This window comes from Rattus norvegicus, chromosome 4 (assembly GCF_036323735.1).
Source record: "Rattus norvegicus strain BN/NHsdMcwi chromosome 4, GRCr8, whole genome shotgun sequence".
NCBI lineage: Eukaryota > Metazoa > Chordata > Mammalia > Rodentia > Muridae > Rattus > Rattus norvegicus.
The window spans coordinates 74061267-74133355 of NC_086022.1; positions in this window are offsets into that span (position 1 = coordinate 74061267).

The following is a 72089-nucleotide window of genomic DNA, read 5'->3' on the forward strand; positions in this document are numbered from 1 at the left end:
TGAAGAGAAGTGAAAAGTTAACACATAAAAATGTGTAAGTTAAAGGTGGAACAGTCTGGAAAGACTTCAAATGGATATCATTAATTAATAAATAAAATAATCTTGAGAGCTGTAATTTAGGAATTGCCGTAAAGAAATAAGTCACCAACTCTTGGTGCTCTCATCATGCCCCAATTTTGCACAAAGAAGTTGTGTAAATAGAATCAATGTTTTAATCTATGGAATTCCATTACAGCAATGGTTAATATTGAAAACTTTTCCAAATGAAAGGGAACTTTCTTGAGATGAAAAAAAAGGGACAAGCTTTCATTAGGAGATAGGATGTATTAAGCTTTTACAGCTCATGGTTTCCAAACACAACTAGAATATTTTATATCAGATTCAAATCTAGTAAATTGGAGTTAAATGACATATATGAAAATATGAAAAAGCCATGAATCTCAAGTGCCTCAGCATACAAGCTTCAATTTCAAAAAGATAGATCTTTTATTGAATATTTTAAACATACATCTGGGTATAATAATTTTTTAAATGCAACAACAAAATGATCCTATTAAGGAAACAACTCTGTGGAATGAAGAGCTAAGTTAATTAAACCTTTTATTCTATGTTGGAGAATATATGTGACAATATTGCACACACATTTGAATTTGACTTCAAAATTTGTTATTAGTATTTTAGGATAATCATGTTCCTGTTTATATCATCTTACAAAGTTGCAATTATATAAATAGAGTGTCTTTTCAGACATCAATGTCTAATAATAATATTTTATTTGAATAAAACCATGGTTGTTTGTAAATGTGATTGTTTCTTATTGGCTAACTGATACAGTTCAAGTTGGGTAGTTATATCTTTTTCATCTCTAAGAAGGTGTTTTTTTTTTAACATAGCCTAAAATAGTCTAGTTTCAATCATTCAATATCAATCTGTAATGACAAAATACAACTTTCTGAACATTATTTTGAGTAAATAGCCATATTTATCACACTCAATGATTACTAGTGCTTAAGAACTATGCTATTAAGATGTGCCCAGTGGTTTAATAGTGTAAAAAGCACCATAGGAATACTCAGCTACTTGCTGATTAGATTTAAGTTATTCTACAAGGTGGAAACCATAACTGGCACCCATATTGCAACAAAAACCTATAGGTAAATAGTTCATAGGGCACTGTAATACCTATGTGCTAAATGGACATAGTATTGAACAGATTCCTAATAACTTTTCTCTATAACCACAGATTGATGCTTACTTAAAGTCTTATCAGAGAAGCTTCTTTTTTCAATAGATGATGATTAACACTGAAACTCATAACTGGTCAAAATGTAGACAATAAGAGACTGCAAAATATTCAACCGTGACTAGGACATCAATAGAAAAACCTCTTCCCATAAGGCTCATAAACCAATGAAAAAGGGGACAGTTGCAGAGGATCGACCTTGGCTTGGTTGAGGGTTCTGAGGAAAAGATGTTTGGAATTCACAGAAAAATGACTCGGAGTTAATGATAGATATAAGCTCTATGTTTTGCTTGAGATAGCTCTGTGCTTAAAATAATTCTTGCAGAAGAAAGCCCAGTCTTTTTTACTTTGCATAAGCTTCTTCCTTAGAAATTGCATATCAATTAAATCACTTACCCCAGATTCTTTTTTGATTATTGCATAAATCAGCATTTTATGAACTTAGTCTCTTGACACTAAAGACAGAACCCCATAGCTGAATCTATTATAATATCACTGGCTTACTGTTTTCCAAATCCTTCACTACTTAAGCTTGGCTGTTTGGAACTTCCTCTCTATTCAGACTGAATTCAGAGATCTGCATGGCTCTGTTTCCTGAGTGCTGGGATTAAAGGCACATAACACCTTACCTGGACATAATATTTTCACCTAGTACTTGCTTTTTCCCAGGGTAGCCTTGAACTCAGAAATCTGTCTGCTTTTGTCTCCTGGGATTAAAGGTATACACCAGAATGCCTGAACCTAAGCTTTTTATGGCCACAATTCTTCAAGATCCAGACCAAAAACATGTGTCCTCCAGCCTCAAGATCTGGATCAAAAGTGTGCCTTCCATTTCTGAATTTTAGTTCATTGCATGTTTAAAAAACAAAACTATTCCTTAACTGCAAACAAAAACAATAAGCTTAATTAGGTGGGATCTTGCTCTGAGATCACCACTACTTAAGTTTATTTCTTTCCCTAACACCCTAATATTTCTCAACATCAATGGACTCAATTCCCCAATAAAAGGACATAGACTAACAGATTGGATAAGTAAAGAGGACCCATCATTTTGCTGCACACAGGAAACACACTTCAATGACAAAGAGAGAAACTGCCAAAGAGTATAAGGCTGGAAAACAATATTCCAAGCAAATGGTCCCTAGAAACAAACTGGATTAGCCATTCTGATATTGAATAAAATTGACTTTCAACCAAAAGTTATCAGAAAAATAAGAACAGACACTTGATATTCATCAAAGGAAAAATCCACCAAGATGAACTCTCAATTCTGAATATCTATGCTTCAAATACAAGGGCACCTACATTCATCAAATAAACCTTACTAAAGCTCAAATCACACATTGTGGTTCACATAATGAAAGACCCCCCCATGAGTCTTAACTCAGAGCTGCAACAGGCTTGAACGAGCCCAGGCATGCCCAGATACCTAGGGCCTAGTCACCGTTAAGGTTAACAGACCATAAAGATAAGGAAAGGAATGTAGAACAGACCAGGAGTACCGGATCTGACTCACAGGCCACCTGGCAGGAAGAGATAAGCCCCCAGCCCCCAACATTCAGGACACCCCAGCCTGCACGTACTCTCTTACCACATTGCAACCTCATTTGAATACGATTCAAACCTGCCAGTGTGTGTAGCTATACCTTATTACCTCATCATGTGAAATAGTCAATCATATGTGAACATGTCTATGTGCCTCGTTTGAATCCACCAATCCCCGTAACTATGCATCTGCTTCTGTACGCCCGCTTCTGCTTCCCCAAACCCTATAAAAGCCCCATGCTGGAGCTGCTGGGCGCGCAAGTCCTCCGAAGAGACTGTGTGCCCGCAGGTACCTGTGTTTTCCAATAAACCCTCTTGCTGATTGCATCCGAGTGGACTCGGCTCGGTCATTGGGCGCTTGGGTCTCCTCCTGAGGAAAAGGTCCTCTCTGGAGGTCTTTGAATAATAATAGTGGGAGACTTCAACACCCTACTCTTAGCAATTGACAGATCATGGAAATAGAAACTAAACAGAGACATAGAGAAACTTACAAGTTATGAACCAAACAGATTTAATAGATATCTATAGAATATTTCATTCTAAAACAAAAAAAATATACCTTCTTCTTAGCACCTCATGGTACCTTCTCCAAAATTGAGCATAGAATTAGTCACAAAACTGACCTTAACAGATACAAGAACATTGAAATAATCCCATGCATTCTATCAGGTCACCATGGACTAAGAGTGATCCTCAATAACAATAAAAATGACAGAAAGCCCACATACACATGGAAGGTAAACAATGCTCTACTCAATAGACTTAATGAAAATGAAGGCACAACATTCCCAAACTTATGGGAAACAATGCATGCAGTGCTAGGAGGAAAACTCATTGAGTGCCTCCAAAGAAGAAACTGGACAAAGTATACACTTGCAGCTTGACAGCACACATGAAAGCTTTAGAACAAAAAGTAGCAAATACACCCAAGAGGAGTTGAAGGCAGGAATAATCAAGCTCAAGGCTAAAATCAACCAAATAGAAACAAAAGGAACTATACAAAGAATCAACAAAACCAGGAGCTGATTCTTTGAGAAAATCAACAAGATAGATAAACCCCTAGCCAGAGTAATCAGAGGGCACAGAGAGTATCCACATTACCAAAATCAGAAATGAAAAGGGAGACAAGAACAGAAACTGCGGAAAGTCAAAAGCCCATACTCAACAAAACAGAAATATCTGGATGATAAGGACAGTTTTCTAGATGGATACTAGGTACTAAAGTTAATTCAGGAACAGATAAACCATCTAAAGAGTCCCAGAACTCCTAAAAAAAAATAGAAGCAGTCATTAAAAGTCTCCCAACTTAAAAAAGCCCAGGACCAGATAGGTTTAGTGCAGAATTCTATCAGACCTACATAGAAGGCCTAATACCAATACTCTCCAAAATACTGCACAAAATAGAAACAAAAGGAACACTACACAATTCCTCCTATGAAGCCACAATTATGCTTATACCTAAACCACACATACACCCAATAAAGAAAGAAAACCTCATATCATTTTTCCCTTATGAATGTTGATGCAAAATTACTCTATAAATTCCACACAAACAGAATCCAAGCACACATCAAAACAATCATCCATCATGATCAAGTAGGCTTCATTCCAGGGATTTAGGGATGGTTTACTGTATGGAAATCCACCAACATAATCCACTATATAAATAAATTCAAGGAAAAAAAAGATGAACATTTCATTAGATGCTGAGAAAACATATGACAAAATTTAACACCTCTTCACATTAAAAGTCTTGGAAAGAATAGGAATTCAAGTCCCATACCTAAACATAGTAAAAGCAATATACAGCAAACCAGTAGACAACAATAAACTAAATGGAAACAAATGTGAAGCAATCAGGGACTAGACAAGGTTGCCCACTTTTTCTTTAGCTATTCAATATTGTATAGAAGTCCTAATCAGAGCAATTAGACAACAAAAAGAGGTCAAAGGGATACAAGTTGGAAAGTAAAAAGTAAAAATATCACTATTTGTAAGTGATATGATAGTATACTTACATGACACCAAAAGTTCCACCAGAGAACTACTAAACCTGATTAACAACTTCAGCAAAGTGGCTGAATATAAATTAACTGAAACAAATCATGACTCTTCCTCTCCTCAAAGGATAAACAGGCTGAGAAAGAAATTAGGGGAATGACACACATCACAAAAGTCGCAAAAATCATAATATACCTTGCTGTGATGTTAACCAAGCAAATGAAAGATCTGTATGAAAAGAACTTCAAGTCCCTGAAGAAAGAAATTGAAGAAGATCTCAGAAGATAGAAAGATCTCCCATGCTCATGGATTGGCAGGACTAATACTGTAAAAATGGCCATTTACCAAAACAATCTACAGGCTCAATGCTATGCCCATTAAATTCAAACTCAATTCTTCATTGAGTTAAAAAGAGCAATTTGGAAATTCATTTGGAATAAGAGAAAACTCAGGATAGGGAAAACTATTCTCAACAATAAAAGAACTTCTGGGACAGTCACCATCCTAGACCTCATGCTCTATTACAGAGAAATTGTGACAAAAACCTGCATGGTATGGGTACAGAGAAAGGCAGGTAGATCAGTGGTATAGAATTGAAGATCCAGAAATGAACTCACACACCTATGGTCACTTGATCTTTGACAAAGGAGCTAAAACCATCTAGTAGATAAAAGATAGACTTTTCAACAAATTGTTCTGGCTCAACTAGAGGTCAGCATGTGGAAGAACGAGAATTGATTGATTCTTATTGCCCTGTACAAAGCTCAAGTCCAGGTAGATCAAGGACTTCACAAAAAACAGATACACTTAAACTAATAGAGGAAAAATTGGGGAAAAGCCTCAAACACTTGGGCACTGGGGAAAATTTCCTAAACAGAACACCAATGGTTTATACTCTAAGATCAGGAAACAACAAATGGGTTTTCATAAAATTGCAAGCTTTTGTGAGGCAAAGGACACTGTCATTAGGACAAAACTGTAACCAACAGATTAGGAAAAGATCTTTACCAACTCTACATATGATAGAGAGCTAATATCCAATATAAACCAAGAACTCAAGAATTTAGACTCCAGAGAATGAAATAAACCTATTAAAATGGGGTATAGAGCTAAAGAAAGAATTCTCAGCTATGGAATATCAAATGGCCTAGAAGTACTTAAAAGAAATGTTCAACATCCTTAGTCATCAGGGAAATGCAAATCAAAACTACCCTGAGAGTCTACCTCACACCAGTCAGAATGGCTAAGGTCAAAAACTCTGGTGACAGCAGATGCTGGTGAGGATGTGGAGAAAGGAACACTCCTCCATTGTTGGTGAGATTGCCGACTGGTACAACCATTCTGGAAATAAGTCTGGAGGTTCCTCAGAAAATTGGACATTGAACTACCTGAGGACCCAGCTATACCTCTCTTGGGCATATACCCAAAAGATGCTCCAACATATAACAAGGACACCTGCTCCATTATGTTAATTGCATACTTATTTGTAATAGTCAGAAGCTGGGGAGAACCCAGATGACCTTCAGCAGAGGAATGGATACAGAAAATGTGGTACATCTAAACAATGGAATACTACTCAGCTATCAAAAACAATAACTTCATGAAATTAATTGGCAAATGGTTGAACTAGAAAATATCATTCTGAGTGAGGTAACCCAATCACAAAAAAACACACATGAAAGCAGATATTAGCCCCAAAGCTTGGAATACCCAAGGCACACTTCACAAACCACATGAGGCTCAAGAGAAAGGATGACCAAAGTTTAGATGCTTCAGTTCTTCTTAGAAGGAGCTAGAAAAATATTCATAGGAGGAAATACAGAGAACAAGTTTGGAGCAGAGACTGAAAGAAAGGCCATGCAGAGGTTGCCCCACCTGGTAATCCAGCCCATACAGCCACCAAACCCAGACAATATTGCTGATGCCAAGAAGTGCATGCTGACAGTAGCCTGATATAGCTTTCTCCTGAAAGGCTCTGCCAGAGCATGACAAATACAGAGGCAGACACTCACAGACAACCACTAAACTGAGAATGGAGTCCCCAATGTAGAAGTTAGAGGAAGGATTAAAGGAGCTGAAGGGTGTTACAACACCATAGAACAACAATACCAATGAACCAGATCTCCTAAGGTCTAAACCACCATCCAAGGAATGCACATGAACAGGCCCATGGCTCTAGCTACATGTGTAGGAGAGGATAGCATTGGTGCATGTCAATGGGAGGAGAAGCCTTTGTTCTTACCAAGGCTCGATGCCCCAGTATAGGGGAATGTCAGGGAAGAGAGGTAAGAAGGGGTGGGTGGGTTGAGGAAGGTTTATGGACAGGAAACAGGAAATAGGATAAACTTTGAAATGAAAATAAATATATCCAACAACAACAACAACAAAAATACCCTTTTTACAAAGTTGGCTCCTTAGTACATATTTTTCTGTACTTTCTGTTCTGTGAAGCTCCTCATACAATCCATTTTACATCCTTATATTTTGTATAGTTGTGAAATATTTCACACAGTAGTTTATGACATCTTGAACTCATGTTTTCAGAACTCTTTCCCATAGCTTTAAAGGCTGTCCTGAAGGTCATAGCTACCATTTTGCTAAGGAACCCCAGATATATTCTTGCCTCCAGGAGTGATTCTCTTTCTGTCATGGTGTCATTAACCTTGCCAGAGAGAATATTTTCTGAAGGAAGACTATATGATGATTTGTATTTGCTTGGCTCAGAGAGTGTCACTATTTGGAGTTGTGGCCTTGTTGAAGTAGGTGTGGCCCTGTTGGAGTAGGTGTGGCCCTGCTGGAGTAGGTGTAGCCCTTTTGGAGTAAGTGTGTCACTATGGACATGGGATTTAATATCCTAGTCCTAGCAGCTTGGAAACCAGTCTTACATTAGCATCTACATCAGATGAAGATGTAGAACTCTCAGTTCTGTGTGCACCATGCCTGGCTAGATGTTGCCATGATCCCACCTTGATGATAATGGACTGAACCCCTGAAACTGTAAGCCAGTCTCAGTTAAATGTCCTTTATAAGACTTGCCTTGGTCATAGTGTCTGTTCACAGCAGTAAAACCCTAAGTAAGACAGAATGTAAAGTCAAATATATACATGATTATACAAATAAGCCTTATTCCCATAGCAACTGTCAGCACTTAGGAAGACCCATGCCCTGCTAGCTCTATGCCAGAAGTGGAGGATAACACCAAAGATCCTGTTTCCTGGGCACAGTGAGGTAGTTGCATATAGGAACTCAAAATAGTTGTGACAACATATACAAGACATACATAAACTCAAGCCAGAGAAAATTCTAATGTGAATTCTTACCCCAGGTCACAAACTACTGGGCCTTGATGACTGCAGTTAGTTTTTTTATGAAAACAGCCTCTGGTACGTGAGCCATGCACCAATGGAAGGCCAAACATGCGAGAATATATGGACATCACAAATTGACTTGATGAGTTTCATAAAAAGAAAGAAAGTAGTAGGTATAGAAGTAGTGAATCATTAAGGTGGTGGGGGAGGAATAAATATGATCAAAGTGTATTGTGTGAAATTCTCAGAGGAGTAATAAAAATAAGAAAAAGGAGTATTAAAGTATGATGCTTTTAATTAAAGGTTATAAACCAAAGTAATTACAAAGAGAAGTAAAATTAGAATTTCATAATAGGAGGAATTATTGGATAAAAACAGAACCTTTTAAAAATACAATGGAATCAAATTTAGTAAAAATTGACAGTGAGAAATCATATTTTTCCTTTATTAAAACTCTTGGAATGCATTGACAGTCTACTATATAAGAAATATTAAGAAACAGTGGGAAGAACTGACCCTGTAAAACTTTAGCATTTAATAAATTAAACTCATTAGATGGGTGGATTCTATTTTTACCTCTCCATACATGTCTTGATCTGATGCATATCCTCATCATGTCATGAATTATTCCTATTGAGTACTCTCGGGGCTTAAAGGTTCTCCTTTAAACAACCTCTATGCCTCAGGTATTTGAGCATCGCGTCTCCAGTTGGTGATGCTGTTTGAGGAGGTTTAGATGCTGCCCCCTTGCTGGGAATGGGTCTTAAAATTTCTCCTATCACTTTAGTTTGCACTCTGTTTCTGGCTTGTGGTTCAAGATGTGAGCTCCTTGCTTCCTGCTCCTGTCACTGTCCCTGCTGTTTGTTGTCATAATTGGACTCCTTTCTCTTGGTAATTATAATCCAAAATGAAATCTTTTGTAAATTGACTTTGCAATGGTACTTATCACAGCAACAGAAAAGCAACTAATAAATGACCATTGCTTTCCCATCCTCTGAGCAATAACAGTGAACCTGTACCCTGCCAGTTTCTGTGAACAAGAAAGTTCCTATCTGAGTCTTCTTCCCTACTGTTTGTGTATTGTGTATTTCATTTTTTACCTCCTTTTGTAGCAAACTGCCATAGACTTCTTCCAAATCTGGCTCTATATTATTCCTAGACTAACACATTCAATTTCTTCTCACAAAGAAGTCCTGCTTCCTTTCCTTCTGAGTCTGCTATGTTCTTAGGATCCTCTTTGACAGGTTATAGGCATTAAGATTCTTAAATCTTAAGATTACATGCACCTCTTGTATCATCTCTCTTGGGATTCAGACCCCACATTTTTTTTAAAGACAATATTCTCACATTGCCAAGGATAAAAAGAAGTCTTCCCTTGGTAACTTCAATTAGACATTAGAATGATATTACTTCCTATGAACATAAGAAAACAGGTTTTCTCTTTTACCCAGCATTACCTGGGTTATATCCCCAACTCTGAACCAGTTGCTGTGGGCAAGACAGGAAGCCTGTTGTTATACTGTCTGCGTGTGGGTACTGGAGAACATGTTTTATTCTAGGAGAATATGAAATGACTGAAAGATACATTAGAATGGCCTAAATTATGGCCACATTCTCAAGATTTTGTTTTCAGTGGTTTAAATCATAACTTCTGGAATGTTTACCCATATTTATCACCTAGCAATTTGCTGTTTACTATTTATTCTGTCTCAGGTTTTTGACTCAGTGCCAATACAGTTTGTAAATCTGCTCACATATGGGTTTCTTGAAAATTTGAATACATGTTTTGAATTATTTACGGTGGTATATTTAGGAGACTTTGTGCCATACTGTACCAGTTTGAATGCTAGAGAAGGTAAATATGAGTTAAAAGTCAGTTACCAAGAGTCAACATCCCAAGAAAACAGACCACCAAATAAAATTCTGGGTTCAAGGTTCAAGCAAGGTTTTCACGGATATCACACACTGTCAGTGGAAGAGCTGCATACTGACTCTGCCACAACTGGAACAAGAAAACTGAAGATCCTGACTGATTCCTTCTTGATTTTTCCCTCCATCCTTTTACCCTGTGTCAGTTTTAATCTATTTAGCAATAGCTCTGATTGTAAATGCTTTCTTAGTCCCATAAATATTTGTAGTGACCCATCAAGCCTAAAGCTGGTCTTGAGGACCCTCTCTGACCTAGATTTTGTATGTTTTTATACAGTCACATGTTGCATAGTTAAGCTGTATTCTGTAGTTATCAAACGTTTTTTTCCAGAGACTGTTATCATAATGTGTTATATGAGATTATGTTTTTACTTAAGGGTGAACATAATGCCAATCAAATAGAAGGCATAAAACAGTATGATGGAGAAGCAATACTTGACCAGATACTTCTGAAAATATATTGTGTAATAATTGTAAGAAGAAAGATTAAAAAAAGAAACGAAAGAGACATAGGAGTTGACATTGATCATAAAATGGTAAGCAACTTTATACTTTGCACCACTTCTTTCTGAAAGTGCAGTTTATTGCTCACTACTTTTGCATAAATTGTATTTTTTATTAACTTACACTTTTGCTACCTTCTGTGTATGTCCCTTATTGCTTTGAGTTGAGTTGGCAAGATGTGAGTTACAGTGACAAAACGAAAGTGATAAATTTCTGCCTGCCTCTGAAATGTGTTTAGTGTGGATTTCTTTTGCTGTTTGAAATCTTAATGTTGTGCTCAAGCATCTCTTTCTGTCTATCTGATAGTAAACCATTATCTGTAGAAGTTCTAAGATTTATGTGTTACTATTTTAAGACTTAAAGTTTGGCAATGTCACAGTGTTCCTTTGGCCAAAAAATAATATGCTAATTAACCTGTATGACCTAAATTATATAATACTTGAAGATGTTCAGCCAACCCAATCGCTCAATTGGTTGAGGATTTCTGAGCACACAGTTTTTCCTAAGAGGAACTTTACTCCAGAACACAAGCCCTTACTGTAATACTGCATTTCATCATGTGCAAAGTAATTCATTCACTTTACTTTAGGAAAGGAAATTTACATTGCATTCAGATCTCTATAATCATAACAATATTTTATAATTAATGTACATTGACCAAGAAAAATATTTTCTTTGTTTCTGAGCATCATTTGTACCTTTTAATTGGCTGAAACATAATTAACATATATAGATGCAATCCAGTGTCTACATATATATTTCAGAGCACATGAATGCTCTCAACTTATAAATAAATAACTATACATATATTTTTCTGGAATTTTACTGGGAAAGAGTCTTCAAACTCAGAGCTGAAATCAACCAAGTAGAAAGAAAAAGGACTATACAAAAATCAACAGAACCGAATGCTGGTTCTCTGAGAAAATCAACAAGATAGATAAACCCTTAGCCAGACTAACCAGAAGACCTCATACCAATACTATCCAAATTATTCCACGAAATTGGAACAGATGGAGGGCTACCGAATTCCATCTATGAAGCCACAATTACTCTTATACCTAAACCACACAAAGACCCAACAAAGAATGAGAACTTCAGACCAATTTCCCTTATGAATATTGATGCAGAGATACTGAATACAATTCTTGCAAACCTAATCCAAGAGCACATCAAAACAATCATCCATCATGATCAAGTAGGCTTCATTCCAGGGATGCAGGGATGGTCTAATATATGGAAAACCATTAACGAAATCCACTATATAAAGAAACTGAAATATTAAAAACCACATGATCATTTCATTAGATGCTGAGAATGCATTTGACAAAATTCAACACCCCTTCATGATAAAAGTCCTAGAAATATCACGAATTCAAGGCCCATACCTAAGCATAGTAAAAGCCATATATAGCAAACCGATAGCTAATATTAATCTAAATGGAGAGAAACTTGAAGCAATTCCACTAAAGTCAGGAACTAGACAAGGCTGACCACTCTCTCCCTACTGATTCAAAATCGTTCTCGAAGTCCTAGCCAGAGCAATCAGACAACAAAAGGAGATCAAAGGGATACAGATTGGAAAGGAAGAAGTCAAAATATCACTATTTGCAGACAATATGATTGTTTACTTAAGTGATCCCAAAAGTTCCATCAGAGAACTACTAAAGCTGATAAACACCTTCAGCAAAGTGGCTGGGTATAAAATTAACTCAAATAAATCAATAGCCTTCCTCTACACAAAAGAGAAACAAGCCGAGAAAGAAATTAGGGAAACGACACTCCTCATATAGTCCCAAATAATATAAAATACCTCGGTGTGACTTTAACCAAGCAAGTGAAAGATCTGTATGATAAGAACTTCAAGCCTCTGAAGAAAGAAATTGAAGAAGACCTCAGAAGATGGAAAGATCTCCCATGCTCATGGATTGGCAGGATTAATATAGTAAAAATGGCCATTTTACCAAAAGCAATCTACAGATTCAATGCAATCCCCATCAAATTACCAATTCAATTCTTCAGAGAGTTAAACAGAAAAATTTCCAAATTCATCTGGAATAACAAAAAACCCAGGATAGCTAAAACTATCCTCAATGATAAAAGGACTTCCGGGGGAATCACTATCCCTGAACTCAAGCAGTATTACAGAGAAATAGTGATAAAAACTTTATGGTATTGGTACAGGAACAGACAGATAGTCCAGTGGGATAGAATCAAAGACACAGAAATGATCTGACACACCTATGGTCATTTGATTTTTTACAAAGGAGACAAAAACCATCCAAAGGAAAAAAGATAGTATTTTCAGCAAATGATGCTGGTTCAACTGGAGGCAGCTTGTAGAAGAATGCAGATCGATCCATGCTTATCATCCTGTACAAAGCTTAAGTCCAAGTGGATCAAGGACCTCCACATCAAACTAGATACACTCAAACTAATAGAAAGAAAAGTGGGGAAGCATCTCAATCACATGGGCACTGGAGAAAATTTCCTGAATAAAACACCAATGGCTTATGCTCTAAGATCAAGAATTGACAAATGGGATCTCATAAAACTGCAAAGCTTCTGTAAGGCAAAGGACACTGTTGTTAGAACAAAATGGGAACCAACAGATTGGGAAAAGATCTTTACCAATCCTACAACAGAGAGAGGGCTTATATCCAAAATATACAACGAAATTCACAGCTGAGGAATGCCAAATGGCTGAGAAACACCTAAAGAAATTTTCAACATCTTTAGTTATAAGGGAAATGCAAATCAAAACATCTCTGAGATTTCACCTCACACCAGTGAGAATGGCTAAGATCAAAAACTCCGGCGACAGCCAATGCTGGCAAGGATGTGGAGAAAGAGAAACACTCCTCCATTGTTGGTGGGATTGCAGACTGGTACAATCATTCTGGAAATCAATCTGGAGATTCCTCAGAAAATTGGACATTGAACTACCTGAGGACCCAGCTCTACCTCTCTTGGGCATATACCCAAAAGATGCCCCAACATATAACAAAGACACATGCTCCACTATGTTCATAGCAGCCTTATTTATAATAGCCAGAAGCTGGAAAGAACCCAGATGCCATTCAACAGAGGAATGAATACAGAAAGAGTGGTACATCTACACAATGGAATTATACTCAGCTATCAAACACAATGACTTTATGAAATTCATAGGCAAATGGATGGAACTGGAAAATATCATCCTGAGTGAGGTAACCCAATCACAGAAAAACACACATGGTATGCACTCACTGATAAGTGGATATTAGCCTAAATGCTCAAATTACCCTAGATGCACAGAACATGTCAAACTCAAGAAGGATGAGCAAAATGTGAATGCTTCACTCCTTCTTTAAAAGGGGAACAAGAATACCCTTGGCAGGGAATAGGGAGGCAAAATTTAGAACAGAGGCTGAAGGAACACCCATTCATAGCCTGCCTCACATGTGGCCCATACATATACAGCCACCAAATTAGATAACATGGATGAAGCAAAGAAGTGGAGGCTGACAGGAACCGGATGTAAATCTCTTCTGAGAGACATAGTCAGAATATGGCAAATACATAGGCGAATGCTAGCAGCAAACCACTGAACTGAGAACGGGAACCCCATTGAAGGAATCAGAGAAAGGACTTAAAGAGCTTGAAGGGGCTTGAGACCCCATATGAACAACAATGCCAACCAACTAGAGCTTCCAGGGACTAAGCCACTACCCAAAGACTATACAGAGACTGACCCTGGGCTCCAACCTCATAGGTAGCAGTGAATAGCCTAGTAAGAGCATCAGTGGAAGGAGAAGCCCAAGGTCCTTCCAAGACTGAAACCCCAGTGAATGTGATTGTTGGGGAGAGGGTGGTAAACGTGGGAGGCTGGGGAGGGGATCACCCATATAGAAGAGGAAGGGGTGGGTTTAGAGGGATGTTGGCTTGGAACCTGGGAAAGGGAATAACAATTGAAATGTAAATAAGAAATACCGAATTTAATAAAGATGGAGGAAAAAAGTGGGGGAGGAACCTCGATAAAGGAGCTGATGCAGAAGCCATAGATGGTTGCTGCTGACTGGATTTCTCCTCAGGGTTTCCTCATCCTTTCTTTATTAGAACTCTGGACCACAAAGTCAGGATGGAATGACTCAAAATGAGCTATGTTCTTTACTATCCGATACTAATTAATAAAGATATTAAGGCATCTCTCATTTCAGAGATCTCTATCTTATAAAATGTTGCCCTAAAAAAGCAGAGTTAGTTTGCTTTTTTCTAAGTTACTCATAATTTCCAGAAGATATACGAAATTTTCACAATTTTGTGGCATTGCTAGGATGACAGAGTCAAGAGATAGGATGCGGGGATATGTTAATTGAATGATCCATCTCTGAATATTGTATGTATGATCCTAGAGGTTTATGTTGCTAATAAATATATGTTTAGTAACTTTTAAAAATAAAAAAATGAAATTTATTGTCATTATCTCCCCTCTCTTAATGTGACAACTGACCATTTCAGCAGAACCAAGTAAGTTAAATCTTCCAAAACTCAGAAGTAACTGAGCCAGAGTCATTGTCTTTCCAGCAAAACCTGGAATAATACTAAAATTCCTCATCCCCCACCAATTAAGATCTCCTGGTGTTTGACAATATAGAAACAAGAAAAGATTATAGGTAAAGGAAAACACAAAGAGAAAAAAATAGCACAAGGGAGGTAGTAAAAGTAATCCATGAACAAAAGAGAATATACAGATAGGTAGGTGGTGGTCTGAATAGGTGGTGGTCTGAATAGATATCATCCCCACTGGTGCAGAAATGTAAAGACTCAGTCTAAATGGGTGGTGCTGTTTGTAATGTAGTTGTATGGGGGAAGAAGTACATCACTAGAAATGGCCTTTGAGTTGAAACTCTTCTCTTAGTTCCAATTCTCTTTCAGCTTCACGTTTTGTGGTTGAAAATGTGACCACTCAGCTTCCTGCTCTGGCCTCCTGCTGTCATGCCTCACTGTGTATTAAAGATTCTCTCTGTAGAACTATAATCCCAAATAAACTCTTCCTTCTGTAAGCTGCATTTGTCATGGTGTATTATCACCACAGTAGAATAATAACTAATCCAACATGACAAATTAAAGCAACCCTTAAATACTTTTGTAGAAGTACATTTTATTCCCCTGATTTATTTGTCATCTCAGAGACTTAATTTCTTTTTTTCTTTCTTTTTTTTTTTTTTTGTAATAAGCAAAGGTGAGGTTTAATACGGAGATCTATTACGGGGATCTCCGGGTCGACACGTTTCTTGCGCAGGAGACAGAGGTGTCGACCCCGAAACTTAAAAGTCAGGGGTTTATATAGGGAAAGCTAGGGGGTTTGGCGCGGTTACACAAAATTGACTAATTTTTGGTGCAGCTATAAGTGATTGGCTCACCAAACAGACAACACAGCAGAAGAGTACGTGCTGACTGTGGCGTACAGGATTTTAGAAGCTAGGAGCTTATCAGGGTTTGAAAGACATCTGGTTAAGGTGTGACTCTGAGTAAGGTGGGGGAGGTGCCCTCTGCCAGATGGTTTGGGTCAGTCCTGATAACTTGGGCTGGTTCCTGCATTCCTTTTCTTTATCTTTATGGTCTGTTAGTCCTAGCGGCAGGGTGGGGCTGCCTAGAATTGCTTTTCACAGTGTTTAGCCCTGAGTTTGTGAATTTTGAAACTTATTCTTTTAATTTTATATTTTTAAACCTTAAATCTGTATAATTTTCCTTTCATTCCCTTCTTCTACTAAGTAATTCTAATCTTAGAATTTTGATATCAAGTCTCGTGTTTGGTCTCACCAGTTGTCCTAACTGACTGGTACTGTTGAGAGACTTAATTTCTTTGTCTGCTAACCTAGGCTTAGTCCTAGAAGCTTCTGTACTCCAAACAGTCTTATCTAGCCTCTCTCTTAGTTTAGATGTTATTGCTGTGAACAGTCACCATGAAAAGGCAACTCTTATAAGGGAGAAATTTAATTGGGGCTAGCTTAAAAGTTCAGAACTCCATTATCATCATAGCAGTAAGCATGACAGCATCCAGCAGGCATGCTGCTGGAGAAGGACCTAAGAGTTCTACATCATCATCCAAAAAATGTCAAGAGCAGCCTGTCCTCAGGCAGCTAGGAGAAGAGCCTCCAGAGCACGTTCCACAGTGACACACTTCTTCCAACGATGCCACACCTCCTCCAAAAGGCCACACCTACTACTAGTTCTACTCCCTGAACCAAACATATTCAAACCACCACATTCTATTCTCTGGTCCTTGTTCAAACACAGATCTATGGAGGGCTGTACCTAGGCATAGAATAATTCAAAATACGTTCAGCCCATCTTCAAAAGCCCCATACTCTATAACAGTCTCAACAATGCTAAAAATCAAAATTTTAAGTCTCTTCTGAGATTCATTCAATCTTTTAACTGTAATCCATCATAAAATAAAAATAATAAAAGCAGATTACATACCTCCAATAACATAGTACACACACACACACACACACACACACACACACACACACACACACACACTACTACCAGCCCAAAATGACAAAGTGAGGAAATATTGGACAAATACAAAACCAAAAATCAGTTGAACAAACTCCAAATTCTGTATCTTCATGTCTGATGTCCATCTCCTTTCAGCTTTGCTGACTGCAACACAATCATTCTCTTGGGCTGGATGCATTCCCTGTTAGCAACTTTCATTGGCAGATATCCCATGGCTCTGGCATCTCTAACGTTTTGGGTCCTCTAAAGCAATCTGAACATTACAGCTTCTTGTTTCAATGTCTAAGATCCACACAGAATCTTACGGGCTTCTCAAACGGGCTTTGGTCACTTCTCCAGCTCTATCCTCTGTAGCACTCTAGGCTCTCATTGACTCAATTACAATCCTGCTGATGTTTTGAGTGGTCATCCCATTGTACTGCCATCCCTAATACTCTGTGGTCTTCCATTGCAAATAGGCTTCATCAATAGCCTCTCATAGGCACTCTCTATGGTGCCAAGCGTCAACTTTTTTTCATGACCTCTTTAGTGCTTGGCTGTCAACTGCAACTGAGGCTGCACCTTCATCAATGGCCTTTGCTGGCCTCTCACAGTTGTCAAGTCTCAGCTACTATCCAGACCCCTTCATACCTTTAAACCAGTACCAACTGGGTGATTTTTACACGTTACCAAGTTCAGCTATTAACATAAGGTACAATCTTGGTTATCTCTAAAACACAGTTTTGTGCTCTCAGAACATATTTTTTTTTCATAATATTTCACCTCAGTGATGCTGGTCTCCTCTTAGTCATTGTTAATTTCTTAGCTCCAACTAACCAGCAACTGTCTCAGAAATGTCTTCTATTCTTGACTCTAGAGGCAGAGCCCACATGGGCAAAGCTGCCAAGCTCTGCTGCTTGCTGGGTCTGGAACATGGTCCCCTTCTTATATTTATTACATTATCACCAGCTTTTAGTTTCCCAAGTCCTTCACTGCCTAAGCTTGTCTGTCTTAGAACTTTCTCTGTAGATTGACCCTGAGCTCAGAAATCTGCGTGCCTCTCTGTCCTAAATTCTCTCCTCAAAGGAGTAAACCACCAATCCTGTACCTAAGCTTTTTTCTACTTGGAACTTTCCGTGTCCTAGGCAGGCCTAAACTAAGAGATCAGCTTGCCTCTGTCTCCTGAGATTAAAGATGTGTACCACCACTCCTAGGACTGAAATTTTCATTGTCCTGATTCTATAAAATCTGGATCAAAAACCTGTGTCTTCCAGCATCAAGATCTGGATCATAGGTGTACCCTCCATTTTTGGACTATACTTCATTCCAGATTAAAAACTCTAAATGAAAACACTAGCCAGATCATACTAATGCTTAAATATAACTATCTCTTCTTCAACTGCAAAAGCATAAATTAAACTGCATGAGGTCTTGTCCTAAGGTCACTACTCTCTTACTTACATTTAATATCCTTAAACACAGGAGTAAGCTTCTTTCTACTTCCTGGTACCCACTATTATTATTTGAAGCACACATTTTGTGCTTTTCCTTTTTAAGCTTACTATGCTGATCACAATGCTATTTATGAGATTAATCCAGAAAACAAAGTATGTCCTGGGCATTTTTGGGGTTTTGTGAGACTTCCTTTGTAAATCCAATTAATATAAATTTCTTTAATTTAGCCTCAAGTAGACGGTTCAGACAAAGGCAAAAAGCAGCCATATTCTTCACCAAAATATCACAGAAAACAATCTCTAAAACACATACTGAAATTCTTCTCCACTGAAACCTCTTGGGCTAGATTTGCACAGTTCAAACCAACCTCAGCACCAATATCTTCCATATTTCTACTAGGATGGCCCAGTAAGTCCCATTTAAATACTATGTTGCTTTCCAGAAGTCCCCAAAACCAAATTTTTCCAAACATGAGAAGCATGATCAAGCCTATCACAGCAATACCTAGTCCCTGATACTAATTTCTGTCTTAGTTTGGGTTTTAATGCTGTGAAGAGAGACCCTGATCAAGGCAACTCTTAAAAGCTACAACATTTAGTAGGGATCAGCTAACAGATTCAGAGGTTCAGTTCATTATCATCATTAAAGGAAGTACGGCAGAATCCAGGCAGTCATAGTGCTGGAGAAGGATGTGAGAGTTCTACATTGTCATCCAAAGGAAGTCTGGAGCATATTGTCCTCAGGCATCTAGGTGGAGGGTCTCAAAGTACACTCCTAGAGTGACACACTTTCTTCAACAAGTCCATACTTCCTCCAACAAGACCATGCCTTCTAATTGTGCCACTGTCTGGACCAAGCATATTCAAACCACCACAGCCTCTGAGACAGGCTGCTGAATAAGCTCACCCCTTCCCAGTTCTTTCTGGGCTCTGGCTGGTTGGTCAACTCAGCTGTTCTGGCCCAAACTCTTCTCCAAAATGACCTATTTAACCTGGCTTGCCTTTTGGCATCTGACTGAATTGCTCTGGTTGGCTTCATCCAACTGTGGAAATCTGCTCTAGTCTTCTGGCTTCTTCTTATTCTTTGGCTTATTCTGACTTTACCTGTATCTATTTTCTTTTTAGCCTCTAAGTGTACAACTCCCTGCCCCTGTTTTTCTTTCTTTCTTTCTTTCTTTCTTTCTTTCTTTCTTTCTTTCTTTCTTTATTATTTACTTGCTTTGTTACTTTGAGCTTTTTTTTTAAATTTATTTTTAGTCTCCAGATTTTATTCCCCTCCTGTCTAATCCCCCTGACACTCCCATATCCCACACATCTTCCCCAATCCCCATGTCTCTACAAGGATGCCCCATCTTACCCAACTCACCAGACCTCTAAACTTCCTGGGGCCTCCAGTCTCTTGAGGGTTAGGTACATCTTCTCTGACTGAACCCAGACCTGGGAGTCTTCTACTGTAAATGTGTCAGACACTGGAAAACCAACCAAGTAGCATACGATAACTGAGATGAAGCCTGCCTCCCTTTTTCTTTCTCTGCATTGATCCCTCTTACAGCTTCCCTTTTCTTTCTCTTATCCAGAGAGTTGGATATATCTTAATTTATCAAATCTCTCTCTGACTCATCACTTTGCCTGCCACTCAATTACATATCAATTTTAAACAGGGTTGCTTCTTTCTACAAACTAACTTTACTGTCATTGTGTGAGATTAAAGGTGTGTACTAAGCTTATATTTGTATTCTAGCCAGTAGGATTAAGTGTGCTAAAATCAAACTATACCACAGCTGGAAACAGGTTTATTCAATAAACACAATCCTGTGGCTAACAATGTCATCAAATATTTTGCAACAACTGTGTACCCCATTTCTTAACATTCATAGTACAACCTCTAACACATTTTGAAACAGTTCTGATAATAGTAAAAATTGTATCTTTATAGATACATGTGTCTGTATCTATATACATATATAATTTTTCTTAAAATGTATAACTGTATATATAATTTTCTTACATATGTGTATATTATGCATATATAAAAACAGTAGCATGATTCAATTGTTTTGTGCATGTGAAAGCATTAAATAGGAAAACTATAAATAAGGCTATTGATCAAAACTCATATTCTGATGTAATTCTGATAGGTCTGACTTTATATGCTATTTGACCTTGTCCTACTTAATGCTTTTAATATTCTTTCTTTGTTTTGTGTATTTGATGTTTTGACTATTAAGTGATGGAAGGAATTTTTTTTCTGGTCCAATGTATTTGGAGTCCTGTAGGCTTCTTGTATGTTTATGGGCATATCTTACTTTATGTTAGAGAAGTTTTCTTCTATAATTTTGTTGAAGATATTTACTGGCCCTTAATGTTGGGAATCTTTATTCTCTTCTAAAGCCAGAAGATCCTGGGCAGATGTCATATAGATGCTAAGAGAACACAAATGCCAGCACAGGCTACTATATCCAGCAAAATTTTCAATTAACATAGATAGAAAAATCCAGATAGTCGATGACAAAACCAAATTTACTCAATATTTTCCTACAAATCCAGCCCTACAAATAGATAGAAATCTCAAGCACAAGGAGGGAAACTACACTCTAGAAAAAGCAACAAAGTAATCTCCTTGCAACTAAACCAAAAGAAGAGAGACACACAAACATAATTCTACCTCTAACAACAAAAATAATGAGAAACATTAATTACTATTCCTTAATATCTCTTAACATTAATGGACTCAATTACCCAATACAAAGACATAGACTAACAGACTGTATAAGTATAGAGGACCCAGCATTTTGCAGCATACAGGAATCACACCTCAGAGACAAAGACAGACACTACCTCAGAGTAAAAGGCTGGAAAACAAATTTCCAAGCAAATGGTCCAAAGAAACAAACTGGAGTAACCATTCTAATATCGAATAAAATTGACTTTCAACCAAAAGTCATCAAAAAAGATAAGGAAGGACACTTAATATTCATCAAAGGAGAAATCTGCTAAGATGAATTCTCAATCCTAAATGAATATGCTTCCAATTGCAAGGACAACTACATTCTTAAAAGAAAGCTTACTAAAACTCAAAGCACACATTGCACCTCACACTATAATAGTAAGAGATTTAAACACCCAACTCTCATTGAAGGAAAGATCATGGAACCAGAAATTAAACAGAGACATAGAGTAACTAACAAATTTATGAACCAAATTGACTGAACAGATATTTATAGAACATTTCATCCTAAAACAAAACAATATACCTGCTTCTCAACACCTCATAGTACCTTCTCCAAAACTTGGCCATATCATCACAAAACAGTCCTCAACAGATAAAAGAAGATTGAAATAATTCCATATATCCTACAAGATCATCAAGGACTAAGGCTGGTCTTCAATAACATCAAAAACGACAGAAAGCCCAAAAACATATGGAGAATGAACAGCACTATACTCAATGATAACTTGGTCAAGCAAGAAATAAAGAAAGAAATTAAAGACTTTTTAGAATTCAATGAAAACGAAAGCACAACATACCCAAACTTATGGCACACAATGAAAGCAGTGCTAAGAAAAAACTCATAGCACTGAGTACCTCCAAAAAGAAACAGGAGAGAGCATACACTAACAGCTTGACAGCACACCTAAAACCTATCGAACAAAAAGAAGCAAATACACCCAAGAGGAGTAGAAGTCAGGGAATAATCAAACTCAGGGCTGAAAACAACCAAATAGAAACAAAAAGAACTATACAAAGAATCAACAAAAGCAGGAGCTGGTTCTTTGAGAAAATCAACAAGACAGATAAACCCTTAGCTAGAATAACCAGAGGGTACAGAGAGTTTATCCAAGTTAACAAAATCAAAAATGAAAAGGGAGACATAACAACAGAATCTGAGGAAATTAAAAAAATCATCAGATCCTAGTACTAAAGCCTATATTCAGCAAAACTTAAACATCTGGGGGAAATGGACAATTTTCCAGACAAATGCCAGGTACCAAATTGAAATCATGATCAGATAAACCATCAAAACAAACCCATAACTCCTAAAGAAACAGAAGCAGTTATTAAAAGTCTCCCAACCAAAAAGAACCCATGACAAGATGGGTTTAGTGCAGAAATCTGTCAGATCTTCATAGAAGATCTTATACCATTACTGTCCAAACTATTCCACAAAATAGAAACAGACAGAGCACTACCCAATTCCTTCTATGAAGCCACAATTACACTTATACCTAAATCACACAAATACCCAACAAAGAAAGAGAGCTTCAGAGCAATTTTCCTTATGAATATTGAATAAAAATTAATCAATAAAAATTTGGCAAACCAAATGCAAGAACTCATCAAAATGATCATACATCATGATCAAAAAGGCTTCATTTCAGGGATGCAGGGATGGTTCAGTATACAGAAATATATGTAATCTAATGTATAAACAAACTCAAAGAAGAAAACCACATGATGATTTCGTGAGATGCTGAGAAATCATTTGACAAAATTCAACACCCCTTGTGATAAAAGTCCTTCAAAGATCACGAATTCAAGGCCCATACCTAAATATAGTAAAAGAAATGTACAGTAAATCAGTAGCTAACATCAAACTAAATAGCAAGAAACTTGCAGCAATCCCTCTAAAATCAGGCACTAGACAAGGCTGCCCACTCTCTCCCTACCTAGCCAATGCAATACTTCAAATCCTAGCCAGAGTAATCATACAACAAAACGAGGTCAAAGAGATACAAATTGGAAAGGAAGAAGTCAAAATATCACTATTTGAAGATGATATGATAATATACTTAAGTGACCCCAAAGGTTTCACCAGAGAACTACTAAGCCTGATAAATAACTTCAGCAAAGTTACTGGGTATAAAATTAACTCAAATAAATCAGTAGCCTTCCTCTTCTCAAAGGATAAACAGGCTAAGAAAGCAATTAGGGAAATGACACCCTTCATATTAGTTCCAAATAACATAAAATACATTGGTGTGACTCTAAACAAGCAAGTGAAAGATCTGTATGACAAGAACTTTAAGTCTCTGAACTAAAAAATAGAAGATCTCAGAAGATGGAAACCCCCCCCACCCAATGCTCATGGATTGGCAGGATTAATGTAGTAAAAAATGGTCATTTTGTCAAGAACAATCTACAGATTCAATGCAATCCCCATTAAAATACCAACCCAAGTCTTCCTAGAGTTTGAAAGAGCAATTTGCAAATTCATTTGGAATAACAAAAAACCCACGGTAGCAAAAACTATATTCAACAATAAAAGAACTTCTGGAAGAATCAAAGTCCCTGATCTCAAACAATATTACAGAGCAATAGTGATAAAAACTGTATGGTATTGGTACAGAGACAGGCAGGTAGATCAGTGGTATAGAATTGAAGACACAGAAATGAGCCCAAACACCTATGGTAACTTTATCTTTAACAAAGGAGCTAAAACCGTCCAATGGAAAAAAAGATAGCACTTTTAACAAATGGTACTGGTTCATCTGGAGGTCAGCATGTAGAAGAATGCAAATCTATCTATTCTTATCACTCTATACAAAGCTTAAGTCCAAGTAAATCAATGACCTCCACATCAAACCAGATACACTCAAACTATTAGAAGAAAAATTTGGGAAGTGTCTCAATCACATGGGCACTGGAGAAAACACCAGGGGCTTGTGCTCTAAGATCAAGAGTCAACAAATGGAACCTCATAAAACTGCAAAGTTTATGTAAGGCAAAAGCTACTGTCATTAGGATAAAATGGCAACCAGCAGACTGGGAAAAGATTTTTACTAACCCTACCTGTGACAGAGGGGTAATATCCAAAATATAGAAAGAACTCAAGAAGTTAAACTCCAGAGAGCTAACTAACCATAATAAAAATGGAGTACACAGCTAAACAAAGAATTCTCAGCTGAGGAATATTGAATGGCTAAGAAGTACTTACAGAAATGTTCAACATCCTTAGTCATCAGGGAAATGCAAATCAAAACAACCCTGAGATTACACCTCACACCAGTCTGAATGCTAAGGTAAAAAATTCAGGTGACAACAGATGCTGGTGAGGATGTGGAGAAAGAGGAACGCTCCTCCATTGTTGGTGGGATTGCAAAGTGGTACAATCACTCTGGAAATCAGTCTGGAGGTTTATCAAAAAATTGGACATTGGACTACGTGAGTACCAAGCTATACCTCTCCTGGGCATATACACAAAAGATGCTCCAACATACAACAAAGACACGTGCTCCACTATGTTCATAGCAGCCTTATTTATAATAGCCAGAAGCTGGAAAGAACCCAGATGTCATTCAACAGAAGAATAAATACAGAAATATTGGTATGTCTATACAATGGAGCACTACTCAGCTATCAAAAACAATGCCTTCATGAAATTAATTGGCAAATTGTTGAACTAGAAAATATTCTGAGTGAACTAACCCAATCACAGAAAAACACACATGGTATACACTCACTGATAAGTGGATATTAGCCCAAGAGCTTGAATTGTCCAAGACACAATACAGAGACCACAGGAAGAACAAGAAGGATGACCAAAGTGTGGATTCTTCATTCCTTCTGAAAAGGGGGAACAAAAATATTCATAGGAGTGGATATGTAGGCAAATTTGGAGAAGGGTCTGAGGGAACGGCCAATCAGAGCCTGCCCCCATGTATATATACAGCCACCAAAACTAGATAAGAGTGATGCAGCTAAGAAGTGCTTGCTGACAGATGTCTCCTGAGAGTCTCAGCCAGGGAATGTCAAATACAGTGGTGAATGCAATCAGCAAACCATTGAACTGAGAACAGGGTCCCCATTGGAGGAATTAGATAAAGGACTGAAAGAGCAGAAGGGGCTGGCAACCCCATAAGAACAACAATGCCAACCAACCAGTGCCCCCAGGGAATAAACCACTACCCAAAGACTGTACATTGACTGACCCATAGTTCTAGTTGTATATGTAGCAGAGGATGGCCTTTTTGGGCACCAATAGAAGGAGTAGTCCTTAGTAATGCCAAGGCTGGACCCCACAGTGTAAGGGAATGTCGGTAGGCAGGAAGGGAGGGTGGTTGGGGATTGAACACCCTTATAGAACAAGGGGAAGAGGAGGGGATAGGGGGCTTATGTCCTATTAACTGGGAAAGGGAATAACATTTGAAATGCAATTAAAAATATCCAATAAAAGAAAAAAAACCTCATATTCATTGGGTTTTGGTAAATATTGCCCAATTGCCCTCTTAAGAGTCAGGAATTGTATAACTGATGAACTGTTTACTTATAACTTTGCCACGAGTGTGTATTAAAGTTTGAATATTTATTAAACTCATATGTGATTTTGAGGTTTTTTTTTTTGAGTAGCTTAAATTAGAATTTCATTAAGCTACCTAGGGAGGTTTAGCCTTCATTCACTGGACATTACCTGAAAATGTAATGGATACTCTGATTTATTTCTCATAATAATTTAATGTTTATATATATGGAAATCTTACTGTTATGTATTTGCTTTATTTTAAATGTATGAATAATTTTTGTATAGCAAAAAATATGTTTACTGCTTCATATTATCAGTTCTGCTTCAGCTGAAGAAAAACAAAACAAACTTAAACAAACAAAACCGATCAGCATCCCAAGGAGCTTTCTTCTTCCTTCCATCAGCATCTCCAAGGAGCCCCCCTTCCAGGAAATAAACTAGGGGAAAAGGCAATGGATGAGTAGGACAGAGAATAAATATTACTAGTTCTATAAACAAACTTAATGTGAGAAAAACGGGAGTACAGAAGACCTGCATGAATGTATTGTGTTTTCACTGAACTAATTCTGTGTTTAATCTTAATCTATCTCTCTATCTGTGTAACTTTTATTAATAGCTGTCTATCAAAACACCTATTAATCAATTGCTATAATGTTTATGTATCTACTTATTTGCTTATATTTGTATATTCATTATCTACCTAATTTTGAGGGTAGACAGCATATTTTCTTCAATTTAGTAATTTCATTTTGTTTGTTTGGGACCTATTCATCATCACTGGCTATATGTCAGGCCCTTCTTACTTGTTGAATATTAACTGACTTTATAAAATTTACATTTTGATGATAAGAAGGAAATGATGGAAAACACACAAAAATAGTAGAATATCATAAGCAAAATATTTTTAACAAAAAAGGGAGCAAGAAAGGAGGACATAATCAATCTCTCTATCTCTCTTCCTCATTCTCTCTCTTTCTCTCTCTCTCTCTCTCTGTGTGTGTGTGTGTGTGTGTGTGTGTGTGTGTGCCTGTGTGTGTGTATGTGTATGTGTATATAGATTGAAGTTTTGAAGATTTTGGTTGGTCAGAATATCTTTGCAGATACTTTTTGTGGTGCATTTTTACTTTTCATTTGTATGATTTTCTTCTTTTTTTATATGTTTAAAATGGTTTTCATATAATCCTTTGCATATTTCATGTTCAGTTTCCTTAGACATGTAATATTTTGTTTTGCCTTTTCCCATTGTAATTGTACTTTCCTCCTCAACAGTATATTTAAAATTATGTCTATGAGTTATATATGAAGTAAGACATTGTTTTGTAATATTAATTTGACAATAATGAAACTGACTTTATACATAACTTTTAATAATTTTAGCTCAAAGGAGATCTTAGCATATTTACTTGGTATTCACTTATAAAGGGTATATAATACATAATAAATGTATACATGTAGATCAACACTAATAATACATGGGGGGAGAGAAAAAGAGGGAAACAGAAACATTATAAAAATAGTATCGTATCTACATACCATCACTATGAAAAATTCCTGACAAAAGTATTATATGAGTACAAGTATTTACTTCAGCTTACAGTTTAAGGTGAACACAGTCCAACATGGCAGCAAAGCAGGAAGGTAGGAGAGTGATTCTAGATCCTATCATGATGACAATATTGACCACTACAATGTTTATTCCTTTAAGAGCTCTGCTGAATCTATTATTTTACCATTCATTGGCTCCTTAACTTCAGGTTTATTTATGTGTACTGTTACAATATTGTAATAGTAACTTATTTTAGTTAATTAATTAATTAGTTACAACCCAAATGCTGCCCTTCCCAGTCCTACCTGACAGAGTTCCTCCCCCCATTCCTATCTGCTTTGCTTATGAGAGAGCAGCCCCCTTCCAGGTATCCCCCCATCCTGGTGTATCAAGTCTCTGCAGGATTAGGCACATCCTCTCCCACTGAAGCCAGATAAGGCAGCCCTTTGTTCTGCCTGCTCTTCGGTTGGTGACTTAGTCTCTGGAGCTTTGAGGGATCTAGATCGTTTTACACTGTTGGCCTTCCTATAGGGTTGCCATCGACTTGAATGCCTTCAATCCTACCCCTAACTGTACCAAAGCGTTCCCCAAACTCTGTCCAATGTTTGCCTGTGACAATCTATATCTGTCTCAGTCAGCTGCAGTGTAGACCCCCAAAGGACTGCAATGCTAGGCTCCTTCCTGTCTATATGCCCAATATAAGAGTGAGAAGGATTGGTTCCTGCCCATGGGCTAGGTCTCAAAATGGGCCAACCACTGATTGTACTTTCCTTCAGTATCTGCTCCATTCTTTTTCCTGCATTTCTTTTAGACAGAACCAATACTGAGTCAGAAGTTTTGACATGGGTTAGTGTCCCTATTCCTCCACTGGGGGTCCTGTCTTGCTATTTGATGTGGTCTCTTTAGGTTCCATATCCCCACTGTCAGACATTTCAGCTGAGGTCACCTACATTGACTCCTGGGAGCCTTTCTAATCCAGGGTCTGTGGGACTTCTTAGAGAATTCTCCACCCCTGGCAGCTGCATATTTCCATTCATTTTTCTGGCCCTCTGGACCTCTCTCCTGTCTCTGCCCAGGCCTGACCCTGATCCCCTATTCTCCTCCCCTTCTCTCTCACCCAGGCTCCTCCATCCCTCTGCTTCCAATAACTATTTTGTTCCCATGTAAGTGGGTTCCAAGAAGTCTCACTTGGGCATTCCTTCTTCTTTAACTTCTTTGAGTCTCTGGGATGTTATCTGAAATTTCTGGCTAATATCCACTTATAGTGAGTACATACCATACATGTCCTTTTGGGTTTGGGATACTTCACTCAGGATGATATTTTTTAGTTCCATTCAGATGCCTGAAAAGTTCATGACGTCCTTGTTTTTAATAGTCAAATAGTAATTAATAGTGTAAATGTACCATATTTTCTGTATGCATTCTTTGGTTGAGGGACATCTGCAGTGCTTCTAGTTTCTGGCTATTATGAATAAAGTTGCTGAAAACCTAGTGGAGCACGTATCCTTGAGGTATGTTGGAACATCTTTTGAGTATATATCCAGATCTTCAGATAGAATTATTTATTACCTCACACAAAACTCAAGTCCAAATGGATCGAAGACCTCAACATTAAAACTAGACACACTGAGTCTAAAAGAAGGGAAGGTGGGAAACAACTTTACATGTATTTGGCACAGGAGACAATTTCCTGAACAGAACCCCAATGGCTCAGGTACTAAGGTCAAGATTTTATAAATGGGGCCTCATGAAAAGAAAAGCTTCTGTAAGGCAAGGACACTGTCAATAGGACAAAGCCACAGCCTACAGATTGAGAAGAGATCTTCACTAACTCTTCATCCAACAAAGGATTAATGTTCAAAATATAAAAAGAATTCAGGATGTTAGACTCCAGAAAACTAAATAACCCAATCAAAAAATTGGGTACAGAACTAAACAGAGAATCCTCAACAGAGGAACCTTGTGAGAAGCACTTAAAGAAATATTCAACATCCTTACTCATCACGGAAATGCAAACCAAAATGATCCTGAGATTCCACCTTATACAAATCTGAATGGCTATGATCAAAACGTCAAGTGAGAGCATATGTTTGCTAGGATGTAGAGGAAGGGGAACATGCCTTCACTGCTAGTTGGATTGCAAGCTTGTAAAAATAACTTGCATTCACCTTATGTAATTGTCATCTCAGCCGCTTACCGCTGAGTAATCTCACCCTTTCTAGTTCTTTCTGGACTCTGGCTGGCTTGCTCAACTCAGCTCTTCTGAGTCAAACCTCTTTTCAAGCTGACTAACACAACGTTGCTTCTCACTGCATTGCTCTGCTTAGACAAACTGCCTCTGAATTCTATGAACTGCACTGCAGCGATCGCACTGACTACACAAACTGCACTTACTGATCTCTACAACACTGCCCCAAACTCAACTGAACTGGATTCACTGAAGCCTCCTTCTTCTCTGCATTACTCTCTTTAGTCCTTTCTTTTCTGTACTGTTCTATTAAGTAGCCTCTTTCCTGTGTTGTTCTCCTGTGAGTTGTGAAGATCCTATACTGTCTCATTCTGTCAAATCTTACTCTGATTTGTCTCCTTGTCTGCACCTCAATTAATCATCACTTTCAAACCTTTTTCGATGACCTAACCTTATTTTCATTGTTATGGATTAAAGTATGTACTAAGGGAATTTCTATATTCTAGCCAGATCATACTGTAATCTGCATCCCAGAACTCATAGACCTAGAAGGAATTTGGGTTGCCAAAGTAGCCATTTTGCTAGATTAAAATGTCTCTACAAAATGTTGTTATTCTATCTTTAATAGACAAAAACTCTAGTTCATATTTGTCTTTAATCAACAATTGGTAATTAGTTTACCACCAGTGAGGCAAAGTACATTATAGAAGCAGCCAAGAGGAAGAAGAGTTTATTTTATATCTTAGGATAATATTGGGGGAAACATTATAGATAGAGTCACAATAGGAAAGGGTAGAACTTTTGCAGTAACTACCAACATTTTGTTTGATAGTGACCTTGGGCTGGAGAGATGGTTCAGTCCTTAAGAGCACTGACTGCTCTTCCAGAAGTCCTGAGTTCAATTCCCAGACACCACATGGTAGCTCACAATCATCTGTAATGGGATCTGATACCCTCTTCTGGTTTATCTGAAGATGGTGACAGTGTACTCACATACATAAAATAAATAAATACATGCATAAATACATGAATACATAAATCTTTTTAAAAAGTAAGTGTGACTTCAGGAAAGAAGCAGAACCTCTCTCTCTAATCCTGTTCCATATGTCCTATATTTGCTATCTAGGCCCTAAGTTCAAAGGTTCTAAGTCTTCAGAAAACACTTTCCTACTAGCTACTAATCATTCAAACTTACTAACTTAGCCTATGAAGGCATTTCCCATTTAAAATATGATAGGTGATCCCTAACTACGTATTCAGTTGTGAACCTAAGTTGACACACTGGTGTCCTCTGAAAGACTCTGGGAAGAATCACTATAGAGTTCAGCTTCAGACTTCTGTGTCAGGACCAGGTTCACCAAGGTTGCAATATTTTATCCTTGAACCCATAGCCTGCTCAAACCAATGCAACACCATGAATGATCAGTGTAAGCATGTCCCCACTGCAATGGGCTTGTCACTGAAGAAGAGGTTTGTGGTTTGAGACTGCTAGAGCCACAGGTGATAATGCCTAGAATAAGCCAACAAACAAATGTGGTTTGTCTCTCCAAAGCAGGGGTCAACCCTAGAGGCCCTGTGCATACGTTGGCCTCTAAACATCTCCTCTAAGATCTTCCCAGTTCTTGGCTCAGCTAGCAAGGTCCCCTGGCCAACCTATCTCAATTATCCAGAGACCTCTGTCTGCACTAAAATTTCCTGAAATTGAAATATTGTTGGTTAAAGCATTTCTGTGGCCACCAGGGCTGATCCCAAGATGTATTTCGCTTGATTACTAAAATCTCAAGAGACTACCCAATGTGATGTCTACATTCATGCGGTGAGCCAAGGAGCTACAGGCAGCAAACTAGATTCCCCACTGGGACACGGGCTTTCTGACATAAAAACATGGCTAGAACCTCCATCTGTGAGGACTCACAGGCAGTTTATATGCTGCGTAAGGTTGGAGACAGGTCTTATAGTCAATCATTTGGCTCCTAATGTTAATACCAAACTAAACGAAATCTGTCTCACAGTTGCAGATACCTGGGCAGTGTTAAAAAAATAGGGAGATATGCAAACATCACAAGGCCAACAGTGATGTAACTCAAACATCAGTCTGTACACTGATATTCAGGCCTTTGCTTGCTGAAGTGTCAAGAGGCTCTGTCTGAGGGCTGGTCTCAGAGATGTGTGGGTTTTGCCTGGCATTAGGTCTAAGCTTGGCACTGAACTCAGAAGCAAAGTCCTGCTCTGTGCTTTTGGCCACCAGTGGTAAGCAAGAGTATATTGGTCGCTTGACTAATACAGGTAGAAAGGCTTAGTTCTTGAGACCTGTCCTAGGGGAGAGGTTATTAGATACTGGTGTCATTAGATCTCACTGCAGTAGGATTGCTTTGAGTTTTAAGTCTAAGGTCTGGTTCCATTACTGTTCTGTTTCTCAAACAGGAATTGACTATATGGTGCTGGGCCATCCAAGTAGCTCATTCTTCCTAGATTTCACTGTTAAAATAAATCCAAGTACTATGGTCTTCTAGCTATCCTTATTAACAATTGAAAAGGTAGTTTGCTGTGTGATTAGCCATTGAGTTTGGTGTGACTACGATTAAATGATCCCTGGAAGACCTACATACCATCCTGTTCCATGTCTTCAAGGTAATTTCTAAATTTCAGATTAGTTAATGAAAAAGGCTTTTAATGTATTTTTTACCTACTCAACTCAGAAAACTTTTCATTATCTTTGAGTTAAATACCTAGTCCTTCCTGAATATATAAAATATCCTTTATATTGAGATAAAATGTTTGCTTATTTAGTAAGTCCTTGACACAGTGATTATAAGTATTTTCACTGCATAAATCTAAACACTTTAATTTCTTTAACATCTAAGTAGTTGGTGAAGGATAGCTTGAAAATCACAGTTTCAGCGACAAATTTTCTATAAATATGAGGGAAGAATTTTTGGCTAGTTGGTCCAATTTGTTTAATAAGAGAATGGAAAAGAAAAATTCTTTTAAATTTAATAGTCTAATAAATGTCTATGTAAGTTATATTAGTTATAGTGTGTCCAAATTCATGTATTTGCTTAATATTTTTGTCTTTTGTCACTTCAGAATAAATGGGGGTAATCTCTGCATTTCCGAGTGTAGGTCAAACCACAGAATGGAAAGTAAAATTATTTGAATAAATAACAGTTATCACCAAATATCATTATGAAAACAAAAGAATGAGTGTTTCCATAGAAACCTAAGCTTTCCCACTGTACTTATATTGGTATATATTTATGATAATATAATTTTTATTGTTTTTTAGTATACATAACAAAATTAGAAGGAAGTCTATAATAGGGCTTGTGGGATCACAAAAATCTATACATGTACTCCGCCAACTATCTCTCTGAATATGGATTCAATAAACAGTGATTCCTGTTGTAGCCAGACATTATACCGTGTCCTAGGGATCTAGTAGTAAATAAGAGAGATAAAACCAGTAAGCCTTGAAAATGTCTGTTTGTGGGAATTAAACATAAATCAATAATATAGTTCAACATAGGGCTGAGGGCTCAGAATTAATGGTATTGTTTTGCATGTGATAGGGATGTGGAGTTACCTATCTAATAAGCATCTCTCCCATACCTCCCAGCACATCTCATTATTGAGTAAAGAATGAACCTCCTCTTCAAAACCAAATTTCTTCTGAGAAAGGCCATTTTATCCTCTGTTTTATTTGTGATTCTACTGATGCACAGATAATATATCTCCCTTCATTTATGAAGCAATTACATTGGGTTTATTTTTAGCCAGAGGAGTAAATGTCTTTGAAATGGTTGTAAGTACCAAATTCTTGGGCACAATAAAGAGAAATGTCATATTCATAGGAATGGATCAAAGGATATGTCTTGCAGATAAAGAAATTAATCTTAAGAATATGACACAGTACAGTTACTATTTGTATGTTTAAAGGCAACTGTCCTTAAATGTGAAGAATATAGGTGGGTTAAATATCAACTTGATATATTTTCAATGTCATAATATTGTTTCAATATAACGCATATTGTTTCAATACAATGTTAAAATCTTTTAAAGTTTTGCTTTTTATCTCTTTCTACATGAGTGAGGATTTACTTTGCATTTGCTCTGTTAGACATTTTAATGCTGTATACGAATTTCATCTTTACAGTATCCCTAAGTAGTTTCTATATCCTCAATTCAACAATTAAAAAATAATATAGACCTTATCAGCTTATTAGAGTATTACCAGCTCTATAGAGTATTACCAAACAGTAGAGGGATAACCAAATAAAAACACAGTGACATCAACATCTTTTTTAACTACCATGAATTCCTCCTCTAGAAGGTAAAATGAAGCAGAATAATTATGTGAGTTGAGTGTCTCCTCTCTGAGAAACACTACTGGTGTCTACCCTAATTCAATCTGTGCTCTCTAATTATATATAACCATGTTTACTTTTAGGGTTAAGAACCTGAAATTTGGGAATGTTATGCTATTTTTCAAACTCATTATGGCAATGTCTAATTGTATTTATCATATTTACCATGACAATATGGCTTCAGGTTACAGTATATATAGAGAGATTGACCCCTTATGCATAATACCTTTTATTTGCATTGTCCCTTTAGCTCATAAAAACTATATGTGTATTTATAAATTTAGTTTAAAAACCCTCAAACCTTTATCACAAAATTATAATCTAAAGTAAAACATGATATCAAATACTTTTTTTCAGTTGTGTTGATCAGATGTTTTTGAAACACTTGGTCCTTGACCAGTTACATTATTTTGAAAAGTTTATTTATTGTACATGAATTTATGTTTGTACCTGACATATATTACATATATTACATGTGTACAGGTGTTAATGGATACCAGAAAAGATATTAAACACTCCAAGACTGAAGGTATGGCTTGTTATGAGTCATGCAGGTGCTCGGGATCAAGCCCTGGTCTTCTGTAAGAACAGCCAGTGCTCCCAGGTGCTAAGCTATTTCTCTAGCCCCTATGTAGTTCAATTTGTATGCATGGTGTTAGTATTTGTCTGTCATTTTATTATAAGCCATTTTTATATACAGGAAAGAAAATTTTACTCGCTATTTTTCAAAGACATGTTATTGAATATGTAATTTTACATGAATAAGTAAAATGATCAGTGGGCTCTTTTAGGAATTATGACAACCATGTAGAAATCAAATAATCAGGGATTTTTAAGAGTTAACTTCCATTTGTATCACTTTATATTTAAATAATGACAAAACATTATGTCTGTGTCTCTGTAGAAAAATAAATATAAAGAAACTTCTATTTGGGTTCAAATTTTGTATTCATCACTAAATAAAATGAAGCATGATATGAGAAAAATCAGAAATATTTTAACATCAATTTCTGAATATCTATTAAGAGGGACATACTGTAATTATTGCATTCTTACACCCCTCCCCCGTCCCCCACATATACTTAGACAACATAAAAATCCTGCCCTGGATTTGAAAGACCTATTAACATACCCTGGAGCCTAAGTTGTTATTTGAATTTTACAAGGTTACCCCTGGGATACTACGCTTTATCTCAATATGGAATGCAAGAAAGTTCTAGCTTTACTGTTAAAACAGTATTTGGGGAGATATTGCTTTTTTGTGTTGTTGTTGTTTAGATTCAAGCATTGAACTCCCAAGGGGAATGACTACTTTTAAAATAATTCCCAGCTGCACCATTGACTGGCATAGCACAGTTCTTTTATATTACCGAAGACAAATCATTTCCAGACATGTCGAATAGGAGAGCGACATCCATCCATAATACTTACAAAGTCTATTGGTATCTTGGCATTTTATTTTCATTACTTATAAATATGTCCTCCACTAACCGAGCAAGGCCACCTCTAGCCACAAAGGTTAGTTTTTTCTCCTTGGAGTAGAGTTAATACAACCCATGATTCATATTTGTTAAGGACAAAGATTAAGAATTTAGGCCCCCAACTAATGTACTAAGAGAGGCAAGTAGATCGCAAGGCTGCAACTCACAGCTCCCTCTGCAGGAGGAGAGCTGGATTCAACCTAGATAGAGCAACCATGCACAGAACTGTTTTCCTGAGTTCTTTCATGTATATTGAGGCTTTTCCTACATTTTCCAAGTCATAGAAAAGACTCTGAGAAAAAACGTTTATATAATTAAGGTTTATTAAAGCCAACAAAATCATGTATTATATCTGGAAACATAATAATTGAGAAAGCAAAGGCAGTTTTTGATGCATGCTACTGTTTTCATTTATTGAATGGATATGATATTTAATCTTATATAATAAACATGTATTCAATGTATTTTTGTCTATTTTAAATATAAAAGCCACTGTCTAGAAAATACCAGAACAAAGACCAAAGGAATCTGGCAAGATTCCCAAGCTTCATGCAAAGTAAGAAACAACTTTGGCATTGGACAGCATGTGGTTTACTTGGAGGATCATTAAAAGTAGCAAATAATATAAAACTGAAACTTAAATATTTTTGTAGAATTAATCACATTACCTTACAGCAATGTCTTAGTTTGATTCTATCTTAGGAAAAAAGACAATATCAATCCTAATAAAGGTGTTATTCCAAACCCACAGACATTTTTTTATATTTTAGGAAGAATGACAATATGATTATTAATAAAGATGTTATTTCAAATCCACAGACATTTTTTGTAATAATAAAATGTTAACTCTAATACATAACTTCATAATGACTGCAATCTTGTGTTCTTCTCACAAGCAAACTTTGCATTCTTGATTTTTTTTTTGTACCCTAGGCTTCTCTTTTTGAAGTCTGGAGTGATGAAGGCCAGAAAAACAAATCAGGGCTTACATGCCCACACGCGCACAGTGTAAAGCACTTCAATTGCTTTTGAGTCATCCTAATTTGTATCACTGGTCTGACTTAATATCAAGAGTTAGGGCAAGGTGACTATGCCTTGTATGTGCCATAGATATATGCGGCATCTGCTGCCTAGGGTGGATCTTTTGCCCTGCAAACATAGCTGTGGGTGACATTATCAGAACACATGGAACTCAATATTGGTTTTTCAAGCAAGAGACAAACACAGCCTTCTCCCCAATTCACGCTAATCTACTTGAGTATGTATGCACAGATTAGAATTCTTTACTGTTATTTGTCCTCTGTTAGCTAAGTATTGTGAGGTGCTCAAACAGTGAGTTTTTTTTTTCCATTTTTTTTTTCAGAGCTGGGGACCGAACCCAGGGCCTTGTGCTTGCTAGGCAAGCACTCTACCGCTGAGCTGAATCCCCAACTCAAGCAGTGAGTTTATCACCACAAGTGACCACCACTTTTTGAAAGGGAAAACACATGACAACAAGCTTGCATCATTATCATTTATGCATTTGTCAATCTGAGTAGCCAACAGGAGCTCTCCTCATGAGAAATATAGAACAATGGGAATTTGCATTTTAGGACATGTCTCTCATATGAGGATTATCATAGTAAAGTCATGATTTATTTTGCATTTATGAAAATAGAAAAAATGTGCTTAAGGGTTTTTATAGCAGTTTATGGCATAGACAAATATATCAAATATATTTGGGTAACCTCAAAAAGCTACCACATAACAGAATTCTCTGCAACTGTCTAGAGTACATATGTACATATGCCTGTCACTGGAGGGAAACATTTTTTTATATTCATGCTCTTATTGCACAAATTAATAATATGGCATGGACTACTATAATGCACATGAGTTAAAAAATGTTGAGGAATATAGAAAAACTCTAGTTAAAATTAAATATTCTTCAATCCATTTAATAATGGCATATTTGAGGAAAATTAACCTTTTAAAACAAATATTTAGGGCTTCCAAGATGGCTTAGGGGTAAGAGGCTGCTACAAGCTTGATTACCTGAGTTTGGTCTCTGGAACCTAGTAAAAGAAATTTCACCCATAATGTCTACACAGACCTCCATAGACAACTGTGACACACATATGAATGCATGTATGTATAAGTATACTATAAATATTGCTTATATATAAATACAAGATAATTTTCAATCTTGGGAATTTCAGTTTTTTGAGTGTTTTTCCATAGGTTGAATCAACATGTTCTTTTCTCTTTCAATTGAGAGGAAAAGTATCAGCAAACAGTTCTGTTTCTTAATATGTAACATTAAACCAACATGAACTAAAAATAAAAAATGTTGTTAAAACCTATTTTGATATAATGCTATATTCTAAAACATATACCTATGTTAATTCATTATTTTAATTAATTTTTTATATTTTATGTATATGAGTGCTTTACTTGCCTTCATTTATGTGTACCATATGCATACCCGGTTGCCTATCTCTGAAAGATTATCTTGGCTTCTTAGCCACTGCTTTCCTAATAATCTCTGAAAAATGGTGTCTTCCTATTCTGGGGATCATGAAGAGCCCATGATCAACTGTTGTTATATAACAGTGTAGCTTACATACCACACACTACCTATACTACAAAGCCATAAAGCTATTGAATATGGTGCTGGACAGCTGAATTTTAAATTGCAGGAGGTGGAGCTACGAAGACCATGAACTGAAGACGAACCTGTGAGACAAAAGAAGACTCCAGCTGAAAACCACACAGCATAAAAACCTTTTCAAAACCTCATCAAAATTAAAGCAATACCATAAAAAAACTAAACAGAAAGCCAGACAAAAATACACAGCCACTCTTACTGGAGAATATGAACTTCTCTTAAAAGTTCTTCCCTTGTTTCTACCTCAGCTCTGTAGTGGTGAACTTGTAGCCATTCCATGTGTTCTACTCTCTAGAGTGAGTGAATGTAATCCTTGAAATTAGGTTTGAAGGAGAAGGGCAGGGCACAAGATCATAAAGCATCAGCTGGTAGATACATAAGGCTTATTTGTTAATCATTTTATATTATGGGATGAGTATTTGGCTGCATGAATGTCTTATGCATCATGTACTTACAGTGTCTATCGAGGCCAGAAAGTGGCTTTAGATCCCCCAGAATTGGAGTTGCAGACTGTTCTGAGCCACTACACGCGTTCTGGCAATGGATCCTGGGTCACCTGGAAGAGTAGCCAGTGTTCTTTCCTGTTGAGCCATCTCTCCAGCCTTTGGATTAAGACACTGGATTAAGAGATTTAAAGATTTAAGAAGATTAAAGTCAGCATGTAGGATTTTTAGCTCCTTTGAAGTTAACATTCCTTTTTTACTCTTTATGACTTTATTCCTTGACTGCACTAAATAGTAGTATTAATAAAGTTATAAGTGGAATTCACTATCCATATGATTGAGCTTGCTTTCCTTCTTCTTCTTCCTTGGTACTAACCAATCAAATACATTGAATGATAGTGTAGGTGATATCTGAAGCAGATTCCCATTTATTTAGTGATAAATGAGATGCTGTCTGATTGAATTTCTGACCATATACTCAAAAGGATAATTACACCTGATTACTAAGCAAAACCCACTGAAACCCATTATCATTCTCCTTAGTACATCAAAATTCGGTTTTCAGTGACTTCACTAACTCAGATGGCTTACATGGGCCTGACAAGTTACTCAGGTACATAAGGGGTATGAAAACAAATACAAAGAAAACATATCCATCAATTTTAGCAAATGAGCATTTCCCTTTGCTCATAGGTGTTTATTTAATGTCAGTGTAAGGAACTAGAGTAAATTGTAAGACATATGTGTCATTTTTCCTCCTCCCCCATCCTTTTGGTTTGTTTTGTCATTTTTTTTGTAAATTATGAATGTGGAGTAGGCTGTCATGTGTTTTGAAGTTTTTAAAGTAATGTAAATTGATATTATAGTGTTTAGTTTCCTGTACCTAATGATAATTGTATCTATTTCACACTTAAACAACACAGGACAGGAGATTAAATGAAACAAACCCCATGTGTAGACAAGATTTGTCCTAGAGACGATCTCCTAAATGAAGAATATCTGGTTCACCATCAGTTCTTATCTGAACCTCTCCATGATGTATTTTCTATATATTCTAGTCCTCAGTGGAAGTGTGGGGAGTCTTGATGACTATAAGGTGTCTAGTCTCACGGAGTTCCAACTCAAGAACTTACTCGGTCACTATTATGAATGCAGACTCTCATGTATCTTCCTCACAATAGTAGCATTAGTAACATCAACCTCAGAGATTCATTATTTTCTTGGTGCTAATTAATTTTAGAAAATAATGTACTGATAACATGATCACAATACTGGCATTTGGTGAAGTTAATGTGGGAATAGTTACAAAGGCACTGTGTACATATAGGAACATTGTATAATAGTTATTTAATACATTCTGAGGGGCACACTCTTCTTTCTGTAGAATTTAGCACTTTTGCTGTGGTATCTTTAAAGTTTTTTTAGGGTTTTGCCTCTTTCCTCAACCTTCATCTCTAACACTGATTCAGGATGTGGAGATTATGAGAACAGGTCCTTAAGAAATGGTAACAGGTACATGAGAGTCCTTTGCTGGTTTCCACTGCTTGTGAGGCTGTGAGGAATGGATCATTGTCTCTGAAGGCCATCTGAGTACCTGATAATAGTCTGGCAATCTTATTAGAAGACCTTGCCATGCATAGAGTTGGGGAAGGCAAAGTCTTTTCCCCCTTCATGCACATGTTTACATGCATGCGTGTGTGTGTGTATGTGTGTGTGTGTGTGTATGTGTGTGTGTGTGTGTTTCACATATGATAAGAATGACAGAGATTTTGAGTGTATTACAGCAAGGACTGTAGGGGCTGAAGGCGTTTGCAATCCTATAGGAAGAACAATGTAAACCAACTAGACAGCCCCCCAAAGCTCCCAGGAACTAAACCACCAACCAAAAAGTAAAAAGAGGGGAGCCTAGTGGGTGGATGGGTAGGAAAGCACCCTAATAGAGCTGGGGAGAGGGGAAAATAAGGGACTTGTCTAGGGGAAAACTGGGAAGGGGGATAACATTTGAAATGTAAAATAACCAGTAAAAAATAAAAAAAAGCAGTTTTGTTTAAAGAAAATGTTTTCTCTAAAAAATTACATTCCCTCTTCTTTATAATCCATTTTTCCATTTTATTGATTTCTATTAACCACTCTGTACAAACACATAGAAAATGCAGAGCAAAATTTATTTTGCTATTAAGACACTTATACAGTAGTTTGTGATTTTGATACTGAGTCAGGCACTTACAAACTAAAGTACACTGTAATTTAGGAACAGAATCCTCTCTAGAATAAAAAAACTACATTCAATAGAAATACCTACATATAGTCAAGGTGTAACAGTTCAGATATATTGCATATAGATAGTCCTCAAAAACAACTGAAATCCACAAAATATGACATTTGCTATTAATTCATTATTAAAGAACATTTGGCTAGAAACATGTCTGCTCCTGGCAGTACCTCCTTCATGGTTTAAAGAAGAAATTGAGCATCAAAAACTCCATATGGTGTGAACATGTCTATATGCCTCGTTTAAATCCACCAATCCCCGTAACTATGCATCTGCTTCTGTAAGCCCGCTTCTGCTTCCCCAAACCCTATAAAAGCCCCATGCTGGAGCTGCTGGGCGCGCAAGTCCTCCATAGAGACTGTGTGCCCGCAGGTACCTGTGTTTTCCAATAAACCCTCTTGCTGATTGCAAAAAAAAAAAAAAAAAAAAAACAAAAAAAAAAAAAACAAAAAAAACTCCATATGGAGTTGCTCCAGTTGTGATAAGAAAGTCACTGGACAAAAATTGCCCTATTCATCTGCAGAAAAAATTACTGTTCAGGAAGGGACACACAATGTGGGACAGTTGACAGTTTAGCTCTGTCAAGACAGAGCAACTAGTCCTTCATAGCTCCTGCTTCATTTCAAGGTCTGTCAGATGGGTCTGGGCCATAAGGCTGAAGATAGATGCTCCAACAATTTGAGTAATAGGGGACTATGGAGGTAGTCAGGAGTCTCTATTATGATTTGGTTAAGTTTTAGAATCTATGCTTTTGTGCTTCCTATATATTCAGGTAGGATTTAATTCGTTCTTAGATTTCTGACCAAGTTGAAGAAAAATTATAGTCTCATAATCAAATTTAAGTTGTTTAGTATTGAAGAAGATGATATAGAAAGGATGTTTTTCAGATGGTAATACAAGTTAAAGTCTGAACATATTCAGGTATAGAATCAGAATCTAAGTCAGAAAAGATGGTAGAGTACTTTATCTAACTGGCAATTATGATGGACTAGATATTAATTGTATATCATACTTTGTAATTTGCATAATTGCTATGGTTTTACTCAACTTGTGTCTGAAAGAAGAACTTCTATTTATTTATTTATTTTTATCTTTCCTTTTTTTTTCTTTTTTTTTTTCTGGGAGCTGGGGACTGAACCCAGGGCCTTGCGCTTGCTAGGCAAGTGCTCTACCACTGAGCTAAATCCCAAACCCCTATTTATTTATTTTTAATTTGGACAGAAAGAGTGGGATGTTGAGGATTAATTCTAATACTTAGTCTTAGTTCGACTACGAAATGCCTTGCTTCAAGACTCTGAGGGTCCCTGCCCTCAGGTGGTTTTAATTGGTAATAAAAAATTCCCATACAGCCACTAGCTATGCAGGAAATTGGAGGTAGAATTTTTAGATTGTGTGGGCAAGGGATGAAGAAGGTAGAGAAGAATCACCTTGATGGAGAAGGAGAAAGATCAAACTAAAAGGCCCAACAACGTGTGAGAGGAAACAGCTCCAGGTGCCACGCACCTGCTTGGGTCTGGGGAACCAAAGATATAATATAGATTTTAAAAGATGCTGACTCAGGAATACCAGAGGGGAGTATGTGCTAGCTGCAGGGAGGTTTAAAAGTACCCTGCCATTAAACTAGTCAAAGCATATCAAAATTAGCTGGCATGTATATATCTTTCACTCATGAATTTGGAGAACTTGGGTGGGTATAGTGTGCACACAACCTGCCGGGGAGCCAAAGTTGATTAACAATTCACTGCTACAGATATTTGAGCATCTATACGTGTAATTTTATTTTTATTTTTTTAGGTAAGATCATCTTGGTTTTCCTTATTTTGCTATTAAACACTAAAAGCCTAAAAGTCACTACAAATATTTTGAAAAGTCCAAATTTTATGTATTATCATTAATAGATTTAAAGACCATAAATATATAATGTCTGCATATGGTGAGCACTTCAGCAGTTCTAGATTTCTTACTTATTTTATGTGTCAAAATATTTTGAAATGATTAAATTTTTAAGTGCAGCTTAAATTGTGAAAATTAGTGAAATTAATTGAAATATGAAATATTACGTCTCATGGAATTATCTTACCATGAATTAGTATGTACATTGAAAGCAAACCAAAAATAAATCAGATTACTCACTTGTAGTGCAAATGCCAAAGCAGAGGAAGAGATGGTATTAGAAAAATAAAGTGTTGATCTTCTGCCTTTCAGTATCACTACCTGCCACTCATTTTGTCGTGCATCTTATTTTATAGAGTATGCTCTTGTGCACACTCTATAAAATAAGCTCTGTGGAAGTAAGGAAAGAAAGCTAGGAATAGTGTTAGACATTATTTCATTTAATTTACTGTTCTAGTGCTTCATTTCGATTTAATATTTTTTTCCTTTGGTTGGCTGCTTTTTCATTGGATACTTTATTTACATTTCATGGTATCCGTTTTCCAGGTTTCCCCCCTGAAAATCCCCTATCTAATCCTCAATTCCCCTGCTTCTATAAGGGTACTCCCCCACCTACATACCCACACCCACCTCACCACACTGGCATTACCCTACACTGGAGCATCAAGACTTCACAGGACCAAGGGCCTCTATACCCATTGATGCCAACAAGGCCATTCTTTGCTTCATATCCAGCTGGGGCCATGGATCCCTCCATGTATACACACTTTAGTTAGTGATTTAGTCCCTGGGAGCTCTGGGGGAGTCTGGTTGGTTGACATCATCGTTCTTCCCATGGGGTTGCAAACCCCTTCGATTCCTTCAGTCCTTTTCTCTAACTCCTCCATTGGAGTCCCTTACTCAGTCCAATGGTTGGCTGCAAGCATCTGCATCTGTATTTGTCAGGCTCTGGCAGAGCCTCTCCGGAGACAGCTATATCAGGCTCCTGTGACAAAGAACTTGGCATCCACAGTAGTGTCTGTGTTTGGTGTATGCATATGGGATGGATCTACAGTTGGGGCAGTCTCTGGATGACCTTTTTCTTTTCAGTCTCTGCTTCAGACTTTGTCCCTATATTTCCTTTAGACAGGAGAAATTCTGCATTAAAAATCAGAGATGAATGGGTGGCCCCATCCCCCAATTGGAGTCCTTGCCTAACCTCTGGATATGGTCTCTACAGGATCTTGGTCCCCTTTGTTGGGTATTTCAGCTAATGTCATCCCTGTTGGGTCCTCTTGCTTTCCTGACATCTAGGACTTTCTGTTGCCTACCCCCAGTTTCCCATCCCCCATTGCTACACACCACTGCTCAATTTCCCAACCCTCTGTATATTATCTCCAACCCCTCCCATACCCGATCCTGCTCCTCTTTTCCTCCTTCCTCTCTTCCATTCTTCCTAAGTCACCCCCACCCTCTACCTCTCATGAATATTTGTTTCCCATTCTAAGAAGGAATGAAGCATCTACACTTCGGTCTTCCTTCCTCTTGAGCTTCATATGTTTGTGAATTAGATCTTGAGTATTCTGAGGTTTTGCCTAATATCCACTTATCAGGGAGTACATAGCATGAGTGTTCTTTTGTGACCTGATTACCTCACTCAGGATGATATTTTCTAGTTCCATCCATTTGCCTACAAATTTCATGAAGTCATTGTTTAGCTCTGTACCCCACTTTTAATAAGGTTACTTAATTCTCTGGAGTCTTACTTCTTGAGTTCTTTGTATATGTTGGATATTAACCCCTCTATAGGATGTAGAATTGGTAAAGATCTTTTCCAAATCTCTTGGTTGCTGTTTTGTCCTATTAACAGTGTGCTTTGCCTTACAGAATCTTTGCAGTTTTATGAGATCCCATTTATTGACTCTTGATCTTAGAGCATAAGCCATAGATGTTTTGTTCAGGAAAATGTCCCCAGTGCCCATGTGTTTGAGGCTCTTCCTCACTTTTTCCTTTATTAGTTTGAGTATATCTGGTTTTATGTAAAGTCATTTATCCACTCGTATTTGAGCTTTGTACAGGGCAATAGAATCGATTAATTCTCATTCTCCTGCATGCTGACTGCCAGTTGAACTAGCACCATTTATTGAAAATGCTATATTTATTCCACTGGATGGTTTTAGCTCCTTTGTCAAAGATCAAGTAGTCATAAGTGTGTGGGTTCATTTCTGTGCCTTCAATTCTATTCCATTGATCTACCTGCCTGTCTCTGTACCAATACCATGCAGTTTTTATAACTATTGCTCTGTAATACTGCTTGAAGTCAGGGATGGTGATTCCCCCAGAAGTTCTTTTATTGTTGAGAATAGTTTTCCCTATCCTGACTTTTCTCTTATTCCAGATGAATTTCCAAATTGGTCTTTTTAACTCTATGAAGAATTGAGTTTGAATTTCAATGGGCATAACTTTGAATATGTAGATTACTTTTGGCAAGATTGTCATTTTTACAAGATTAATCCTGCCAATTTATAAGCATGGGAGACCTTTCCATCTTCTGAGATCTTCCTCAATTTCTTTCTTCAGAGACTTGAAGTTCTTGTCATACAGATCTTTCACTTGTTTGGTTGGAGTCACTCTGGGATATTTGATATTGTTTGTGATTATTGTGAAGGGTGTCTTTTCACTAATTTTCTTCCCAACCTGTTAATCCTTTGAGTAGAGGAAGGCTACTGATTTGTTTCAGTTAATTTTATACCTGGCCACTTTGCTGAAGTTGTTTATCAGCTGTAGGAGTTCTCTTGTTGAATTTTTGGTGTCACTTAAGTATACTATCATATCATTTGCAAATGACTTCCTCCTTTCCCATTAGTATCCCTTTGACTTCCTTTTGTCGTCTGATTGCTCCAGTTAAGACTTTCAGTACTATATTGAATTGATAGGTAGAGAGTAGGCAAACTTGTCTAGTCCCTGATTGATTCAAGTTTCTCTCCATTTAGTTTGATGTTGGGTACTTGGTTGCTGTATATTGTTTTTTTCTATGATTAGGTATGGACCTTGAGTTCCTGATCTTTCCAAGACTTTTAACAAAAAGGAGTATGGAATTTTGGCAAATGCCTTTTCAGCATCTAATGAGTTGGTCAGGTGGTCTTTTATAACCATTTTATCAAAAATAAAACATTTTCTTTGCAGGATGGCAAAATAAAGTAAAGTTAACATAACCAAAGTTGTCCCATAAATAGTAGAAATATAGCATATGCCTCACCTAAAAAACATGGCATGGTGAGCTAACATCTCAAAATGTCTTCTAACTCTCTCTTTTAATAGGCATAGAGTGTTTTCATGTTTGGCCAAATGGGACATTATCACAGAATTGTCTTTGAAATTATTACCTAGTTTTCAACCTTTTAACCCAAGATGGGCATTCTCAGGAATCTATTTGAATTGCTGAGGATATTACAAGTAAAATGATAGTCTGTTGGGTCTCATAATTACAACCATGGTAACAGATTGGGATCATCTGTATTATTTGGCAAAGATTACTAAACATATCAATTTAAAAACTGACTTTTTTGCTTGAAATTTTATTTCTTATGCCTCAATCTTAATGTCTGCAAGCCTGTAGAATTTCACTGTGTGTTTAGTATAATTTCTGAACCAGAAGATAAGAATTCTAAGACATGAAATGGAATTCTCATGATTGTCAATTAAATTGGAAGTCAAGGTTCCTATTTTTTCAATTCCATGTGTACTAGGTTGGGGGCAAAAATGTACAAGTACACTTCTGGTAGTGAACTGAAGCTGTAATTATTGAATAAGATAGGTATCACTGGTAAAATGCCATATTTCTTCAATTTTTAAAGCCTGCACAACATAAAAACTTGAGTTTCTCATTGAGTACATGCATTCAAATGTGCTGAGGATCTTGTCATTAGAAGACTGCCAATTGAAAACGTATCAAGGGTACACAAATAGTCAATTAGAATGGCCTCAACTGAGGATGACAATACCATCAAACACTGACTGACCGAGGTGTGAAACAAGGGGAGCACCCGCGCATGGCTGGTAAATTCAAAGTAGTTCTGATACTTTAGAGGAGAATTTAGGTGTTCCTTACAGAGCATATTATTACCACAGAAAATTCACCAACTGTACTCTACAGTATGTATACATGAATTATTTCAGCACAGGAACCTGCACTGGGATAATATTTGCAAGTTTCAGCATAGTTGTGTGATGCCCACAAAAGCTGCTTTGGAAAACTGAGGCATATATTGAAAAGGACTACTATGCAGTGGTAAAATTAAGGTGTGTGAATTCATCAAAATAGATTGGATATTCAAAGTATCAAGTCAAATGAGAATCTGTAGAGTTTTTGTTACCAATGACTAATGTAACCATATAAAATTTCATTCCTTTTTGTAAAAATAAATAAATGAATGAATGAATGAATGAATGAATAAATAAATAAATAAATAATCTAATGTAGGTCATCACAACTGTGTTTGTGAATGTCAGAGGCTGCCATTACAGATCTCCCTCTATCATTCTTTAGTAATTGAGAATGGGTCTTTCAATAACCAGCAGCTTGCCAACTTGGGTAAGTTAGGAAGGTAGCAAGTGCTAGAGTACTCTAATCTCTGTGTCTCAAGCTCTTGTGCTATCAGCAGGTACTGCCATCTTATATGTTGAGTGCTCAGAATTGAAATTCACATTCTATTCCTGTATAACAAGGAATTGAATGATTAACTATCTTCTCAGGCACCGACATCCACGATCCATTTTTTTATAAGATGATTTTGTTGAGTTAAGGATTTTGACTCTTTGATAGTGAACACAATTCATTGCAACAAATTCACAATGGAGAAATAAGTGGGTTCTTCACCTATATTTTGTTTTGATTGATAAACTCTACCTTAAGTTTCAACCATGAAATGTTCAAGTCTTTGGTGTCTTTCTTTAGTCACCTTCTGAAACCATCAATGAATCACAAAATATCCCTAATTCCAATATAACACTTCCTTCCAGTTTCTAACATCTTTCCCTTCTTACTCTCAATATGTTCACAGCCCCCCTGAACAATTTTCTGCTTTGTGATTTCAACACTTTTCTAATTAGCTATCCTAATTTAGTCCCTTCACATGTATTTTCTAAGCTCTCATCTTTCTGCAGGAGAAATCTGACAATGCCATTCATATGTTGACATTTCTGCTGACAAATCCTTAAAAATTAATATGCAGACTTCATGATTTTTAACTTCTCAGAGCATTTTACTAATTTACATTTGTTTCTATAGCCAACACTGTGCATCTTTCATAGCAAATGTTTTTCCTAATTTCTGGAATTTTCTAATCCTACTTGCTCCTTTTTGCTCTGTTCATTTGCCTTGCCTGTTTTTTCCTGTCTCTGGTGTAAAATTTATTTTATTCACTAAAGAAACTAGATAAATATTGCCTCAAAAAACATTCACAATCTCTCTAGGATTAATTATTCTCACTTTTGTATACTACTTTCACTTGGCTTTTTACTATTCTAAGAACCAAAATAATATTTTCTGATCATTATATCTCAAAAGCATTGTATGAAGCCTAGAAAACAGATGAACTAGAAATGGAGACAGTAAGACATCTCATTGTAAAACTAAATTTTAGGAATATCTGTCTACTAATCTGGCCATAAAGATGGGGCTAAAAGGAAAACTCTTAACCTAAAGATGTTAACTATATCCTAGAAAACACAGGTAAAATAATTTTAAGTCACCAAATCAAGAGAGAGAAAACACACACACACACACACACACACACCATCATCATCATCATCATCATCACCATCCCCAGCAACAAAAATAACAGCATGCAACAAACACTGTTCATTTTTTTTTATCTCTCAATAATGTTGACATAAATTTCCCAATAAAAATATGAGGACTAAAAGAACGGATGCAAGGGTTGGGGATTTAGCTCAGTGGTAGAGTGCTTACCTAGCAAGCACAAGGCCCTGGGTTCAGTCCCCAGCTCTGAAAAAAAAAAAAAAGAAAAAGAAAAGAAGAACGGATGCAAAAACAGGATCCAGAATTAACAGATATTAACACAACATTTCAACCAATATTTAACAACAACAACAAACCCACAAATAAAAAACTTCTATTCAGCACTTCAAGAAACTTTCTCCAAAAATAATGAAGTACTGAAACAAAACAAGTCTCAACAGACACTGAACTAACACTCTGTATCCTGTGTGATCATTCTGAAGTAAAGATAGATATCAAAAACAACAATAACAAAGAAAGCTTCCAAACTCCTGGAAACTGAACAACTCTCTATTGAATTAGGAATATTTCTAGACATAAAATAATTACACAAAATTATGGGACAAAATGAAGGGGGTTATGAGATAAGTACCTAGCACTCTCTAACTACATAATAAAATAGAGTTATTCCATACTAGTAACTTAACAGCACACTTGAAAGAACTAGAACAAAATCATAATCAAATAACATAGATGGTAAGAAAATACTCAAAGTCTGGGCTGTAATCAATAAATTAGAAACAAACCACAACAATATGATTAATGGTAAGAATTAATCAATGAAATGAAGAGATAGTTCTTTGAGAAAATAGATAAAATTGACAAACTGTTCCACAAATAAACTAAAAACTGGAGAATACCCAAATTAAGAAACACAAAACAAGACAAACAAACAAACAAAAGGATAAATTTCTCATTGCTTTCCAGAGTTAAATCAGGATCAAGTAAGTCAATGACAACAGAGCTAAAATCCAAAGAACCACAAAGGTTAAGATGATCCAGAGGAATGGATATGGAAAATGTGGTACATCTACACAATGGAATATTACTCAGCCATCAAAAACAATGACTTTATGAAATTCATAGGCAAATAGAGGCAACTGGAAAATATCATCCTGAGTGAGGTAACCCAATCACAGAAAGACACACATGGTATGCACTCATTGATAAGTGGCTATTAGCCCAAATGCTTGAATTACCCTAGATGCCTAGAACAAATGAAACTCAAGACGGATGATCAAAATGTGAATGCTTCACTCCTTCTTTAAAAGGGGAACAAGAATACCCTTGGGAGGGAATAGAGAGGCAAAGATTAAAACAGAGACTGAAGAAACACCCATTCAGAGCCTGCCCCACATGTGGCCCATACATATACAGCCATCCAATTAGACAAGATGGATGATGCAAAGAAGTGCAGACCGACAGGAGCCGGATGTAGATCGCTCCTGAGAGACACAGCCAGAATATAGCAAATACAGAGGCGAATGCCAGCAGCAAACCACTGAACTGAGAATAGGACCCCCGTTGAAGGAATCAGAGAAAGAACTGGAAGAGCTTGAAGGGGCTCGTGACCCCATATGTACAACAATGCCAAGCAACCAGAGCTTCCAGGGACTAAGCCACTACCTAAAGACTATACATGGACTGACCCTGGACTCTGACCTCATAGGAAGCAATGAATATCCTAGTAAGAGCACCAGTGGAAGGGGAAGCCCTGGGTCCTGCTAAGACTGAACCCCCAGTGAACTAGATTGTTGGGGGGAGGGCGGCAATGGGGTAGGATGGGGAGGGGAACACCCATAAAGAAGTGAAGGGGGAGGGATTAGGGGGATGTTTGCCCGGAATCCGGGAAAGGGAATAACACTCGAAATGTAAATAAGAAATACTGAAGTTAATAATAAAAAAAGTTTATTTATTTAAAAAAAAAAGAAACAAGAAAAATAAAAAAAATTATTTGCACAAAAAAAAAAAAAAAAGATGAGGGAACATGTAGACCTTTCTAGGAAAGGCAAACAATGGGTTGTTATGGAGAGATGGTTGGGATTTTAATAGGAGGATCAAGTGGAGAGGAAGAGGAAAGAGTCAGGTGAAGGAGCAAATATGGGGAGAGAGTTATAATTAAGGGATATTGTAAGGGTAGTATGTAAAACCTAATATAGTAGAAATGTCCTAAATAATATGCATATATGAAAGTATTATAAATGAAATTGCCAAATAATGGGAGAGACAGAGACCCAACAGGATATTTCTTGTCTCCAAATCTAGAGGAGATTTGGTTATATCTAATTGAGTTATTGGTCAAAGGGGTCCTGTAAGAACTCATAAACAGCCAAGTCTGTTTGCCGTTCCCCACAAAATTCACAGTAAGATCCCATTGCTGAAGGTAGCACCTATGGAAGTTACTGAACATGGAGAAGCTAAGCTTGGGAATTCATAGTTCCTTCATCCTTATGTATTAAGCCATCTTTGGAATAGGAAGATAATCTACATTCTACCAAAGGAGAAAAGCAAACAACCCACCCAGCCACAAACCTTTTGATCTACAATGGTGTCCGACCTGCGAGATGTACTAGTTCAGTGGTACACAAATCAGTCAATATCTGATTTGACTTAAGGCCCTCTCCATGAGGTCAGCCCAAATCTGACTTAACTGGGTGTCCCACAATTTGAGACTTTTTATTCCATAGTGTAAGATAAAACCAATACTACTATTCTAAAAAAAAGCAATCAGATGACTTCTAATGACATTTTATTGTACTCATACATCAGGTTAATTGCTTATTCAACATCAGAGAAGCTTCCCCCTGTTGTAATAAAAAAATATGGAAGCCACTCCAAATATGGAGACACTTTGCAAAGAGCAAGAGACCTTGGAACACACAGCACTAAATGGGATGGCTCTACCAAATTCTTCATCTTATGGCTCAGGAAACCCTGTGGAAGAGGAGTCAGAGAGACTGTAAGAGTCAGGCCAAAGGGAGGACTCCAAGTAAACAAGGTCTCTAAATCAACATGATAGATTCACATGTGAGCTCACAGAGAATTAGGTAGCATACACAGGGTCTGCATGGGTCAGCACCAGATGGGGTCCTAGAGCTGAAATGGGAAGTGACCACATGGCGCCATCCCTCACTGACAAGCTATATCCAATTTAATAGCCACTAGCAAATGAAAATTTAGTTTTCTACCAGATAGTTTCCCTTGGGAATCGAATTACTCTTAAAGGTAGGCTGCATGCATAACCAGAGAAGACAACCGGAAATGAATTCAGCAGAATCTTTGGAGGTTCTTTGTTCCATAATGTTTTGGCAGGGCTTTTAAAAGCTTTTATTTATATATACTCTTCTCCTCTATTTATGCCTTACAGGTACTTTTAGTATCATGGCCTGCAGTTTAGATTTTTTATGGGATACCTTAATGGGCAAACAAGTGGATATCTGTGTCTGTTTGTTGTTCTTTTCTTGGACTCTATTCCTACTGTTATTTTTTGTTGTTGTTGTTCTATTCTGATGTATTAGTTTTTTAAAATACATCATACTTTATTTTATTATTAAAGATAAATAGAACAGGTTTTTGGGTTTTATTAACAGAGAGACAAATGAGCAGTGATAGAAGGGGAGGAGGGAGGAAGTAGAATGAGTAGAGGTTGGAGAAACAGTCATCAGGATAAATTCTATGAGAAAAAGTCCATTTTTAATAAAAAGATAAAAAATAATATTGACACTCAAAATAGTTTTCCTTAAAAACTTTGGAAATCAGCTGAAGGATGTTTCATGGTCGATTTAAGCTAAGATAGATTTGGCCATGAATTTTTCCTCTTCTAGGAAATGTCACAAGGTTTTAGTAGAAAGGATTGTTTGCAATGACATTGGAGGAACAGAGATGACAGAGCAGTACCAAGTAGTCACTTAGACCAGAACTTTAATTAAGCAACTTTAACAAAGTCTGTTTCTTCTGCCCTAAGTCTTTCCAGACCAAAAATGAAATGAAAAAAAAATGAAGATTGTTTATAGTCATTTGTATTCACGGTGCTTGTGTTTTTCCGTTGATTGTTTATAAGTAATAGCAATGGCCTTGAGGATGGCCTTGCTGGGCACCAAATGGGAGGATGCCAAGGCTGTATGCCCCCGAGGTAGGGAAATGTTAAGGTGGGGAGGGGAGAAGGGGTGGGTGGTTGGAGGGGGAGCACCCTCATAGAAGAAGAGGGGGGAGAATGGGATAGGGAGTTTAGGGTCGGGAAACCAGGAAAGGGGATAACATTTGAAATGTAAATAAAAATATCCAATAATAAAAAAGTAACCATTATTTCCTACATCTTTTGAGAGTACATTTCAATTTGCAAACATTTTCCAATATGGGTTCTCCCTATTAAGTAGTATAGATAAACTCTGAATTTTTTTTCTTTTTTTATTGCTGAACCAGAGAAAACTATATCATGAGAAGTGTATGTCCAAGGTTATAGTGGAAGAACTAGACTCTGAACTAGAGTTAAGTCTCAAAATAATTTCCCGATTCTCTGTCATGTGCTTTGCATCCCTCTGATGGCGCCACTGCAGTGGAATCTCTTACTGTTTCTATTCAGTAGTGCCCAGGTAACTTCCACCATCAATTCTTCATTCAGAGACTCATGGAAGAAGTGGGATTAGGTCATTTACTTTAGGCTCACTTCCTCTGAATGTATATTGCAGACTACATTCCATTCTGTTTTCCTGAAGAAAATGAAAATACAAAGGCACAATAATCTCCTAGAAGTACTTAACTGTAGCAGGTTTTCCAGTATTATAGATTTTATGTCTTTATAATGAGTGTGTGCTGGCTAATCTTGTTTGTCAATCTGACACACCTGTAAAGAAGGTTCCTCAATCAAAGCATCACCTTCTTGAGACTGGCTTGTAAGCATGTCCGTGGGGTACTTTGTTTTAGAATTTTTATTTATTTTATGTGTATATATGAATACCTGCTTACACGTCTCTTTGTCACATTCATCCAGTGCCAATAGAGGTATAGAGACCCAAATTCCCCAGACATTGGAGTGTCAGGAGGTTGTCACCCACCATGTGTATGCTGGGAATTGAACTTGGGTCCTCTGGAAGAGCCTCCAGTACTCTTAACATCCAACTAGTCCTTTCACCTCCTGTGCAGTATTTTCTTGATTGCTAATTGATACAGGAGGGTCCTGCACACTGTGTGGCAGTGAAATTCCTGGGCCTGAACTGTATATATAATAAAAGCAGTTGAACAAGAATCTGAGAGCAAGCCAGTAAACAACGCCCCACTGTAGATTCTGCCTCAAGTCCCGCCCTAAGTTCCTGCTCTGGCCTCCATTGGTGATGGACTATAATCACTGAGCTGGAATAAATCCTTTCCGTTCCTAAGTTACTTTTGGTCACAACTGTCACAGCAACAGAAACTAAGCTAAGATGGCGAGTAAAAGAGTATATGAATATTGTGGAAAGACATGAGATGTAAGAAAAGTATTTTTCTAGTACTAAAAATAAAGTCCCATTAACACAAACTAAGTACTTTGTGTAGTGATTTCTAAGATGACAGTTGCCTTCATTATCACAATGAAGTCTTGTCACTATGCTCACTAAATTTCTTCAGTTTCTACACAATTGGTTTAAAATATCATAGTTTTTATTTAATTAAATTATATTTTCATTTCCTCTCTCTTTCTCCTCCTTCCAACCCCTCGATGCTCTTAGTCTGTTCTCTCAAATTCATGATTACTTTTTCTTTAACTATTGTTACATATGTATGTAAATTAACATATGCATGCAACCTGCTGAGTATGATTAGCATGTCTCATGTGAGCATGCTTTTTAGATGGAAATGTACATTTTCAATTGAGCAGAATCAGAAATAGCATTTGGGACTGGTCATAATAATATACAGATACTAAATTCTACAAAACATCCCTATTCTACCAAGGTATTCATAACTGGATGTTAAATTTGCAGGAAATCACCTAGTTCTCTAGATTGGGAGTTATATAAATCCTTAGAGAATTATTCAGAGTTGATAATATTCAACTACGATTGTAAATACAGTAGAAAATATTTTTTAAAAAATACCTGCAGAATTTTGAATGATTTGTTGTCTATCACCTATGCCTAAATCGCATAGCTAGTATAGAGAACAATCAGAGAAACACTAGATTTGGGAGAAGGAATTTGATAGTATACTTTAAAAGAATTCTATGTAACTTATTACTCATTTCTTTGACAGGTGGAGCATGCATAACGAAACATACATTGTAAAGTGGGAAAGGCAGTTTAAAGCACTTTATAAATTCCTGTCAAAGTTCCTAGAGTTAGTGAACAAAGCCAGGTAGGGAAAGAATACTGACAGATAGAATCAAATTATATTTTAAAATTAGGTTTTCTGCTCCTATATTTATTGTTCCTTTGCAATCATTTGGCAAAGAAGGTCTTAAAATATTTTGAGGAAGATGGAGTAAGAGCTAACAGAAATGTCTTCAACTGGAAGCCAGTACAGAAAAAGAGCACAAAATGTATGGAACAGTGATGTAGAGATGCTAGGTATGAGATAGTGTTAGGGGTTAGCCCTAGAGAAAAGAGAGACTGAGGGACACACACACACACACACACACACACACACACACACACACAGAGAGAGAGAGAGAGAGAGAGAGAGAGAGAGAGAGAGAGAGACAGAGAGAGACAGAGAGACAGAGCGACAGAGAGAGACAGAGAGAGACAGAGAGAGACAGAGACAGAGAGACAGAAAGACAGAGACAGAGAGTGAGAGTTAGGGAGAGAGGACAGAGGAGAAAGAGGAGAAAGGGAAGAGGGGAGATAGGAAATGGGAGATGGGAGGAAGGAGGAGGAAGGAGGAGGGAGGAGAAAGGGCTTTTGGACTAATACCCACTTATCACTGAGTGTACCATCTGTGTTCTTTTGTGACTGGGTTACCTCACTCAGGATATTTTCTTTTTCTTTTTATCTGTTGGATTTTTTAAATTTATATTTCAAATGTTATCCTCTTTCCAGATTTCCCACCATAAAACCCCTATCCCATATTCCTCCCACTTCTTCTTTGATGGTGTTCCCCCACCCAACCACCTATGCCTTCCCATCTCCCTGACCTGACATTCCCCTACACTGGGCGGTCCAGCCTTGGCAGGACCAAGGGCTTCTCCTCCCACTGATGCCCAACAAGGCCATACTCTACTAGATATACAGTTGGAGAAAAGGGTCTGTCATGTGAACTCTTTGGATGATGGTTTATTCCCTGGGAACTGTGGTTGGTTGGTATTGCTCTTATGGGGTTGCAAACCCCTTCAGCTCTTTCAATTCTTTCTGTCACTCTGAATGGGATTCAGTTCTCAGTTCAATGATTGGCTGGGAGCATTCACCTCGGAATTTGTCATGCTCAGGCAGAGCCTATCAGGAGACAGGTATATCAGGCTCCTCTCAGCATGCATATCTTGGCATCAGCAATATTGTCTGGGTTTTGGGGTTGCATGTATATGGGCTGAATTCCCAAGGGGGCAGGCTCTGAATGGCCATTCCTTCAGTCTCTGCTCCAAACTTTGTTTCCATATCTCCTCCTATGAATATTTGTGTTCCCCCTTCTAAGAAGGGCTGAAGCACTATGATTTTCCTTCTTGGTGTGCTTCACGAGGTTCTTGGATTGTATCTTGGGTAATCTAAGCTTTTGGGCTAATATCCACGTATCATACCATGCATAGCATGTTTTGTGTGTGTGCATACCATAGTGTGTGTGTGTGTGTGTGTGTGTGTGTGTGTGTGTTTGTTTGTATGATTGACTTACCTCACTCAGGATATTTTCTAGTTCCATCCATTTGCTTATGAACTACATAAAATCATTGTTTTTAACAGCTGACTAGTATTCCATTCTGTAAATGTACCACATTTTCTTTATCCATTCTTTCATTGAAAGACATCTGGTTTCTTTCCAACATTTGGGTATTATAAATAAGGCTACAATGAATATAGTGGAGTATGTATCCTCATTACATGATGGAGCATAATTTGGCTATGAGTGGTATAACTGAGTCCTCGGGTAGTACAATGTCCAATTTTCTGAGGAACCTCCAGACTGCTTTCCAAAGTGGTTGAACCAACTTGCAATCCCACCAAAAATGGAGGAGTATTCCTCTTTTTCCACATTCTAGCCAACATCTGTTATTACCTGAGTTTTTATCTTAGCTATTCTGACTGGTGTGAGGTGGAGTCTCAGGATTGTTTTGATTTGCATTTCCCTGAAGACTAAGGGTATTAAACATATCTTTAGTTGCTTCTCATTCATTCAATATTCCTCAGCTAAGAATTCCTTGTTTAGATCTGTACCCCATTTTAATAGGGTTATTTGATTCTCTGGAGCTAACTTCTTGAGTTCTTTGTATATATTGGATATTAGCCCTCTATATAATGTAAGATTGGTAAGTATCTTTTCCCAATCCGTTGGTTGCCCTTTTGTCCTAATGACAGTGTCATTTGCCTTACAGAAGTTTTGCAGTTTTATGAGGTCCCATTTGTCAATTCTTGATCTTAGAACATTAGCCATTGATGTTTATTGTTTTCCACAGTCTCTATGTGTTCAAGGTTCTTCCCTACTTTTTCTTCCATTAATTTGAGTGTATCTGGTTTTATGTGGAAGTCCTTGATCCAGTTGGACTTGAACTTTGTACAGGGCAATAAGAATAGATCAATTTGCATTTTTCCACATGTTGACCTCCAGTTGACCCGGCACCATTTGTTGAAAATGCTATCTGTTTTCCACTGTCTGGTTTTAGCTCCTTTGTCAAAGATCAAGTGACCATAAGTGTGTTGGTTCATTCCTGGTTCTTCAATTCTATTCCATTGATCTACCTGCCTGTATCTGTACCAATACCATAGAGTTATTTTTTTTATCAGCATTGCTCTGTAATGCCAGTTGTGGTAGTGGAAGGCCAGTAGAATTTGCTGAAGGAGGCAGAGGCAGGAGGATCACGAGTTTGAGGCCAGCCTGAGCTACAGGATGATATTTTCTAGTTCTATCCATTTGCTTAAGAAATTCAGGTAGTCATTGTTTTTAATAGCTCAGTAGTACTCCATTGTGTAGATGTACCACATTTTCTGTATCCATTCCTCTGTTGAAGGACATCTAGATTCTTTCAACTTCCAGATACTTTAAATAAGGCTGCTATGATGATACTGGAGCATGTGTCCTTGTTATATGTTGGAACACAATTTGGGTGTATGCCCAGGAATGGCACAGTTCTCTCCAGGCAGGCTTTGGGTCCGGAGAACTGTGTGACATCCTTTGTGCCTGGCACAGATGGAGACCGGAAGGGTCCAGATGGATGTGGATGTTGGAGTAGCCACTACAGCATAGACAAACTACTTTTGGCCACACCCCTAGAGAATGGTTCTCCTTCCCCCAGCAGTTATGAATTGTCCACCACCTTACGGATGAAGCCTCATGTATTTCTCTCCCATTTATGCTATAATTTTTGCTGGCTTAAGCATGTGCATATTGCAAATTCAATATATAAGTGCCACATCACAGAAAAACAAGCTTAATGATTTTCAAACTTCTTGTTAATAGAGGCCGTGTCCAGATTGGTAGAAACTACACATTGCTCCACATAAAACCAGAATCACTGGGGAAGAATCTCGAACACATGGGCACTGGGGAAATTTTCCTGAACAGATCATGAATGGCTAATTCTCTAAGATCAAGAATCAACAAATGGTATTTCATAAAACTACAAAACTTCTGTAAGGCTAAGGACACTGTCATTAGGACAAATTGGCAACCAACAGATTGGGAAAAGATCTTTACCAATCCTACAACTGATAGAGGGCTAATATCCAAAATATACAAAGAACTCATGAAGTTAGACTCCAGAGAGTCAAATAACCCTATTAAAAATGGGGTACAGATCTAAGCAAAGAATTCACAGGTGAGGAATATCGAATGAATGAGAAGCAACTAAAGAAATGTTCAACATCCTTAGAAATCAGGGAAATGCAAATCAAAACAACCCTGAGATTCCACCTCATACCAGTGAGAATGGCTAAGAAAAAAAACTCAGACGACAGCAGATGCTGTTGAGGATGTGGAGAAAGAGGAACACTCCTCCATTTTTTGGTGGGATTGCAGACTGGTACAACCATTCTGGAAATCAGTCTGGAGGTTCCTCAGAAAATTGGACATTGCACTACCTGAGGACCCAGCTATACCTCTCCTGGGCATATACCCAAAAGATGCTCCAACATAAAACAAAGACACATTTTCCACTATGTTCATAGTGGCCTTATTTATAATAACCAGAGGCTGGAAAGAACCCAGATGCCCTTCAACAGAGGAATGGATACAGAAAATGTGGTACATCTACACAATGGAGTACTACTCAGCTATCAAAAACAATGACTTCATGAAATTCATAGGCAAATGGATGGACCTAGAAAATATCATGCTGAGTGAGGTAACCCAATCACTGAAAAACACACATGGTATGCACTCATTGATAAGTAGATATTAGCCCAACTGCTCGAATTATCCAAGATGCACAGACCACTTGAAACCAAAGAAGGATGACCAAAACGTGGATGTTTCACTGCTTCTTTAAAAGGGGAACAAAAATATCCATAAGAGGGGATAGGGAGGCAAAGTTTGGAGCAGAGACTGAAGGAATGGTCATTCAGAGCCTGTCCCACATGTGCCCCATATATATACAGCCACCAAAACTAGATAAGATGGATGAAGCTAAGAAGTGCATGCTGACAGGAACAAGATATAAATCTCTCCTGAGAGACACAGCCAGAGCATGTCAAGTACAGAGGTGAATGCCAGCAGCAAACCACTGAACTGAGAAGAGGACCACTGTTTGAGGAATTAGAGAAAGGTCTGAAGGAGCTGAAGGGGCTTGCAACTTCATAAGAACAACAATGCCAACCAACCAGTGCTTGGTCCTGCCAAGGTTGTGCCCCCGGTGTAGGGGATTGTTGGGGGCTTAGTAATGGGGGGTGGATGGAGAGGGGAACACATATATAGAAGGGAAAGGAGAGGGGTTGGGGGGTTTATGGACAGGAAGCAGGGAAAGAGAATAACATTTGAAAAGTAAATAAATACCCAATTTAATAAAAATGGAAGAAAAAATAAACTCCACATTGAAGAGAATATCGTGAAAGATGGCAAAGTACATATAGTATGAAATTTTAAAAAGCAACACCTCTTATGTTATCCCAGTCACTAATGTATTTTATTCCAGAGCAGATCTGTTATTGTGAGTCTTTGGCTGTATTTACACTACAACATAAGTCAAAACTTCCTGAGGTTGTTCTATTATATTTCATCACATTCCCTATGTGAAGTGCTGGGATAAAAATCACTGTCTCTGTGATTGTGACAGCAGAGTGTATAGTTACCATTGTTTCAAAGTTTTCAGGGTCACATGAGGACACTTGCCTCCATCAACTCTGTGCTCTGTATCATGACATATCACCTGGTCACATTGGAAGAACCCACACCATTCCTGTAATAACTGTTTGCAGACAACAATCTATTGAAGAAAGCTGACCCTTGTCTATAGGTGACAAAATCCTGAGACATCAATGAATGAGATAGAAAGGTTTGTAAGAAGGTGTTTGCTCATAATGCCATTTGATTCTTCCAGAGCATCTGGAAATCCTCCATAAAAATAAACAGTTGAAAGTTCGGGAATTAAAGCAGGAGTTAGAACTCCATTCTTCTAAGTGCTGCTAATGCAATGCAGCATGTAGATGCAGAGTCCTGATGCTGGGAATGGTATTTGCTTTGACCATCTCACAGGCTACTAGCAGCCTCTTTCATGCATCCCAAAAGGTCCTGGCTTTCAGTACTGCTTCTTCAACCTAGGTTTACCACACATCTAGAGCATCCCAGACAGGGCATTCAATATGATTGCGGCAAGACAAAGACTAAGCTGTTAAATTATAAATTTGGAGCGATGCAGATCAAGATGGAGAATCCCTTGACTGATTTGTCTCCTTTCTTGTAAAAAGTGCTGACATTTTCTCCTAGCTGATTAATGATAGCCACGGCAATATAAATAATTTAAGGAGGGAAATGTTATTAATAGGTTACTGTTTCCATCCTGATAAGACATGTGAACTCTACCACTAATTACTCCTGAGTGAGAATTAAGTGTACAGAGATAAGACAGGATACATAGGTTCAAATTTAGTATTCTCTACTTTATTGAACACAATTCTAATCACTTGGTTTTTAACTAGGTTGTGACTTGAAAGGCTGAGTTAGAGATCTTAATGTTATTTTCTCCATCTAAAAACTAATAATCATTTCATCTTAGCACTCTGATATAAAATACCACTTATTTCTAGTGATATAATTCATTACACCATTCATGTGGCAGCCAAATTTAATACTAGGACAGAAATTCCATTGCCATATTAGCTCTTGAATGATTCGCTCACCAAAACTATTTTGCCAGCTCTCAAAACTATCTGCTGTCTTCCCTATCAATGTTGTAACAATGAAACATGGCTGGGGAAGAACACTGGTAGCCTGGAGAAGTATAAAAGTGGGAGATGGGTTGTATTTTCAATTTTATTAAAATTCTTATTTTCCACTGGCTATATGCTTTTTATGCTTGGCCTAATTTCCTTTTGGCTGTGGGCAACTTTTCATGGGTTTTACAATCTCTTCATAAAACACAACCTATTCCATTATCACATTACATACCTCTATAGGCATATAATATTTTTCTCAATTTAGAGGTAGGGAAATAAAAGCAAGAACAGTTTTCAACATTTTGAACTTTTCATTAAAGTGTAATTTACCAGAGTTCGCTCCTACTTTCATGTTAACCAATATGCATAATAAATTATTGAGAGCCTTTTATTTACTGCCCCATATAAGTCTCTTGTGTAGAAAAAAATTCTTTTTAGGTAGCTGCCAATCAGTGAATCATATTAAAGTATGATTTTATTTTTGATTTCTGCTGCATAGACATGAATTAATATTTGCTATATAAATTTATAAAGTTAAAAAGTTCACTCTCTTTACTCAGCTGTGCAAAAGAATTAGATTAGTTTTAATTTCTGAATTTCTCAACTCATTGAAAAGACTACCAGTTGCTAATATTTAACCAAAATAAGGTATTTTCCTTAGTTAGTGATTTTCTTTTCAATATAGTCTGTGGAAAATCTACCTCCATTTGGAGTTGGTTTCATGCAGTTATATCCATCATTCTCGTATATTGATCAGTCCTGACTTTGGAGTCCCATAGCTGAACTTCAAGGCTAATTCTAGACACATTGAGAACTACAATTTTGGTCTCCTTTGGTAATAGGCAAAGAGTCTGACATAACATACTGTCTTCTGAATTTCTGTTGTTGGCAGAGTTTGATAACTTGTTGCTGTAGGCTGAGGTTCCTACCCCCCATGGGTTGATAGAGAAGGACATTTGTCCCAGTTCCCCAGGGTGCCTGCTGTCCGTCTTATGTGCTCCCTTCTTATGCGAGCTAGCAACAGTGTAATTTCTTGTACTTTACGTCTTATATAGCTTCTAACTTCAAGATGAGAAATCTCTGGATTTTTAAAAGCATAGTCTGATTGGATCCATACTACATAATAATCTTCATATTTTAAGTCAATTGACTAGGAACTTTAACTACATATGCCAAAACTCTTACAAGTACTTAAATTAATGTTTATAAAACTGCAATTTAGAATGCGCTTATCAGCTTTCCTTCTTGTCATCAATGAGTCATGTCATCCCCAAGTGCAAAATTCACTTACCCTAGCCAACGATTTCAAAAGACATTTCATTTTATCATAGTGTCCTTTCAAAATCTCAAATTTCATCCATATATTATCAACTTCAATTTCACAAATGCTATTGAAATGGACACTTAGAAGCTGCTTCTCCTAAAACATATTGACTCCTCATATGAGCCTACAAGGTATCTTAAAACAAGTTGAAAGCCTAAGAACTCTGCCACCATTGTGTGTCTTTTTCTTTTGCTTTAACTTAGGCTCCTGTTTTAATCTTCCTACTAAACCCTTCTGATTCTCTTTCATGAAAAAGCCTCAAAAAGAAATAGGAGGAAACTTTCCTTTCCAGAGAATATAAGAACAAATCTGTTTCCAAGCTTATTTGCTTTTTTTTGGGCAGAATTCTATTCCTTGTGGGTTTGGGACAAGGGTTTTCGTTCCTTGCTGGCTTTCATTTGGGTGCTTCATGTTCCTATTGGAGGCACATGCATCTTAGGGGTCAAGTCTCTTTGGCCACACAACATAGGAAAGTACTTGTGTGAAGTAGAACTGTGTTCCAACATCAGTAATTAATTCTCTTGCCTTTTAGACATTGAAATCTCAACAATTCAATGTACTGTTATTTCATTCCACCTCTAACTTCTAGGAGATAGACAAGTCAAACCCTTTCAACCTCTAGAGTCTGACCCTAATTTGCAAGTCACTCATAAGCTGTGAGCCTCATATTTCTAATTGTTCAGTTGTAAATTGCTGTCCTAACTTTCTCCTGATTTTCCTTAGTTTTCAAGAATTGCTCACAGAACTTGGGATAGCAGTTTATGTATATTCACTGCTTTGAAAAGGGTGCAATACTGAGGCAGTAAATATAAAACATGTACACAGTAAGGTACCCAGTGTGAGTTCATTGTGCTCTTGTCTTCTCTGGGCACATCTTGCAAGCATCTGCAGGTATGTTCCCACTGGAAAGCTGTCTGAATCTCTTCATTTGTAAGTTTTATAGAGGTTAATTTTCTGTTTCCCCTACTTTCCTTGGAGAATTCGCCTATATACTAATTTGATTTTGTGACAGTAAGTCTCATCCTATAGCCACATAGTGATCTCCTTCTTATGTTACCTCATTTACACATACTCAGGTGCCACTAAATAATGTATGTGATGAACAATGAGAGGTATTTCTAACACTCAACTAAACATTGTCTTTCAAGTTATAATAATGTAAACTTTCTTCTTTAAAAAGAGAATGGGAAGGCAATGTCCAGGACGTCCTGATGGCGTGTGACGAATCTAGAGGTTCATACAGGAAGGTTCTCAAAGACTGAACCTGTACTAAGGGAGGGCAAGACTTCAATCTCAGCCTAGCAAAAGAACTTATAGAATCATTACTTTAGTGTTTGTTTGGATACAGGAGTTATGCCATCATATCTTCATATCAAAGTTTCAGAAAACCTGTAAGCCTGGTGATTATATCAGGGTTAGATTCTCTACATGGAGCCCCCAAAAGGCTGTGTTTGGCTGTATGAAGGGGAATCCAGAGATGCAGTGGAGATCCCAGCATACTAGAGATTCTAGAAACAAGAAGCATTTGACTCTATACACATACACATATGTACATATATATATTGGAGCTAGTCCAAATGATGAATCATGTGTGTGCCTGTCAAAAATGCTGGAGGGGATGGGTTCCCTAAGCCCAATAGAGTGCAGATGATACACCAAGTTCCAGATGCCAGACATGGAGCTTCAGAGTTTAGTGTTGGTCTTGCTCAGAGTCAGTTTTATTTTGCTTGTATCTTTCCTTGCCATTTCTCTCTATTTGAATGGCAGTATTTACCCTATGCCACTTCGTTTTGAAAGTATGTAAGTTGTGTTTGATTATCTAAGAGTTCACAGTTAAGAGATTTCCTTAAGTCTCAGAAGATCATTTGTACGTCTTAACACTCTTAGAATTGGAAGACTACTGCTATTTTTTGAAATTGATTGAATATGGGGTTGGGGATTTAGCTCAGTGGTAGAGCGCTTGCCTAGCAAACGCAAGGCCCTGGGTTCAGTCTCCAGCTCCGAAAAAAAGAAAAAGAAAAAAAAAAGAAATTGATTGAATACATCCTGTACTGTAAGATAGCCATAAACCATCCATGGTGAGGGCCATCACAGAATCTCATGCTTGAATATTAAATGTGCCTCAACATCCTTATGCATTTAAGTATTTGGTCCCTAGCTACTGGTACATTGTTTTTTTCGGAGCTGGGGACCAAACCCAGGGCATTGCGCTTGCTAGGCAAGCGCTCTACCACTGAGCTAAATCCCCAACACCGCTAGCTACTGGTACTTATTAAAAGTTCTACAATTTTCAGGGGATGATACCTTCATGGCGAATTATGCTCTCTGGGATGTGAGCCTTGTGGTTTAGAGCTTGGCCTTACTTCCTATTCTCCCTCTGCTTCATGACTTTCCTAAACGAAAGTTCCTGGTACCACAGTATAAATCTCCTCCTGTCACCATGCCTCCCTAACATTATGGCACATATGATTGTTCCCTCCTTCCCTAAGGGTTTCCACATAATATATATGGTTTTCCTTAGCCTATGTTTCTGGTATCTCTGATATTCTGAGGTCTCCACTGTATCTCAGGCTTCATGACATGTCTTCTGTTGAATCACAAGACAAAAAATGTTCCTTTTTAGTTGCTTTAGTGAAGTGTTTTGTCATCTTTATGAAAAAGGCACTCATACAATGGTAACAGTCCAATAAGAAGAGGGCTGAGAGTTGATGGTTAACTTGAGAAACTCAAGGCTTATTTTGACAAAGTAAGTTTCTTCAAGTAGTGGTATGGTCATTTACTTGGAGAAGGATTAAAACAGGATGAAAAGAGAACCGATTGCTTAAAATGAGTTTAGTCAGCTCACAAGCTAAAACAAAAGCAACGTAAAGTGCTGTACTTGTTACACAGTAGGGATTTGAGAAAGTTTCTGTTTTGTTTTTAATAAGAGAAAACGAACATCTCAGGGATCTTTCCAGTGCTAGAGCATTAGAGCATTATATAAAAGAAAAACATATGTAATGGAAGTTATAATTACTATGATAAAATAATTCAGTGGGTGAAATAATGAATTGGATATTCAAACAAAGCAAATGAACAGTTCATTAAAGCAACTGATGAAAAGATCACATGAATGGGTGTCTGAAGAGGAGGTCAAGAGGTAAATGTGATGCCTCTGACTTGGACAATGAATCAGAAGCCAACTTTGTTCACTCAGAATGAAGATGATGAAAAATGTGAAATCAAAGGTTTGAATTTTATTAGAAAAAAATGAATAACTGTATGTTTGATGTTTCTTGCACCTGTTATAAATTATAATGGCATGCTTGTGTCTTATTTTTCTTACTTTATTGTTGGTGTATTTTAGTAAAACTTAGAGCTAACATACTTCTCTTACAAGAGAATTTTTTAAGTGCCTGCTGTGCTGGAGTAGTGGTCCATCAATTTTAGAAATAAGACTGTGCTCTGTGTTTGATATTTGCTCTCAGGCTGAGGCTTACATATCCTTTAATTTATATTTATGAATGAATTTTAGACACTTGCATTGATTTTTATTTCATGCTTCATTTGATTTTGAATGTTAGAGCATGATGATGATAAATTCTTAAATATTTTACATAAAAGGAACTGTTTCTATGAAGGACAAATTGACTAATATATTTCAGACACAGATCTCAGAGTAGAATGGCAGCTTTTATTTTTGTTTTTGTTTTTAAAGGATAATTTCTGCTGTCATAAAATTAGACCATATGAGAATTAGCTAAGACATGGACTGTAGCTCTCATAAACAATACTGGAGCAACTGTGTTCATTCAATACTAGCATGAAAAGCACGATGTAAATTGCTAGAAATGCTCTTCAGGAGAATAAATGGTTAAGCATTTAGGTAGAACAGACAGAAATCCTATCTTTATCTAGTTTCATTAGGAGTAAGGTATTTATAAAGAGAAGATTTTTTTCCATGTATCTTCACGTGTTATTCCCAGCATAGGTATTAAATCTAAGCACTAACATTCTAGTTTTATTGGTAAACCCGAAGGCTGTTGTTAAAACACCACAGATCAATAGTTCAAGTTTAGCACAACAATCTCAGTGGGAGAGCAAATTCTTGTATGAATTTGTAGCTACAAGGTGAGGAAAGTGCATACTGTACAAAAGCTTGCTAAACAAATAACATTAAGTGGAGGAAATTGAATTCCTTACTCAGTCTTGAAAATAAATTTTGTTATTATAAAGAGAAATTTTCTATGCTTTAGCATTTCTACCTTAATGCCTTTGCTTTGCCCCTTTTTTTCATGGTGAATACCCAGTTTGCCGGCATGAGTAAATATATCAGTTCCAAGACCCTAGTCATAATGCATTTGCCAGTAACATACCTTCACCACCCCCTTCCCCTCTCAGAGAATTGTTTGTTTACTTAGGAGTTAATGCAATACTGAAGAAAAGTCAGAGATAAATAAAGCAGAAATGGAGATTCAAACAGTTCATTTAAAGGGAGAAAGACACCCACAACAAGTAATGAAAAGCAAAGTATTTCTATGGATTGGTGTATACTTAAGTTTTGCAATTTAAACAGTTTAAAACTTCTATGAATATAATAATAGAAAAGTTCATGTAACCCCAAACAAAAGATACTTAAATGTGGCAGTATTTTATTGTTAAGTATAAGATGGAGATTCACAAAGCCCAAGCAAGATATTCAGGATGATTGTTTAAAGAATTTTAGATATTTTAATAAATATTAATAATCCATTGCCTAAAGTTCTTAATGATATTTTCTTGTGTATGCATTTAGAATTTTGTCTGTTTTATTGGTCAGCTAAAGGTAAGATTAATTAAACTATGCTGATCTTTGTTTTTGCTTTAGCAATTATTTCTGTACACATCATGTAAAAATACGAATCACTAGTTGCTACCATTTGAATGAGAAATTCCCTTATGAGGGTCAAGCATTTGAACACTTGGTTCATAGCTGGTGGCTTTGTTTGAGAAGATTATGGAACCTTTAGAACTCAAAGTCTTGCTGGAGGAAGTGGGTCACTGGGAATGGGCTGTAAGATTTTATATCTTGAACCCATTCTCTCTCTCTCTCTCTCTCTCTCTCTCTCTCTCTCTCTCTCTCTCTCTCTCTCTCTCTCTCTCTTTCTCTCCCTGTGTGTGGTCAACCACCAAGGAGCATGTCATTAATCCAGAACTTGGGCAGGCTGATTCTGTGAGTTCAAGACCAGCCTAGTGGACAGAAAGATGCTATGAAGTTTGATTTTGTTTTGGCCAGTTACTGCTGGGCATGGTGACTATTTATTCTCCCATTTTTAGTCATGCAAGCAGTGTGGGATATAGGTTCCAGCTCATCAAGTAGGCTTTAAATCAATTAAAGCCTTGCTTGGTTTCTCCAACAAGCTTTATGCCACCATTGTAGCAGGATGTTTTGCAGGAAGATCACCATCATAGACTGAATAGTTTGTAGTTATGTTGGTGTTATACTTCTCTTTTGGTAGCATACAAAGTCCATTGCAGCACCATGAACACTAGTATGTAGTGTTAATGGTTCTAGGTCGCTAACAGCTCAAATACTCAAAGTTCAATTAGTTGGGTAGTTGTTTTTAGTAATAGGATCTAATTGTCAGTTTGTATAGAACAATCAGTATCCTTGGTAATAACTATTATTGTTTGGGGGCATAGGTGGGGCTGCTTTGACCAATCTAGATAATTTGCAATACATTCCTGCATTGTTTAGAGATGAGAGATATACAGTTGGATTTCTGTGTTTGATAGTTAACAATTTCATTTAGATGGCTGTCTGTCATAAATGCATATATTTTAGGAAGCTTCTATTGTATTATGTTTTAATATAATTCCTTGAGTGGCCCTTATTGTTTTCTGTTCCTTCCCATATTCTCACCCTTGTCCTTGTCTGTCCATTTCTTCCAATAGATCATCTTGTTCCATTTCATGCCCCAATCTATACATAACAATCTACTGCATTTCCTTTTCCTATAGATATCTCTTCTTCCCATCTACTTTCTACTCCATATATAAACTTTGTGGTTATCCAGACTGTAGCTTGCTTACCAATAACTCCTTAGCTGACATCTACATATAAGCAAATGCATATGATGCTTGTCTTTCTGGATCTAGGTTATATGACTTAGGAACACTTTTTTCTAGTTTCTATTTACCTATCACTTTCATGTATTTATTTGTTTTAGTAGCTGAGTAACATTCCATAGTGTAAATGCATAAATGAACTATAGTCTCTTTCACCATTCATTAATAGGTATTCATGTTGTTTCCCAAACTCTGGCTATTATGAATATGACAATAAAGAATGTGACCAAGTAAATGTCTCTGTAGTAGGATGAAGAATCCTTTGAGTATATGCCCAGGACTAACCGGTATGGCAGAATCTTGAGGAAGACTGATTCTCAGCTCCTTAAGCAATTGGCACACTGATTTCTATAGTGCTGTACAAGTTTGTACTTCTGCCAGCAATGCATATGTGGTCTGCTTACTCCACATCTTCAGCAACATGATCTGTCATTTGTTTTATTGATCTTGACTATTACGATCCATTAATATAAACTCTCAATGTAGTTTTAGTTTACATTTCGCTGGTAGATAAAGACGTTGAACATTTCTTTAAGTATTTCTCAGAATTTGTGTTTCCTCTTCTGAGCATTTTGTTTAAATCTGTATCTTATCCTTGATTAAGCTATTTGTTTTGTAGATGTCTAGGTTTTCGATATTTTTAGATATTAGCCCTCTATCAGATGTGTTGCTGGAAAAAATCTTTTCCAATTCTGTAGGGTAACTTTTTGTCCAAATGATAGTATTCTTTTCCATACAGAAGGTTTTCAGTTTCATGAAGTGCCATTTAATAATTATTGTTCTTAACTCCTGGGCTAATGGTGTTTTAAAGCCATTTCCTATATCAATGCATTCAAGGTGATTTCCTACTCTCTTTTTCTGTCCTATTTAGTGCATCTAGACTTATGTAAAGGTTTTAATCAAGTTGAAATTGGGTTTTATAAAAGATAATATATGTAGGTCTACTTCAATTTTTTTACATGCAGCCATCCAGTTTGCAACACCATTTGTTGAAGAGTGTCTTTTCCAAGTGTGTATTACTGTATTCTTTATAGAAAAATCAAGTGACCAAATGTGGGGACTTATTTCTGAGTCTTTAATTTGATTTCATTTGTAAACATGCCTGTTTATGAGCCAGTACCATGCTATTATTATTATTTCAGCTCAATAATAGAATTTGGGATTGGTGATGTTGATAGTGATACCTCCAACAGTTCTTTTATTATTCAGAATTGATTTAGCTATCTTTTTTTCTGTTTCCATCTAAAAACTGAAATTTATCCTTTCAAGATTTGTGAAGAATTATTTTGGGATTTCGATAGGCATTAAATTGAATATATAGATTGCTTTTGATAAAATAGCCATATATACTATAATAATCTTACTGATTCATGAGCATAGGAGACTTTTCTTTTATCTGATACATAATTACATAAAGTATATGGTTTCACTATGCTTAAGAATAATAAATTATATTAATATTCCTTATATATTTGATCCTTTGCATTGTGGCCTAGTGCTTGTGTATAAACTATGCTTCTTTCCTTGTGTATATAGTATGCTTCTTTGGAGGTCTTCTCTAATTTTAGAAAGATATACTCTTGAGAAAGATTGTGTGGTTATTAATCCAGGCACACTTAAAACCTTTAGCATATTATTTAAAGGTTATAAACCTTTGCACAAATCCTGATCAATCAATGAGAAAGTTCTAGCATAGGTTTCTAGAAAATGTAAAACAAATGATTTGAAAAGCACTTTGGAAACCAAATTCATGGAATTCAAGATGAAGCTTAATGCCTGGCATTGCTGAGGTAATTATTTGTCAAAGTTAACTCTGAACAGATATTAAACATATACGAACCAAAGTACAAATACTGTAAATAGTCCAAAAACTGTTGCTGCAAAATACAGAAACCCAAATAAACAAAAACAAAAACAAATGATAGATGATAGATGACAACTGTGAACATCCTTTAAAAACACACAAGACAAAAATATACAGAAAAGAAATGGACAAATAAAAGCTATAAAGTGAACTAATAGACTAAAACACTTAGAACTGTAGAAAACCACACCAGCAAGTGAAATGACTCAGTAGAAAATGGCAACCAATTGAAGACAGAGTGTCTGTGCAGGAAGATAGGTGAAGAAGCAGGCCAAATGTAAAGAGTGGGGAGAGACAGAAAAAAAGTTTTAATACAGGTACCAGTACAAATTTGCTCTCGTAAAATTGCCCACTCACAATCAGAAATGATGCTGAAATAACACATTCTCAGACAAGAAGGATTTTTAAAGAACCTCTAGAATTGCTGTGGAGTAATGGATAAATAGAACTATCTAGACAGAATGTTTCCTAGAAGAAAATTTGAGATATCATTGTGGAAGGATAGAATAGAAATTATGAAAACTCAGTGTATAATAGGCAGCTCTCTTGAGTCCTTCAAACTGCATTGGTGAGTTTTAATGTTGTAGCTAAGAATTGGAAGACGACGTCATCATACATGTAGATAGTGAATAAACCTGTGCATGTTCATGAAAGGTAAAAGGTAACAAACTATACATGCACCACTATTAGGTATGCACTTTATAACCTAAGAAAAGCATAAAATTGTAAAATTTTAGTTGAAATTATAATAAATAAAAGGGAAGGTATGAGAGTGTCAAAGATAAGCAAATATGGAAAAGAGATGAACCAAGAAAACAATGATGATTTAAACAAAGGTCACTTAAATCTGAACATGGTTAATTATATTTAAAACCAATGAACAGAATACCAAAAAGGAGTAGGACCTGGCAAAGTGGGGTGTCTCACAATGTTCAATTACATTGATGTTTTTTTAGCATTTTTTTTTCAAGCTCTCTTTTCTCTCAAATTCTTCCTTTGGATCTTTTATTAGGTACTTGAATGATGCCTAATCTTCTGCAGTTACTTTTCAGGGATTTTTTTTGTTCTGTGTTTCAGATTGCATACTTTTATTGATTTATATTCAAGGTCATCACCTGTTTCTTGTGCCATCTTCAATCTACTATGGAGTCCATCAGGTAAGATTATTGTATTTGCAACACTAGAGTTTATATCTTTCTAATATCTAATATATAACTTGTTCTTTCAAATAGTTTCTTTTGCTTTATGACTCATCTCTTTTTGCTTGGGCTGCTGTCCTTGTATATTTCTCTGGTTCCTACACTTGGCTTGCTTAATTCTACAAGCATTTTGGCTATACTTTTTTGATCTCATTGCTGCTAACACAGCATCTGGCTGTGCTCATTGACACAGATTCAGCTAATTGCTTTTTCATTGGCTCATGGACATACTTTGCTGTTCTTTGCATAGCTCATATAATTTAGTTGAAAATGGATGATTTAATGGTGTAGCAACTCTGCATTATAATTTTTTTGTTTCCAAGTTCCTTGCCTGTTTCTGTTCTCTCTCTCATTTCCTAAGTAACCTGACTGAACTTAACCTTTGACTCTTGGGTTATGCATTCAACCTATTGTGACAATTTTTATTTTTGATTATAATTTTAGCTTTGAATTACTAGGACTTTTTGCTTCTTTATAGTCAGCTACTGGTTTATTACACTTTTGATGTGTTACAAACCTAGATAAAATTTAATCCTGTATGGATAAATCAGTATTGTTTTCAGATACTATGGAGAGACTGTAAAAAGCCTGTAAATGTCTTTCAAATTTTGGCTTTCCCAGAGTCTCTGCCTTTTTGACCAATCTAGTACATTGTTCCACTACAACTGTAGTCAGCCCCTGGGAATTGTAAGGTCTACTCCCACTCTCCCTACAAACTTGCCACTTTAATACTGGTAGTGTCTTCTAGTGTGTTGCACCCACTTTTCCTTCCTGAGTTAGCTATAATTGGCCAGTTTGCTTCT